This window comes from Rattus norvegicus, chromosome 4, assembly GCF_021556685.1.
Source record: "Rattus norvegicus strain SHRSP/BbbUtx chromosome 4, alternate assembly SHRSP_T2T, whole genome shotgun sequence".
Lineage (NCBI taxonomy): Eukaryota > Metazoa > Chordata > Mammalia > Rodentia > Muridae > Rattus > Rattus norvegicus.
Genome location: NC_141537.1, coordinates 72,419,828 through 72,491,916, shown reverse-complemented (window position 1 = coordinate 72,491,916; position 72,089 = coordinate 72,419,828). Strand labels below are relative to the sequence as shown.

Here is a 72,089-nt window from a genome sequence, read left to right as displayed (position 1 = left end):
CATTATATATATACTATCTAGTGTCTAAGGTGACAATATTGTTTCGCACATTTCAGAGAAAGGCTGTGAAATTTTAGGCATCAGAGACATCAGAAATTTTTAGTATTTTTTGTTACATTTTCAGCTAATTAACAATTATTATACATATTTATAGAGTTCAATGGGCCATTTTATGAGTGTATGTGACAACTATTATATATTCAGAAAAATTCTTCTCAAACTGAATATATTATCTAAAAGACAGCAATACTTCTTTGGCAATACTAGCCTCCTGTGCAAACACCCTTTGCTTATATTCTTATCAGAGAAGTAAGATTCCCTTGACCCTTTACCATTTATCCTTTTCTGTACTTAAACAGACATGGTACATGTAAGTACTGGGAACCATAGAAAAACATTTCAATCAGCCTTGATAAAAAATATCTCTTCATCATACAATTATTACGTGTGATTTCCACTTTTTAAAGAAGTCTTCAAAAGGGAAAATGCATTTTTTTCCATTGGAACACCAAAATTGTTTTCCATAATTGGTTTAAAAAGAAACATCCTCATCCTACATAACACTAACCAGGTGTGTGATTGCAGACAATAGGATGAATTAATTACTGTCAGTCTCAACGTGGAGACGATGTGCAAGAAGTTCTATCACAGCCATGATTAGCTCCATGTATACTCCGCTGTGACACAAAATTACACCCACACCCACACTCCCTAGCAGTCACTCAGCCTGCGCATAACATCACCAGTCATGATGTGTCAGTATCTAATCTAATCACCTGTATCACCATGGCAATGCAGAACATAGAAGCAAAGTCCTTTTATCCAGTAATGCTCATGATTCCTCAGGTTTTCAGTTTTGATGTGAATCCGTAGAAGTGTTCCAGTATTTTCTGCCAAGCCCCTTTCACTTCATTATTCCTTAGACTGTAAATCAGAGGGTTCAGTGTGAGTGTCATAATTGCATAGACCGAGAAATCAACTTTTCTTGAAGGACAGAGGGATTGGAGTGATAGTAAAATGGCTATGCCATAGTACAGGGCAACCATAATGAGGTAGGAGGCACACGTGTGGAAAGCCTTCCTCCTTCCCTCTTTGTACTGGATCTGTGGCTCAGTGTGCATCATCTCTTTTGGACTGGATACTGGAAATGGTCTGGATGTAGGACAGGACTAACAGCCAGGATTGTGCTAGAATCTGCATCATTTCAGAAAGGCTGAATAACAACTTAGATAATATAAGACAATTTTTGGAAACTCTGCATCTTCACTGGCCAACTTTGATTTCTAAGACAAAAATTTATGCCTGGTAATGTTAGAGAAATGGTGAACAAGAGCTCAAGGTCCATTCATCTTGCATTTCGTTCTGAATGCCCCTCTCTAAAGATATGTGCAGTATAGCCTGGCTTCAAAAATGTATTTTGAAACTATAATCTTGACCCTATTTTGGACCTTTCAATCAGATCAGACAAGAGTAGAAAATGGGACTCCTTGATATGATAGAGAAATTAGTTATATGCTACTGTTTTGTATGTACATTTAATATATACATTAAACACCATATCTTCATTATTTTTTTCCAAAAATAATGGCTGCTGGCTCCCTTTATTCTCATATCCATTTGACCCTGGTCTAACTCTACCACCTTCTCTCCAACTGCACACTTGTGCATTGAAAGAAACAGCAGAAGACTGAACCCCCAGTGAAATAGATTGTTGGGGGAGGGCGGCAATGGGGGGAGGATGGGGAGGGGAACACCCATAAAGAAGGAGAGGGGGAGGGATTAGGGGGAAGTTTGCCCGGAAACCGGGAAAGGGAATAACACTCGAAATGTATATAAGAAATACTCAAGTTAATAAAAAAAAAAGAAAAGAAAAAAAGAAAAAAGAAAGAAACAGCAGAAGTGGAAAGAGACCATTTGCACTGGCACTGCAAGTCTTTCTTTGTCTTGGTTTTCTTTTTTCTGGGCTTAGGGTAGATCTAGAAATTGAACCTGGGAACTTGCACATGTTAGTAAGTGGTCCACCCCTGAGATAGATCCCCACCAGGTCAGTTTCATGGGGCATTGTGTGGTATGATTGAAAAACAAATTCTCCAAGTCATTCCAAGATAAATCATCAGGCTGGGACACTGAGCACAGTGTCCCATATCTTCATTATTAAAATATTACTTTTATTGAATCATATTAAAAGAGGCCTTCCCTATAATTCAGTTTGTGTTCATTATGTAGAATTAAAACACAATCCTTTATATAACAGAGAAATGAAAAAAATGTTTATACTCCTAATATAAAACTTTTCCCATAACTTAATATAGATATCAGAATATTTAATTTTGTTAGTTATAATTTTTTATTCACAACAAACTGTCCATGTAGTCTCGAAGTCACTTTACATTTATAGTGGGCTTATAGACAATGTTGGTTTAGAGAAGTGGAGTGCTAAATACTCAAGCAGAGAACATGAAGGCAAATGTTTCTATTATGCTGGCCACAGTAGCTGACAAGAAAAAAGCAGACATACCCACTTTTGAAGTTGAAGACATTAACTCTAATCTTTTAGTAAGAATAAAAACTCTGAGGTAATGAAACAAACTTCACTGCCAAACAACCTGCTCCAATAGCTAGTAGGAGAGTGAGCAAGTCAGTAACCTGGAAGTAGATTTTAGCTTCCCGTGTAATAAAGCATTCACCCAGACAGGCTATATCCGTGCTGGTCAGCCTTGACTATCAGCTGGGCTTTATCTGAATCAGCTAGGACACTGAGACATACCGGTGAGGGTGCCTATGGGGGCTTTTCCACAGAGGACTGGTTGAGAGGAAACAACCCATCCTGAGTGTGGGCACCATGATGCATTGAACTGGGGACTTGGACAGAATAAGGGCAGGCACTTCCTTGTCTCTGCTTTCTAGGAGAGGAATGATGCAAAATAATCTTCTCCACCATGTCCACTCTGATTGCCATGCCTGACAATGATTACAGCCTCTAGTTTAATGAATAAGAAAAAGAACAAATTTAAATCTGAAGGGAAAGTAATTTTACTAACATACTTTCATAACAGGAGACATTTGCAAACTGATATGATAAGAAGACTACTCTCATACTAAAAAAGGAAAAGAAAAAACTAATGTTGCAAAAAGAAAAACTATAAGCCCAAATCCCTACTTAACACAATACAAAATTCTTAACAAAACACCAACGAATTCAATCAGGGATTATGTGGAAAACATAATACAGCATGATGGAAAATTTAGACGAATGCTTGCAAACTGATCAGTGTGGTTCAGGTATCAACAGACTAAGGATAGACCATATGACTGGCCCAATAGAAGCAGAAAAAGCACTTTTTACATTCAACATCTAGCTATAATAAACACACTCTTAAATAATTTGAGATGGATTTCTTCAGCCTGAAAAACACCATTTATAAGAAAACGCAGAGTCTCCACATCAGACCAGTAATAGATCAACTGCTGTGGTCTCCCCCTTCTCTCTGTTCCCATCTCCAGTGGACCATGCAGATCTGCTTCTCCAACCTTCATTCCCCTCACTCCTCCCCTTATCCCAGCCCCCATCTATAACAGGCATTCCCTAGGAGCCCATTGTCCACTCCTAGCCAGGAAAGCAGGTCGGCTAACTGTGTATCTCCACTCCCCTATCTCCTTCAAATCCAAAACCCAATTCTTGCTCTGAGCTTGGTAGCAGATCAGCTATTGTGGCCTCACCTTCTTCCCCAGAAGATCACACAGATCTTCTCCAATCTCCCTTTCCACCCATCCATTTTTCTCAGTCCCCAAGTCCAGGAGGCATTCCCTGGGAACTATCTGACCAAGCCTGTCAGAGAAGCAATAGGCCAGCCAACCATAAAATCTTTGCTTTCCTATTAAAAACAAAGACATCATGAATTTTGTAGGCAAGTAGAAGGAACTTAAGAATATCATCCCAAGTGATTTAACCCAGTACCCAGATAACATGCATGTTTGTACTCATTTGTTAGTGCATATTAGCTGTAAAATACAGGTACCATGTTACCGTGTTACACTCCACATGCTCAAATGAGGAAGCCTGAATCTCACTTAGAAGGGGGAATAAAATAGTCATAAGAGGTATATGGAGGGAGAGAACTGGGAGGGAAGGGATATGGGGAGGGATCGGATGTGGAGGAGGACATGAGAGATGGCTATGTGAAAATTAATAAAAACCGGCGACTGATGGGGATGAGGAGTTGGGGGCATCTCTACGATGAGACAGAGACACCCAAGAATTAATGGAGATGACCTTGGCTATGACTCACTACACTGGGGATATAGAATTTGAAGAGATTATCTCATTAAGCCAGGCAGGTACCCCAGGGGTGTGATAGAGATACCAACCCACTCAAAAAACTTTCAACCCAAAATTTGTCCTGTCTACAAGAAATGCAGGCACAGGGGTTAGAGATTAGAGCCAAGACTGAAGGAATGACCAACTACTAACTGGCCCAACTTGAGACCCATATCATGGGCAATCACCAATCCCTAATACTATCAATGATACTTTTGTCATGATTGCAGACAAGAGCATGTTGTTATCTGAGTGGTGCTACTCACTAGCTGACTCACACAGATAACAGACACCCAACAGCCAAACAGTGGATGTAGTTTGGAGATGCACAGAACAGGAGAAAGGATTGCAGGCACCAAAGGGGATAGGAACTCCACAGGAAGACCAACAAAGTCAACTAACCTGGACTCTTGGGGCTCTCAGAGTCTGAACCACCAACCAAAGAACATACAGGTCTAGATCTAGGCTTCCCCACACATTTGTAGCAGATGTTTAGCTTGGTCTTCATGTGGGTCCTGAACAAGTGGAAGAGGAGCTGTCCCAAAAAGCTGTCGCCTGTATGTGGGGTAAGTTCTGCCTTGTCTGAACTCAGTGGAGAGGAAGCACCTAGCTTCACAGAGACTTGAAGTGTCAAGGTAGGGGGCTACCCATGGGGGTCCCCACATTCCCAGAGGAGAAGAGGGACATGGTGGAGAGAGGGTGACTAGGAGGAGGACAGTGAGCAGGATGTAAAGTGAATAAGTAATAAAAATGAATTTAGTTTTTTATAAAAGGATCTTGGCTTTCACTTCTTTCCTCTAAATACAATGACCCAATCTCATTCTCAGCTCTACAGCAGATTATCTGTTGTGGCCTCTTGAAGTAGAAGTTTCTGGATATGTCATATGATACAGAAGCATGTGTTGTTTTGCTAAGACAAACTCACATTGTATTTTCCCAAGGCAAGACCTGTGGGAAGACATATGATGTTTGGAGAAAGTATAAGTAGGACTCATTGGACAGTGACTGCATACCGCATATCTAGTTTTGAAATGCTTTGTTGGTCTAAGCATCTTCATCTTCGCTGATCTTCACTTCGACGAGAGAGGCAGGGCAGAGAAGGTCTCCTGTCATTCCTGCTGGTCCTGGATCCTCCTGCTGAATTGTGATGATTTGGTGGAGGCCTGGCTGTTTCTGCAAGATCATGCCACCAGTGCTGATTCATGTTTGGTATCCTAACACTACTGAACTCAACTGCTGTTATCCTAACAAACGGTGATTGGAACTACTTCTAAACAGGTCCATAACCCTTTTTCCTATTTACTATCCTTGACCCTCTACTGCTGGATGGTGGACTAGAAGGGGGATCAAATCATTTCAGAACCCTTATTAAAAGTGTGTTTTAAAAACAGAAGTCTATAGACTCTCCTCACTCTCTGCCGCCATTCCCAATGAACTAATCAGATACTTATTGAACATTCTGCTTTCCTTCCTCCCCTGAACCCCCTCAACCACCCCTTATGCTAGTACATATATATTCCGAAGTATCAATTTCTAACACCTAGCATATTTTACCTGAGACCACAAATGACCACACCTAACAGGTTCCTCAAAGTGTTCCTGTGATAACACACAGCCACTGCACCCTCTTGAGATCCAGTAAGGGCAACAGAAACTAAGGAACACAACATTCACCCAATAAAGACAAGAGCAGACATCAGCATCTAGAATTACAATATCCCCAAACACAGATGCCTAGACACTAGTGTAAAAACAGGGTCACTAGTAGCCAGGACAATATGTCCTGTAAAGGTGCACAGGCTCATCTAGTTTTTGTCACGTAAGTACTTTCATGTCAGAGTTTGGCAAAATGCCTTGGAGACACACAGGAGCAAATGTTCAGAATAAAATTTGCTGAGGTTGGCACCAAAGGCAGCAGACCGCTCAGTTTCCAGATTTGGTAAACATTCAAGGTTGGGAAGTAACCGGGGTAGCAGGGGGATTCATTACATTATGAAGTTCAGACCCAGTTACTACAATGATGTCTCCACAGAATCAATGGTACCAAATCAGTTCTGAACGTTTTTTCAGTATCCATCAGCTCGGAGGCTGATTTTCAGAGACTATATAGGCTTTGTAGTTCATCTTAGTAATGTAGTTTCTACTCAGTTTAGCTCATGTTTACTTCTGTGGCTAATCACCGGGGGTGGTAAGGGATAATGATGAGTGATGGAAACATGGAGAGTAAACCAGTGAGATTTTCCTTTAATTTTTTTATGTTGAAATATCATAATAAAAAGTTAAAAAGGAGAACTTTTGTTTTCTTTATTTTTTATTTGTTCATCTGAACTGTATTTATCACAAGCTATAACCACAAGGGAAAGACCTTCAAATGATGATTACAAAATCCTTGAACCTGGGCATCAGGCTGAGCTATTTGCTGCTGCAGCTGCTGGTTTCCATCAACCTTGCCCTGGAGATGATGTCTCAGCCCAGATAAGGTGCACAAGGCCTCCCAGGCTGTCAGCAGTGGCCTCTCTAGACAGCTTTCCAAGTCTGTCTTCTATCCCTAATATAAGCACTCAGCAACAACTTACCCAGATCCATTTAGATTTCTATTATGGCTGTCTGTATTCCTTGGGGAACTCTCAGTATCACTCGCCTTGTTTTTCCTAAATTTCCTCACCTGATTCCCTTTGCTTCCATAGGGAAGTTTCAAAGTTTTGTAAAATATATAATTCCTTAAAACACCAAAACACATGCCCAGTTCCTTCCCAACCTAAAGGCTTGTGCTTGTCCCTCCCTCCCCCCTCTCTCCCTTCCTCTCTCTCTCTCTCTCTCTCTCTCTCTCTCTCTCTCTCTCTCTCTCTCTCTCTGTCTTTTTTTTCCTTTTTAATCATAAACTCATAGATCTTGACAAGAGAGGATGGAAGAAGGATTTGTAGAAGACTGTCCAAGACCAGTGGGAGCTGGAATAGTCACTGGAGAAACTAGATATAACTATATTGAAGCTGTTTTAGATACACAATACTTTGATTATTATAATTTATATATTCATAAAGTACAAAATTTCCTAATGTGTCATTCTTTTCCAAGTAAGTTTCCATTGTCGTAAGTCACCACAAACCATAGGGATGTATTGTAGCCCTATGGTAGACTATTTTATCAGGCTCAAGACCTAGGTTTCAATCTCTTGCAACCTATAAAAAGCAAAACCAAAATGAATGACAGCAACAACAAAACACACTCAAATGAAAATCACTGTCATCTTTAGTTATCTACTGGGAGCTAGTTCCCAGATTAGATCACTAGACATGAGCAAGACAGCATAGCATAGATTGCATGATCTATGTCCACCCACCCTCTGCCATGATCTTTATAGCACCTTTAGAGTCCTTACAAGATGCAATGCCCATGCTATGTAATGTCAGGGAGCAATGGCAAGGAAGAAAGTCTGAAAATGTCTGTACAGATGTCTTTTTCCCAAATATTTTCAAGCCTCATGGGATGAGATTCATGTTTATAGACACTTGTATACATAGAAGGATGGCTCAGAGTAAAGGATCAGAAGACAGCTCTTGAGCCACTGTGGAGAGTGGCTCAATTTTTCTTTTGTGATGTTGAATAATTAGGCTAATAAGCAAGCATGCTACCTTGGCTTTACCTAACAAATCTAAAAAGAAAGATCCAAAATGATCAAAGTAATTCCCAGTAATTTAACTGCAAGCCAGAGCAAAGCTCACAGCAATATAATAGATGTTATTATAAAAGGGACAGGATAATATGACCAATTTTATGTGGGCGATAAAGGAGAAAATAATGAAGGTCTCAGAACTCACAGAAAAGCAGTACAGGTTTTGTCATAACCTACAAGACAAGAATTGTTTTCCAAGGCAGTACATGGTTTAGCTTGTGTTCCAGAGAGCCACCACAAATTACTGTGCAGAAATAAAAAGTAACGTTTGAAAAGAGCTGGTAATAGCCTGCACATAGAACGTTTTTGCTGCAGTGTTTATAAAATTATGAACTTACATATATAGTTTCTTTGTTTTACAGCCCTAAGTAAACCATTTAATCACTGTAAACCTTTATTCCTATGAAATGCTGACAATAGTGTCTTCCTTATCTGTCTGTGTGAAAAAAAAGTGGCAGCTGTGTGCATGCTCAATTCTTTACAGCCATTTTAAAAACTACTTCATCCTATGATACCCATCACTTAACATATACTATTCACATTTTAAATGATTTATTTTCTTTTTTTTAAAGATAGCATGATATTTCATTATTTACATTTCAAATGCTATTCCCTTTACCGGTTTCCTGTCCATAAGCACCCTAAACCCTCCCCCTCCCCTTCTTCTATAAGGATGTTCCCCTTCTCATCCACCTCCCCTTACCGCCCCCCAACCCCCGACAATCCTCTGCACTGGGGGTCCAACCATGGCTGGACCAAGGACTTTTCCTTCTATTGGTGCCTAACAAGGCCATCTTCTTCTGCTACATACGCAGCTGGAGCCATGGGTCAGTCCATGTATACTCTTTGGGAGGTGGTTTAGTCCCTGGGAGCTCTGGTTAGTTGGCGTTGTTATTCTTATGGGGTTGCAAGCCCATTCAGCTCTTTCAATCTTTTCTCTAGTTCCTCCAATGGGGGTCCAATTTTCAGTTCAGTGGTTTGCTGCTAGCATTCACCTCTGTATTTGACATGCTCTGGCTGTGTCTTTCAGGAGAGATCTATATCCAGTTCCTGTCGGCATGCACTTCTTAGCTTCATTAATCTTATCTAGTTTTGGTGGCTGTATATGTATGGGCCACATGTGGGACAGGCTCTGAATGGCTATTCCTTCAGTCGCTGCTCTGAACTTTGCTTCCATATCCCTTCCTGTGGATATTTCTGTTACCCCTTTTAAGAAGAAGTGAAGCATCCACATTTTGGTCATCCTTCTTCTTCATGTGGTCCGTGGATTGCATCTTGAGTAATTCAAGTTTTTGGGCTAATATCAACTTATCAGTGAGTGCATACCATGTGTGTTTTTCTGTGATTGGGTTACCTCACTCAAATGATATTTTCTAGTTCAATCCATTTGCCTATGAATTTCATAAAGGCATTGTTTTTGATAGCTGAGTAATATTCCATTGTGTAGATGTACCACATTTTTTGTATCCATTCCTCTGTTGAAGGGCATCTGGGTTCTTTCCAGCTTCTGGCTATTATAAATAAGGCTGCTGTGAACATAGTGGAGCATGTGTCTTTGTTATATGTTGGGGCATCCTTTCGGTATATGCCCAAGAGAGGTATAGCTGGGTCCTCAGGTAGTGCAGTGTCCAATTTTCGGAAGAACTGCCAGACTGATTTCCAGAGAGGTTGTACCAGTTTGCAATCCCACCAAAAATGGAGGAGTGTTTCTCTTTCTCCACATCCTCGCCAGCATCTGCTGTCCCCGGAGTTTTTGATCTTAGCCATTCTGACTGGTATGAGGTAGAATCTCAGGGTTGTTTTGATTTGCATTTCCCTGATGACTAAGGATGTTGAACATTTTTTAGGTGCTTCTCAGCCATTCGATATTCCTCAGCTGAGAATTCTTTGTTTAGCTCTGTACCCCATTTTTAATAGGGTTGTTTATCTCTCTGGAGTCTAACCTCTTGAGCTCTTTGTATATTTTGGATATTAGCCATCTATCAGATATAGAATTAGTAAAGATTTTCCCAATCTGTTGGTTGCCATTTTGTCCTAATGACCATATTCTTTGCCTTACAGAAGTTTTGCAGTTTTATGAGATCCCATTTGTCGATTCTTGATCTTAGAGCATAAGCCATTGGTGTGTTGTTCAGGAAATTTTTCCTAGTGTCCATGTGATCGAGGCTCTTCCCCACATTTTTAGGTTAAGTGTATCTGGTTTGACATGGAGGTCCTTGATCTACTTGGACTTAAACTTTGTACAGGATGATAAAAATGGATTGATTTGCATTCTTCTACCTGCTGACCTCCAGTTGAACCAGCACCATTTATTGAAAATGCTATCTTTTTTCCAGTGGATGGTTTTAGCTCCTTTGTCAAAGATCAAGTGACCATAGGTGTGGGGGTTCATTTGTGGGCCTTCAATTCTAATCCACTCATCTATCTGCCTGTCTCTGCACCAATACTATACAGTTTTTATCACTATTGCTCTGTAATACTGCTTGATGTCAGGGATGGTAATTCTCCCAGAAGTTCTTTTATTGTTGAGGATAATTTTCGATATCCTGGGGGTTTTTTGTTATTCCAACTGAATTTGAAAATTGCTCTTTCTATCTCTATGAAGAATTGAGTTGGAATTTTGATGTGGATTACATTGAATCTGAAGATAGCTTTTGGCAAAATGATCATTTTTACTATATTAATCGTGCCAGACCAGGAACATGGGAATCCTTCCATCTTCTGAGATCTTCTTCAATTTCTTTCTTCAAAGACTTGAAGTTCTTGTCATAGAGAAATGATTTATTTTCTATCTACTTAGATTGAGGACTTAGTTATTAACATATTTCCAGTACCCAGAAGAGTATCTGGCATACAGTGTTCAGACATTGTATTTGTAAGGATGTGTGCACTATAAGGAAGTAAACAAAGGAGTCTCGATGGACCAGTTCTAAGTATTGATTGGTGTGCACACAAACTTACTCACATAATGACATAAAATGTTATAGTTATGTGTACAAAGGTGCATACTCAAAAGCAGGGAAGCTCCAATCAGCTTTGCAAAGTATGCTGACTCTGCTTCCTGTTTGTAACACACGAAGCTATGGTTCCTTTTGCAACTTCCTCTAAATTTCTATTTCAAAATTAAAAATCATGAATGATTTTATATTACATTTTATTTGTAGTGTGTGTGCACATACATGTGCCACAGTGTCCATTCAGAGGTCAGAGGTCAACCTGTGATTGGGTCTTCTCCTCCCACCATGTCCATCCCTGGGATTGAATCTGGTTGTCAGATTGGAGGCAAGAACATTTACCCCCTGAGCCATCTTGCCAACTCTATAAATCTTGAAAAATTCAAATTATCAGTAAGGTTCAGCTTAGAACTGTTTTTTAAGAAAAAAAATAAAAATAAGTACTTAACAATGTTGAATAGCTTTCTTTTACAATGAAGGAGATTTATTTTATCTTTCTAATTAAATTCTTAGTGGAAAAAAATATAAGAAGCTCTGATTTTTATTTGTTCTTTGGTATTTCCTGAACTATTCAGCCCATGTTCTTAATAGGAAGAGCACTGAGATACTCCTTGACATTTAAAGGTAACTATTCTCCACAGCTCCAGTTCCTGAAGTCAACATCCTAATTGTCACTAAGGTCAGAGTAGCTGAGCAGCACACCAAACCTCATGCATTGTTAGGAAAACAGCCTAGAAATTTTCTGACGTAAATATCCTCTCTCAAAAGCATTGCTCATCTTCCTTCTGCTTTTCCCACAAACTTTTTTGCCCAATATTTAAATCTCACTGGAAAATCATATTTGCTTATTTCTGGCTACTTTGCCAAAAGGAAATTTTCTCCTTTCCCCACCCATTTGAAGCTGAAGACAATGGTCCCTGTTATTTGATCTTAATATCCTTGCATCAACAGGGTTCATGACTAAAAGTTTACAATCAAAGAAAGCAGCTCATCTTTTGACACTGTGTTTATTTATTTTAGTGGAGAGTATCCTGCCTTTCCTTTTTTCTGTGTACTTCTTTATCTAATATCCATTTGTTGATCATTTTTGACAGCCTGACAGATGTAGAAACTTCTAAGAATGCATTAAAAAAGTGCTTCCAAGCAGAAACTTTTTCAGATTCAGTGCCTCAGAGAGAACTTAATATTTTAAAACAGAATAATGTAAGTAAGTCAGTAGAATGCTAAGCACTTTTATTTTTTTTAAAAAAAGGCAGAACAAACTGTGAATTCCCCTCACATTAAAAAGCTCCTGTAAGAGAATAGCCTTGTTTAGGCACCAGTGGAAGGGGAAGCTCTTGGTCCTGCCACGGTTGGACCCCCAGTGCAGGAGAATGTGGGGGGAGCAGTAAAGGGGGATGGATGGGGAGAACACCTGTATGGGGGAGGAGGAGGGGAGGAGATGGGGGCTTATGGATGGGAAATGGGGAAAGAGAATAACATTTGAAATGTAAGTAAAGAAATATATCTAATAAAAAAGAATAAAAGAAAAGAAAAGCTCCTGTAAACTTCCTGTAGTCAGACACACATCCACCCCCAATGGCAGTCCCTCCCACCTACCCCATCATGTCTCTGAAGATGCATCTCCTCATATAATTCTTGTTCTGACAATGAAGAGGAAGCCTCACTTCTAGTCTAATAAATAATGATCCTTCACTGAAGATATGTATAATCTTCAAAAATGCCAAGGCTATCAAAGCCAAGGAAAGACTGAAGATATGAGACATTCAAATGTCACATGCCCCACAGTCATAAATGATATTTTTGGGACAACTGACTAACCTCAAACTGGATCTGAGAATTCGAAATGTAACAAATAGTAGGCATTTTGTTGGTCTGTATTACTTATGAAAAGGGATTGATACTCAGAGGGTGTTGGAACATCATTTAAACAAATTGATCTCAAATGCTCAGGTGTAAGCATTCTCTGCTCTTTAAACTGTGCTAGAATGTGGGTGATTTTCAGAAGCCAATGGTGGCTTCTATCAGGAGCAGTTTCACAGAATCCTTTGTCCTGCACCTCTCTAATAAAATGGAGTTGATTCTCTCTGCATTCAAAAAGCATCTGTTACTAGATTGTATCTCATAATCAGTGTCTAAAGAAGCAGCTGCAGGCCATTAATTCTGTGTCTCCCTGGAACAGGTTGTCTTCAAGGTACATCACAGTGTAATGTCATGGGGAGCAAAGGTCACTGTTCCTGCCCTTGCGTGAGATTAGGCAGAAAGATTGGCCTTTATTATCTTATCTTTAGAGTTGAGTTATTCACAAAGACAATAACATGGACAAGATTTTGTTTTATTAAAATCCAATTCGGAATCTTTTTTTTTCTTTTTTTTTTTTTATTAACTTGAGTATTTCTTATATACATTTCGAGTGTTATTCCCTTTCCCGGTTTCCGGGCAAACATCCCCCTCCCCCCTCCCCTTCTTTATGAGTGTTCCCCTCCCAACCCTCCCCCCATTGCCGCCCTCCCCCCCACAGTCTAGTTCACTGGGGGTTCAGTCTTAGCAGGACCCAGGGCTTCCCCTTCCACTGGTGCTCTTACTAGGCTATTCATTGCTACCTATGAGGTCAGAGTCCAGGGTCAGTCCATGTATAGTCTTTAGGTAGTGGCTTAGTCCCTGGAAGCTCTGGTTGCTTGGCATTGTTGTACATATGGGGTCTCGAGCCCCTTCAAGCTCATCCAGTTCTTTCTCTGATTCCTTCAACAGGGGTCCTATTCTCAGTTCAGTGGTTTGCTGCTGGCATCGCCTCTGTATTTGCTGTATTCTGGCTGTGTCTCTCAGGAGCGATCTACATCTGGCTCCTGTCAGTCTGCACTTCTTTGCTTCATCCATCTTGTCTAATTGGATGGCTGTATATGTATATGGCCACATGTGGGGCAGGCTCTGAATGGGTGTTCCTTCAGTCTCTGTTTTAATCTTTGCCTCTCCCTTTCCTGCCAAGGGTATTCTTTTTCCTCATTTAAAGAAGGAGTAAAGCATTCACATTTTGATCATCCGTCTTGAGTTTCGTTTGTTCTAGGGATCTAGAGTAATTCAAGCATTTGGGCTAATAGCCACTAGTCAATGAGTGCATACCAGGTATGTCTTTCTGTGATTGGGTTAGCTCACTCAGGATGATACTTTCCAGTTCCAACCATTTGCCTACGAATTTCATAAAGCCGTTGTTTTTGATAGCTGAGTAATATTCCATTGGTAGATGTACCACATTTTCTGTATCCATTCCTCTGTTGAAGGGCATCTGGGTTCTTTCCAGTTTCTGGCTATTATAAATAAGGCTGCGATGAACATAGTGGAGCACGTGTCTCTTTTATATGTTGAGGCATCGTTTGGATATATGCCCAAGAGAGATATAGCTGGATCCTCAGGCAGTTCAATGTCCAGTTTTCTGAGGAACCTCCAGACTGATTTCCAGAATGGTTGTACCAGTCTGCAATCCCACCAATAATGGAGGAGTGTTCCTATTTCTCCACATCCTCGCCAGCATCTGCTGTCACCTGAGTTTTTGATCTTAGCCATTCTCACTGGTGTGAGGTGAAATCTCAGGGTTGTTTTGATTTGCATTTCCCTTATGATTAAAGATGTTGAACATTTCTTTAGGTGTTTCTCAGCCATTCGGCATTCCTCAGCTGTGAATTCTTTCTTTAGCTCTAAACCCCATTTTTTAATAGGGTTATTTGTTTCCCTGCGGTCTAACTTCTTGAGTTCTTTGTATATTTTGGATATAAGGCCTCTATCTGTTGTAGGATTGGTAAAGATCTTTTCCCAATCTGTTGGTTGCCGATTTGTCCTAACCACAGTGTCCTTTGCCTTACAGAAGCTTTGCAGTTTTATGAGATCCCATTTGTCGATTCTTGATCTTAGAGCATAAGCCATTGGTGTTTTGTTCAGGAAATTTTTTCCAGTGCCCATGTGTTCCAGAAGCTTCCTTAGCTTTTCTTCTACTAGTTTGAGTGTATCTGGTTTGATGTGGAGGTCATTGATCCACTTGGCCTTAAGCTTTGTACAGGGTGATAAGCATGGATCAATCTGCATTCTTCTACATGTTGACCTCCAGTTGAATCAGCACCATTTGCTGAAAATGCTATCTTTTTTCCATTGGATGGTTTTGGCTCCTTTGTCAAAAATCAAGTGACCATAGGTGAGTGGGTTCATTTCTGGGTCTTCAATTCTATTCCATTGGTCTATCTGTCTGTCTCTGTACCAATACCATGCAGTTTTTATCACTATTGCTCTGTAATACTGCTTGAGTTCAGGGATAGTGACTCCCCCTGAAGTCCTTTTATTGTTGAGGATAGTTTTACCTATCCTGGGTTTTTTGTTATTCCAGATGAATTTGCAAATTGTTCTGTCTAACTCTTTGAAGAATTGGATTGGTATTTTGTTGGGGATTGCATTGAATCTGTAGATCGCTTTTGGTAAAATGGCCATTTTTACTATATTAATCATGCCAATCCATGAGCATGGGAGATCTTTCCACCTTCTGAGGTCTTCTTCAATTTCTTTCTTCAGTGTCTTGAAGTTCTTATTGTACAGATCTTTTACTTGCTTGGTTAAAGTCACACCGAGGTACTTTATATTATTTGGATCTATTATGAAGGGTGTCGTTTCCCTAATTTCTTTATTGGCTTGTTTCTCTTTTGTGTAGAGGAAGGCAAATGGTTTATTTGAGTTAATTTTATACCCAGCCACTTTGCTGAAGTTCTTTATCAGCTTTAGTAGTTCTCTGGTGGAACTTTTGGGATCACTTAAATAAACTATCATATCATCTGCAAATAGTGATATTTTGACTTCTTCTTTTCCGATCTGTATCCCCTTGATCTCCTTTTGTTGTCTGATTGCTCTGGCTAGAACTTCAAGAACTATATTGAATAAGTAGGGAGAGAGTGGGCAGCCTTGTCTAGTCCCTGACTTTAGTGGGATTGCTTCAAGTTTCTCTCCATTTAGTTTAATGTTAGCAACTGGTTTGCTGTATATGGCTTTTACTATGTTTAGGTATGGGCCTTGAATTCCTATTCTTTCCAGGACTTTTATCATGAAGGGGTGTTGAATTTTGTCAAATGCTTTCTCAGCATCTAATGAAATGATCATGTGGTTTTGTTCTTTCAGTTTGTTTATATAATGGATCACGTTGATGGTTTTCCGTATATTAAACCATCCCTGCATGCCTGGGATGAAGCCTACTTGATCATGGTGGATGATTGTTTTGATGTGCTCTTGAATTCGGTTTGCCAGAATTTTATTGAGTATTTTTGCGTCGATATTCATAAGGGAAATTGGTCTGAAGTTCTCTTTCTTTGTTGTGTCTTTGTGTGGTTTAGGTATAAGAGTAATTGTGGCTTCGTAGAAGGAATTCGGTAGTGCTCCATCTGTTTCAATTTTGTGGAATAGTTTGGATAATATTGGTATGAGGTCTTCTATGAAGGTTTGATAGAATTCTGCACTAAACCCGTCTGGACCTGGGCTCTTTTTGGTTGGGAGACCTTTAACGAATGTTTCTATTTCCTTAGGAGTTATGGGGTTGTTTAACTGGTTTATCTGTTCCTGATTTAACTTCGGTACCTGGTATATGTCTAGGAAATTGTCCATTTCCTGTAGATTTTCAAGTTTTGTTGAATATAGGCTTTTATAGTAAGATCTGATGATTTTTTGAATTTCCTCTGAATCTGTAGTTATGTCTCCCTTTTCATTTCTGATTTTGTTAAATTGGACACACTCTCTGGGTCCTCTCGTTAGTCTGGCTAAGGGTTTATCTATCTTGTTGATTTTCTCAAAGAACCAACTTTTGGTTCTGTTGATTCTTTCTATGGTCCTTTTTGTTTCTACTTGGTTGATTTCAGCTCTGAGTTTGATTATTTCCTGCCTTCTACTCCTCCTGGGTGTATTTGCTTCTTTTTGTTCTAGAGCTTTTAGGTGTGCTGTCAAGCTGCTGACATATGCTCTTTCCTGTTTCTTTCTGCAGGTACTCAGCGCTATGAGTTTTCCTCTTAGCACAGCTTTCATTGTGTCCCATAAGTTTGGGTATGTTGTACCTTCATTTTCATTAAATTCTAAAAAGTTTTTAATTTCTTTCTTTATTTCTTCCTTGACCAGGTTATCATTGAGTAGAGCATTGTTCAATTTTCACGTATATGTGGGCATTCTTCCCTTATTGTTATTGAAGACCAGTTTTAGGCCGTGGTGGTCCGATAGCACGCATGGGATTATTTCTATCTTTCTGTACCTGTTGAGGCCCGTTTTTTGACCAATTATATGGTCAATTTTGGAGAAAGTACCATGAGGAGCTGAGAAGAAGGTATATCCTTTTGCTTTAGGATAGAATGTTCTATAAATATCTGTTAAGTCCATTTGGCTCATGACTTCTCTTAGTCTGTCGACATCACTGTTTAATTTCTGTTTCCATGATCTGTCCATTGATGAGAGTGGGGTGTTGAAATCTCCCACTATTATTGTGTGAGGTGCAATGTGTGTTTTGAGCTTTAGTAAGGTTTCTTTTATGTATGCAGGTGCCCTTGTATTTGCGGCATAGATATTTAGGATTGAGAGTTCATCTTGGTGGATTTTTCCTTTGATGAATATGAAGTGTCCTTCCTTATATTTTTTGATGACTTTTAGTTGAAAATTGATTTCATTTGATATTAGAATGGCTACTCCAGCTTGCTTTTTCTGACCATTTGCTTGGAAAGTTGTTTTCCAGCCTTTCACTCTGAGGTAGTGTCTGTCTTTGTCTCTGAGGTGTGTTTCCTGTAGGCAGCAGAATGCAGGGTCCTAGTTGCATATCCAGTTTGTTAATCTATGTCTTTTTATTGGGGAGTTGAGGCCATTGATGTTGAGAGATATTAAGGAATAGTGATTATTGCTTCCTGTTATATTCATATTTGGATGTGAGGTTATGTTTGTGTGCTTTTCTTCTCTTTGTTTTGTTACCAAGACGATTAGTTTCTTGCTTCTTCTAGGGTATAGCTTGCCTCCTTATGTTGGGCTTTACCCTTTATTATCCTTTGTAGTGCTGGATTTGTAGAAAGATATTGTGTAAATTTGGTTTTGTCATGGAATATCTTGGTTTCTCCATCTATGTTAATTGAGAGTTTTGCAGGATACGGTAACCTGGGCTGGCATTTGTGTTCTCTTAGGGTCTGTATGACATCAGTCCAGGATCTTCTGGCCTTCATAGTTTCTGGCGAGAAGTCTGGTGTGATTCTGATAGGTCTGCCTTTATATGTTACTTGTCCTTTTTCCCTTACTGCTTTTAATATTCTTTCTTTATTTTGTGCGTTTGGTGTTTTGACAATTATGTGACGGGAGGTGTTTCTTTTCTGGTCCAATCTATTTGGAGTTCTGTAGGCTTCTTGTATGTCTATGGGTATCTCTTTTTTTAGGTTAGGGAAGTTTTCTTCTATGGTTTTGTTGAAGATATTTACTGGTCCTTTGAGCTGGGAGTCTTCCCTCTCTTCTATACCTATTATCCTTAGGTTTGATCTTCTCATTGAGTCCTGGATTTCCTGTATGTTTTGGACCAGTAGCTTTTTCCGCTTTACATTATCTTTGACAGTTGAGTCAATGATTTCTATGGAATCTTCTGCCCCTGAGATTCTCTCTTCCATCTCTTGTATTCTGTTGGTGAAGCTTGTATCTACAGCTCCTTGTCTCTTCTTTTGGTTTTCTATATCCAGGGTTGTTTCCATGTGTTCTTTCTTGATTGCTTCTATTTCCATTTTTAATTCCTTCAACTGTTTGATTGTGTTTTCCTGGAATTCTTTCAGGGATTTTTGTGACTCCTCTCTATGGGCTTCTACTTGTTTATTTATGATTTCCTGGAATTCTTTCAGGGATTTTTGTGACTCCTCTCTATGGGCTTCTACTTTTTTAATTATGTTTTCCTGGAATTCTTTCAGGCATTTTTGTGATTCCTCTCTGTAGGCTTCTACTTGTTCTCTAAGGGAGTTCTTCACATCTTTCTTTAAGTCCTCCAGCATCATGATCAAATATGATTTTGATTGAAACTAGATCTTGCTTTTCTGGTGTGTTTGGATATTCCATGTTTGTTTTGGTGGGAGAATTGGGCTCTGATGATGCCATGTAGTCTTGGTTTCTGTTGCTTGGGTTCCTGCGCTTGCCTCTCGCCATCAGATTATCTCTAGTGTTACTCTGTTCTGCTATTTCTGACAGTGGCTAGATTGTCCTATAAGCCTGTGTGTCAGGAGTGCTGTAGACCTGTTTTCCTCTCTTTCAGTCAGTTATAGGGACAGAGTGTTCTGCTTTCGGGCGTATAGTTTTTCCTCTCTACAGGTCTTCAGCTGTTCCTGTGGGCCTGTGTCTTGAGTTCACGAGGCAGGTCACTTGCAGCAGAAAAGTTGGTCTTACCTGTGGTCCTGAGGCTCAAGTTTGCTCGCGGGGTGCTGCCCACGGGCTCTCTGTGGCGGCAGCAACCAGGAAGATATGCGCCGCCCCTTCCGGGAGCTTCAGTGCACCAGGGTTCCAGATGGTCTTTGGTGTTTTCCTCTGGCGTCCGATATGTATGTGCAGAGAGCAGTCTCTTCTGGTTTCCCAGGCTTGTCTGCCTCTCTGAAGGTTTAGCTCTCCCTCCCACGGGATTTGGGTGCAGAGAACTGTTTATCCGGTCTGTTTCCTTCAGGTTCCAGCGGTGTCTCAGACAGGGGTCCTGCCGCACCTGGGCCCTCCCCCACGGGAGCCCAGAGGCCTTATACAGTTTCCTCTTGGGCCAAGGATGTGGGCAGGGGTGGGCAGTGTTGGTGGTCTCTTCTGCTCTGCAGCCTCAGGAGTGCCCACCTGACCAGGCGGTTGGGTCTTTCTCTCATGGGGTCTGGGAGCAGAGAGCTGCTGCAGGCCGGGATCCGAGGGTGTGGGCCCAATTCGGAATCTTAAATGTCCCAAAATTCTTAGAGATGTTGATCTTACAGTTGATTATAAATAACAGTTTTGTTTGAAATATATATCCAATTTCAAAATTAATACAAATTTAGAAGTGTTTGATAGCTATGGTTCTAAAGGAATAATCTAAAATGAGAGGATTGTCTTTCAGATTTTCAAAGTTATATAATATAAAGAGTCACATGTGTAGACATGTATATGGTGTGTGTGTGTGTGTGCGCGCGCGCGTGCATGCAAGCATGCGCGTGTGCATGGACACATCGAAGTCATTATGAAAAAACTGATTATAAGAAATCTATCTACTCTTATAGTTGTAAAGGCTAACCAATTCTGAGGAATTCAAGGCTTGTTGATAAGTTTGAGACCTAGAAGGCCAATGATTTGGTTCAGTTAGTACCCAAAGGGGAGCTGAAGGCCAACATGGTCTGATCCAGGAAAGCATTTCTTTCCATCCACATCCACAAGATTAAAACTAATGTCTCAGGTTGGGTATGGTAGTGTTGACCTTTGATCCCAGGGTAGGGAGGCAGAGGCAAGTGATTTTCTGTGATTCTTGAGGCTAACCCAATCTACACAGCAAAACCTTGTCTCAAAAATGAAAGAAGATGGGGAAAGGCAATGTCCCACTTAGAAGGCAATTGGATAGGAAGAATCTATTAGTTGTGGGAAAGTCAACCTTTTTCCTACATTCAGACTATCATTAGGAAGAATAATCTTCCTTCATTACTCTCATAGAAACACACATAAATGTGCCCATCCAGATAAACAGGGAGTACATGTTCCAGCTAAACTGATCTATAGCACTAACCATCATAGCAATGATAGTGCAAAAAGAATCCAGTTATTGAGCTATTAAAAGCACAAACTCAATGACTTCCTCATCAAATGCCACCAAGCATCATTGCTACAAATAGCTCTAAATGTAAAGTGCTAGTGCCCTAGGACACCTCATTACCACCTGCTCACTTGTCCTAGGGTGCAATGTTTGTCTGGTGACAGTCACTGGATCCTCAATGTGAGGTGGGATCCAAATGAACAATTGTACCTCCTACTCTCAGAATTGAGGACTGTGGTATGAGTGCCTGCTACCTACTACTTCTAATGTTGAAAGCCTAGGGAGTCCACCAGATGCCTAACCCATGGCTTTTCTTTTGGAGACCTTCCAAGTGTTTTGCAACTCTGTGTCCCTTTCTCAACTCAAGTCGCCACATTGCTGGGACTGCCCTTTACCCACCAAGGGGGACATCATGCAGTGAACCACTAGAGAGAGGATTACAAACCCAAAAGCCTTCAAAGGTCAGACACTAATTTATATGGCTACCCCAGTGAGAGCTGCTGGGATCTGGTCTGTCTGTGGATCAGACTTGTGTGAGATGAGCTGTGGAGATGGGTGTTTGCAGATTACCACCTGTTTCCAGCAGACCAGGGCTCCTTGGAGCTGAGCTGGTGCTCCCCTGCCAAGACAGTTGCATTGCTCTCTTGCCAAAGTCTCCTCTCAAAGAAGATGACCAACAGAATGCATGCCTGTAGTGCTCTCCTCACACACATGGGGTAAGGGAACATTTTTAGTTTGGGTTATTCCTCTGTGGACAAAGGAACTCCAAAATACAGGCAGTAAGAAAGAGTTTGTACAGATAGAAATAGAGGATAACAATGAAACTTAAGTGCTTGCATACGTGTGTATGTTGGTGTGTGTGTGTGTGTGTGTGTGTGTGTGTGTGTGTGTGTGTGTGTGTGTGTGTTGATGTGTGGATATAGGTGGAGGCCAAAGGGTAACTTGGGTGTACATTTTCAGGATCCATTCATCTTAACTTTGTTGTTGTAGTTGTTTTGTTTCATTTTGTTTTTAGACAGTGGCCCAAAGCTCACCAAGTAGATTAGATTGGTTGTCCATTAAGCCACAGGGATTCATCTGTCCCTGCCTCTTTAGCTCTGGGATTACAAGCCTGTGCCACTACATCCAGCTTTTTACTTGGGCTCAAACTCAGCCCTTCATGCTTGTGTGGCAAACAGACTGAACTAGGTCCTCTTCTCCCTAGCCTATGATCACTGGGCAGCCACCCCTCCCTCTCTCCATTCCTTCCCCCACCCCATCTTCAGCATCTTGGGGGATGAACAGACACATTGTCAGTGCAAGGAGCTCCTCCCTGACCAGTATGGAAAAAACATAGGCTATATTTTCCTCCACTGCTGAGGTCCTTGTCACAGCCCATCCTCTCCTGGCTCTAGTGCTTCTGCTCTTCTTTGAGAGTTACATGCTCTTTTCTAAGAAGTGCTGGGCCCTGGAGAAAAGGAGGGAAGGGGGGGCCCTGGAATTCTAGAAGACTTTTCTCACACATTATCACAGTGTGTTCCAATTCTTAAAGCGGCAGAAGTTGAGGTGGTAATAAGTGGTTCTTCGAGACCAAGGCAAGTGTTCTGTTGATATGATCTGCCCACTACACACTCTGCCTGTGGAACTGCACTCTCTCAGGGAGGAAGCTGAGCAGTCCAGAGGAGAAAAGAGGACTAAATGGCAGAGAGACATGGCCTCAAAAGGAAAGTTGAAGACGAGAGGCCAGCTAGAATTGGGGTGGAACAGGACCAGGCTACAGTCAGTCAGGTTACAACTGCAGCACACTGAGACAATGTGTGAGAAAGGTCTCCTCAAATTCCCAGAGAATTTCAGAAATATGCTAGGAGCCGGGTGCTGGCTCCCCTCTTTTTTTTTTCTCTCCAGGGCCCAGTACTACTTGGCAAAGAAGATGTAAGTAACAGTCAGAGGAGGAATGGGCACACAGGGCTGGGTGTGGATGGAGCTGTGACAAAGACCCCCAGAGAATGATTTGATGTTAAGCTAGGTACCAGCGAGCTGAAGGTCAGTGATGAAGGTCTCCACATTACAAGGAGGATGTCCTAGTCACAATAGAGTAAAGCCCGTCAATGTGGCAGTATGATGCAATCACCCATGTCTGCAATTACTTGTCCCCTTTCAGGCTAAAGCAGGCATTTATATGATCTTTGTCGCATGTACTGGTAAAGTTCTACTTTAACACTGATAGAGACAAGTATCACAGAAGAGGACAAAAGCCATCCTAATGTACCTCTCGTGAAAGACAAATGACCCTATAGATAGAAACCATATATCATTCTAGAACTTGTTAGGATGCAATGTTTCAGGACCAAGAAGTGAAAGTCCAGATGGAATTAGGCTTGCTACTTTATCTGACCTTGAGCTGAGAAGTCATTTGGATAGGACCAGTGGAATGGATACCAGGGTACCTAAGGAACTGAGAACATCAGAAAGCTGAGAAGAGGCCATAGCAGAAGTATGGGTGGAGTGATGAGTCCATGCCTCTACAGACAGGACAGGTCCCTGAGCAGGGAAAGTCAGATAATTTAAGGCATTCCCTGGAAACTAGAGAAGGGAGGAAAATGAATTCTCCCTTTGAATTTCCAGAAAGAATGGTAGCTTTGCCCAATGGGGCCTGTGCCAGGCTTCTGATGTACAGAATTATAAGATGCCAGAAGGGTGTTGCTGAATTCATCTCCTTGTCTGGCAAACTGTTGTAGCAGCCACTATTAACTGATAGAATTCCTAGTTTATGAAACAAAAGATGCAACATCTTCAAACTCCAGATGTTTGGGTCAGTAAAATGGCTCAGCAGGTAAAGGTTCTCTCTGTCCTGTCTGACAACCTGAGTTTGATCTTCAGGACCTGTACAAGGAAGGAACTGTATCCTACAGATGGACCTATGACCACCACATGCAGACTGAGGCTGTGACACAGTGCACTCCCTCGTTAAAAACTGGCACACATGCAAGTGTGTACATATACACGCGTGCACGCCCCCCCCCCCACACACACACAAATTAAATAAAAGGTGGCTACATCGATGGATGAACAGGTGTAGTTGAGGGAAACTATGCAGCAAAACTTATTTTTAAAAAGCCAGGATTTTCCCTGGTTTACCTAACTAGTCACAGGACACTGGGTTCTATTTTATATTAATTCGGTGGTTGTGAATGCTGACGTGTTCACTCTTAGTCTCCCTTTTACATAAGATATAACAAAATGTAATCACACTCTCTTTTACCAAAACTTGACTGTCTCATGAAATTTAATATAGGACCCATAGATTTATTTTTCCTCTTAATGTAATTGTGCATAATTTCTGACAAAGCTCTATTGTTTTATCAATGTTCTATTTGTTCAAAGTGTTAAGCTTTCTTTCTTCATTCATTTATTGATTCGTTCGTTCGTTCGTTCGTTCGTTCGTTCGTTCGTTCGTTCGTTTGCTTGTTTTACAAATTGGCCAGTTGCACACCAAGGAGTTGGAACTTCATCTCCATCCCAGATACAGGGTTGCATCCTGGAACAGAAATTGACACAAAGGAGAACCTCTGAGATCTGGCAGCAGGGAGCTGAGCACCGCCCACATCCCCGTGTGACCAATCAGTTCTCAGGACGGCCCGTTGCTTGCTCCCCCTTCTGTGCCAGTGACTTTCCGCGTCCCCCAACCACTGGTCCACCGCCCACTCACTTGCAGGCCCGAAGCTTCTTCCCCTTGGGAAGCCTCCTCCGTAGCTGTTGTGCCTCCGAACCAGCACTTCCGACCGAGGTAGAGTGAATGGGGTTAGCGACTGGGTCTGCACCAGGAGAGGGCTTCGATGACAAAGGCCACTGCCAGAAGGGTGGGAAAGGGGGCAGGAGGTAGCGAGTGTCTTGGGGGGCTGCGTGGGGGATGTGGGCACCCCGGGCGTGCTGAGGTGGCTGATGCATTCCACACTGAGACCTTCCTCTCTGTCCCTTTCTGAGCTTTCCACTGCTTTAGATATCTCCTTTAGTCTTCCTGCATTGTTATCCGTTCGCCAGCCAGGAACCCCCTCCCCTCCATCCCCATTTCCCTGTTGAGTGATTTGTGTTCAGCGGGGAGCCACTGGGATTTGATCAAAGGAAGCCACTGGGATTTGACCAAAGGAATCATAGAGGTTCCGGAGGGAGGCTCCACGCACAATTCTTTAAAGGCCACGGTCTATGCTTAGCCTTCTGTCCCCGCCCCCAGGTAAAAGTCCTTTCCCTGTCCTTTAAGCACTCAGGGGCCTGGAGTGAATTTGCTCTGAGAGGTGGGTGGGAAGATGTGGGCAGGGTGCTGCTGAAATGGGTGTGGGGCTTCTGGAGAACGCAGGTCTGCAATGTCTTTGGCCTGCAGCAGTAGGGGCTTAGATTATCCAGTTGGCAGATAAACATCCCCCAGCTGGCCTGGGTTGGCCCAACCTGAAGTGAAGGGAGCCCCAAAGGACAAAATGGGAGGGAGAAAAAATGATCTTGCCAATTAGACAATCGAGGAAACGTGGAGGACGAATCCCTTAAAGCCATTCTTCAATGGATTTGCAAACTGCGTTTCGGCTCTTTACTTTGTTTTGCTTCACTTTAACGATTTAAGAATAAAAAGAATGTATATCATTCCAAAGTGATCTAGCCTACAAGATAATGAAATAAATGCCTGACCATTTTGTGGGTAAAAATAAGGTTTGAATACCATATTGGAGGGTCTCATTTCTGCCCTTCCCTGCCTGAGACATGGCATCCTTCACGATTTTTCTTTTAACTAGGCTGTTTTGCATAGTTCTACGTTTGTGTGTAAACCATATATGTGTTACTTTATGATTTTGTCATGCTTTCATATCATGAATATTATCCCTTATTTCTTATTTTTCTGGGATTCACCCTCGCATATACTTCTTTCATTTTTATTTCTTACGGTTTAATGCCCTATACTTATTCTACCTTTGGGCATTTTGATTTCTAGCTTCGGGGAATGCCTTCATTTTTTTTTAATGTGACAAACTATCCCAACATGTAACAGTATAAAATCAATAATAACAACAAAACCACTTCTATTATGTCTTTACCCACCTCCCAGTTTCTGTGGATCTAGACCCCACTCGTGGCTTAGCTGGAGTCTCTGGCTAGAGGCCCTTACGTGCTATATGGTAAAGGGGTATTGGCTCAGCCTGACTCAAGGCTCATTGGAGCTACCACAGGATTGTTGTAGACTTGGGACCTCCTTGATTTTGATTGGGCATGTCCTTCTTTGTAGTGAGGGCCTTGTTATAGAGGCTTGCTGGGACATAATATCTTGCTCCCTCTACCTCCTCCCCACCCCCACCCCCCAGAGTGAGGGCTTGCCAAAAGAAAGGCATGAACCAGGTTATTCTTTTCTTCTCTAATCTCAAAATTGACATCTCTTTCTTTTTGTCACTTCTATTCTTGATTGCCCTCACTCCATATACACACTCAAGAGGCGAATTTCACATGGGCATGGACACCCATAGGCATATATTTCAAAGACTGCCTACTATAGCAATCACATAATGTCTTCTAACACACATGACTGTGTGCAAGTGCTTCTTAAGAATGTGCATCCAAGAGCAGAATAAACAGGTCATAGGATTTGTATATTCAACTCTATTAGGCCATTTCTAAGTTTTTCCTCAAGCACTAAACTAGTTGGCACTCCCTCCAGCAAAGGAGCAGAGATCTTGATATCCACAGACCTGTCATAACAAATTACGTTTTTAGTCTGGCGAGCATGTAGTAGAAGCATTCCTATGGGATTTCACTTAGCATTTCCACAGAGCTAACAAGGCAGGCTGCCTTTTGTAAATGCCGATCAAGTACTTGGCTTTCTGTTTGCATTTGTGATACCTGGTTTGTACATATTCTCCTAGTAAGTTGTTTTTCTGTACCTGATTGGTTCATTGGAGTCTTTTCTTTATACGATCCATGTCTCAATCAATATCTAAGTTATTGTATGTGCTACAAATATCCACTTCCAGACTGCATCTGAGATTTTCTCTCTCTTTATCTCTCCATGCCTCTCAGTGAAAAATATATGTTTAAGTTATGAGAATTTCTTTTATCATTTGTTAAGAATGGTTTCTTCAAAGGAAAAGAAAGAATTGTATCTTCAGGGGGCTGGAGAGGATACAGGCCTTTGCTGTGTAAATGTGAGGATTAAAACTGGAATACCAGACTCCCAGGTAAAAGTTGGGCTGGTAGGGCAGCCACGTGTAATACCAGTATAAAGAGAACAGTGATTCCCCCGCCCCCAAGGCAAGATTATTAGCTAGACTATCAGATTCTCAACTTTAAGGGCAGGGAGAGACCCTCCCTCAGTAAATAAAATGAAAACAATGTCATCAATTGTTTCAATGGCTGTTGAAAGCATCCTGTAATTCATCAGGCTGAGATGACTCAGCTGTTCATGGTGCGTACTCCCTTTGCTAAAGATTGGCAATCAATTCTCAGCACTCACAGGTAGCATACAATGCCCTATAACCTGGCTTCAACCTCTGGCCTCCTCCAGTGGGAGCACACATACAAAACACATATACACATGAATTGATACCCCCCCACACACAGAGGCACACACGCAGGATACAGTTGTATCCTCAGGGTTATAAAGTAACTTACTGTCTTGTTTTCCAGTGGTTTCAGTGACACCAATGGTTTTGCATTAGGCATTCAGGCTTAGTCTACATGAAACCTGTTTACTTAATTGCTTATTCCATGCAGATGATCACCTTTCATCACACCACTGGTCTGCATGAATCAAATTTTCCATGTGTGTATAGATTTATTTTAAGCTCCCTACTCTCATTAATCTACTTGTCTTTATATATTAATTTTTGTCAATCAAATTTGATACAATTAATTAGTCATTTTATTTACCAGTACCGGCTTTCAAATTTGACACATGGACAATAGTCATCAAAAATCATGACAACTTTGTTTCTCTCTTTATCTGCATATCTTTAATCTTTAATTTCTTTTTTAATTCCTTCCTGCTTTGGCAAGGCTCATCCTACGCTGAGTAGAAAGGTTTGATTATGTAGATTTTAAAAATAGCTTTTACCATAGTTATCAGGTAAATTCTTTATTTGGTGAGTATGTTTGTCATAAATGAACGTTTCATCAATTGTTTCTGTGGCTATTGGAAGCATCATGTAACTCATGGGGCTGAGAGATGGCTCATTCATTGAGAGCATGTACACCCCCTTACCCAGGATTTGAGGTAGCTCACTGCAGAATGAAACTCCAGCTCCAGGAGAGCCAACACCCTTCACCTCTGTGGGATTCAGCACTCACATGCATACACCCACACACATAGACACACAATACAAAACAAAATAAGCCTTTTTAAAAACAGAAGGTATAATGTAATTCTTTTTCTTTAAATATATTTTGGTGGCAAGGCATAGTGTTTAACTTCTAACAGTAAGCTAGCTGATGTCTCTAGAATACCAGGGTATCTCTAGTGTGTATGTCATGGCATGTATAAAGAGCATACAGAGACAAGCATTATTTACATTTATGTAAGCTAACATTGGTCTATACTTATCATTTTCTGTACTGTTCTGATCTGCCATTGGTATCATCTCAAAATAGCTAGAGTAATGTTTTTTCTTTGGCTCTGTTACAGAAACTCTGCACAATGTTGCAGTTATCTATTTCTTGAATAGTAAAGCCCTCTGGAGTTGGAGTTCTGGGGATTTTTACGCTTGATGGTTGAATTACTTTATTATAGTGAATGCTTTGCTTAAGCTCGCTGTATGTTTTTATTTGTAAGTTAATTCGAATAAAACAATTCCATTATTTAAAAATACAATTATAGGACTATTTGGGATTTCTTATGGAGTCACTTTTGATATGTATTCAGTATTACTTTAAAAAGTAAAATTCAGTATTGCTAAAAAACATTATTACTAAAATTCATTATCGGTTTAAATCTTTCTACATTCTGTTGTGATGACCTTTTCTTTAGTAAAGTATTCCACCTTCTTTTTCCTAGAATTTCGTGTACTTTATTGCCTCTTACACACACACACACACACGCACACACACACACACACACACACACACGTGCGTGCGCGCGCACATGCACACACATACACACTTTTTTCTTTCATTGGATTTTTTTATTTAGATTTTTTTCTTTTATTGAATATTTTTTATTTACATTTAGAATGTTATTCCCTTTCCTGGTTTCCCAGGGATAAGCCACCTATCCCATCCCCTTCCTCTTTTCTTTTTCTATAAGGGTGTTCCCCTCTCCATCCATCCCTCTTTCTCACCACAGCCCCTGACATTCCCCTACACTGGGGGGTCAACCTTGGCAGGACCAAGGGCTTCTCCTTCCATTCGTGCCCAAGAATGCCATCCTGTGCTACAAAAGGAGCTGGTGCCATGGGTCAGTCCATGTATAGTCTTTGGGTAGTGGTTTAGTCCCTGGGAGCTCTGGTTGGTTGGTGTAGTTATTCTTATGAGGTTGCAAGGCCCTTTAGCTCCTTCAATACGTTCTCTAACTTCTCCAACAGGGGTCCTGTTCTCAGTTCAATGGTTTGCTGCTACCATTCTCCTCTGTTTTTGACATGCTCTGGCTGTGCCTCTCAGGAGACATTTATGGCACTTGTCAGCATGCACTTCTTAGCTTCATCAATCTTAACTAGTTTTCATGGCTTTATGTACATAGGCCACATGTGGGGCAGGCTCTGAATGGCCATTCCTTCAGTCTCTACTCCAAACTTGGCCACCATATCCCCTACTATGAATGCTTTTGTTCCCCATTTTAAGAAGGAGTGAAGCATCCGCATTTTGGGTAATTCTATATTTTGGGCTAATATCCACTTATCAGTGAGTGCATACCATGTGTGTTTTTCTGTGATTGGTTACCTCACTCAGGATGATATTTTCTAGTGCAGTCCAATTGCCTATGAATTTCATGAAGTCATTGTTTTTGATGGCTGAATAGTACTCCATTGTGTAGAAGTATCACATTTTCTGTATCCATTTCTCTGTTGAAGTGCATCTGGGTTCTTTCCAGCTTCTGGCTATTATAAATAAGGCTATTATGAACATAGTGGAGCATGTGTCCTTGTTGTAGGTTGGAGCATCATTTGGGTATATGCCCAGGAGAGGAATAGCTGGGTCCTCAGGTAGTGCAATGTCCAATATTCTGAGGAACCTCCAGAGTGATTTCCAGAGTAGTTGTACCAATTTGCAATCCCACCAAAAATGGAGGACTGTTCCTATTTCTCCACATCCTGGACAGCATCTGTTGTCACCTGAGTTTTTTTTTTTTTGTTTTGTTTTGTTTGTTCTTTTTTTTTTTTTTTTATTAACTTGAGTATTTCTCATATACATTTCAAGTGTTATTCCCTTTCCCGGTTTCCGGGCAAAATCCCCCTCCCCCCTCCCCTTCCTTATGGGTGTTCCCCTCCCAACCCTCCCCCCATTGCCGCCCTCCCCCCATAGTCTAGTTCACTGGGGGTTCAGTCTTAGCAGGACCCAGGGCTTCCCCTTCCACTGGTGCTCTTACTAGGATATTCATTGCTACCTATGGGGTCAGAGTCCAGGGTCAGTCCATATATAGTCTTTAGGTAGTGGCTTAGTCCCTGGAAGCTCTGGTTGCTTGACATTGTTGTACTTTTGGGGTCTCGAGCCCCTTCAAGCTCTTCCAGTTCTTTCTCTGATTCCTTCAACGGGGGACCTATTCTCAGTTCAGTGGTTTGCTGCTGGCATTCGCCTCTGTATTTGCTGTATTCTGGATGTGTCTCTCAGGAGCGATCTACATCCGGCTCCTGTCGGTCTGCACTTCTTTGCTTCATCCATCTTGTCCAATTGGGTGGCTGTATATGTATGGGCCACATGTGGGGCAGGCTCTGAATGGGTGTTCCTTCAGTCTCTGTTTTAATCTTTCCCTCTCCCTACCCAGCCAAGGGTATTCTTTTTCCTCATTTAAAGAAGGAGTGAAGCATTTACATTTTGATCATCCGTCTTGAGTTTCGTTTGTTCTAGGGATCTAGGGTAATTCAAGCATTTGGGCTAATAGCCACTTATCAATGAGTGCATACCATGTATGTCTTTCTGTGATTGGGTTAGCTCACTCAGGATGATATTTTCCAGTTCCAACCATTTGCCTACGAATTTCATAGACTCGTTGTTTTTGATAGCTGAGTAATATTCCATTGTGTAGATGTACCACATTTTCTGTATCCATTCCTCTGTTGAAGGGCATCTCAGTTCTTTCCATTTTCTGGCTATTATAAATAAGGCTGCCATGAACATAGTGGAGCACGTGTCTCTTTTATATGTTGAGGCATCTTTTGGGTATATGCCCAAGAGAGGTATAGCTGGATCCTCAGGCAGTTCAATGTCCAATTTTCTGAGGAACCTCCAGACTGATTTCCAGAATGGTTTTACCAGTCTGCAATCCCACCAACAATGGAGGAGTGTTCCTCTTTCTCCACATCCTCGCCAGCATCTGCTGTCACCTGAGTTTTTGATCTTAGCCATTCTCACTGGTGTGAGGTGAAATCTCAGGGTTGTTTTGATTTGCATTTCCCTTATGACTAAAGATGTTGAACATTTCTTTAGGTGTTTCTCAGCCATTCGGCATTCCTCAGCTGTGAATTCTTTGTTTAGCTCTGAACCCCATTTTTTAATAGGGTTATTTGTTTCCCTGCGGTCTAACTTCTTGAGTTCTTTGTATATTTTGGATATAAGGCCTCTATCTGTTGTAGGATTGGTAAAGATCTTTTCCCAATCTGTTGGTTGCCGTTTTGTCCTAACCACCGTGTCCTTTGCCTTACAGAAGCTTTGCAGTTTTATGAGATCCCATTTGTCGATTCTTGATCTTAGAGCATAAGCCATTGGTGTTTTGTTCAGGAAATTTTTTCCAGTGCCCATGTGTTCCAGATGCTTCCCTAGTTTTTCTTCTATTAGTTTGAGTGTGTCTGGTTTGATGTGGAGGTCCTTGATCCACTTGGACTTAAGCTTTGTACAGGGTGATAAGCATGGATCGATCTGCATTCTTCTACATGTTGCCCTCCAGTTGAACCAGCACCATTTGCTGAAAATGCTATCTTTTTTCCATTGGATGGTTTTGGCTCCTTTGTCAAAAATCAAGTGACCATAGGTGTGTGGGTTCATTTCTGGGTCTTCAATTCTATTCCATTGGTCTATCTGTCTGTCTCTGTACCAATCCCATGCAGTTTTTATCACTATTGCTCTGTAATACTGCTTGAGTTCAGGGATAGTGACTCCACCTGAAGTCCTTTTATTGTTGAGGATAGTTTTACCTATCCTGGGTTTTTTGTTATTCCAGATGAATTTGCAAATTGTTCTGTCTAACTCTTTGAAGAATTGGATTGGTATTTTGATGGGGATTGCATTGAATCTGTAGATTGCTTTTGGTAAAATGGCCATTTTTACTATATTAATCCTGCCAATCCATGAGCATGGGAGATCTTTCCATCTTCTGAGGTCTTCTTCAATTTCTTTCCTCAGTGTCTTGAAGTTCTTATTGTACAGATCTTTTACTTGCTTGGTTAAAGTCACACCGAGGTACTTTATATTATTTGGGTCTATTATGAAGGGTGTCGTTTCCCTAATTTCTTTCTCGGCTTGTTTCTCTTTTGTATAGAGGAAGGCAACTGATTTATTTGAGTTAATTTTATACCCAGCCACTTTGCTGAAGTTGTTTATCAGCTTTAGTAGTTCTCTGGTGGAACTTTTGGGATCACTTAAATATACTATCATGTCATCTGCAAATAGTGATATTTTGACTTCTTCTTTTCCGATCTGTATCCCCTTGATCTCCTTTTGTTGTCTGATTGCTCTGGCTAGAACTTCAAGAACTATATTGAATAAGTAGGGAGAGAGTGGGCAGCCTTGTCTAGTCCCTGATTTTAGTGGGATTGCTTCGAGTTTCTCTCCATTTAGTTTAATGTTAGCAACTGGTTTGCTGTATATGGCTTTTACTATGTTTAGGTATGGGCCTTGAATTCCTATTCTTTCCAGGACTTTTATCATGAAGGGGTGTTGAATTTTGTCAAATGCTTTCTCAGCATCTAATGAAATGATCATGTGGTTTTGTTCTTTCAGTTTGTTTATATGATGGATCACGTTGATGGTTTTCCGTATATTAAACCATCCCTGCATGCCTGGGATGAAGCCTACTTGATCATGGTGGATGATTGTTTTGATGTGCTCTTGAATTCGGTTTGCCAGAATTTTATTGAGTATTTTTGCGTCGATATTCATAAGGGAAATTGGTCTGAAGTTCTCTTTCTTTGTTGTGTCTTTGTGTGGTTTAGGTATAAGAGTAATTGTGGCTTCATAGAAGGAATTCAGTAGTGCTCCATCTGTTTCAATTTTGTGGAATAGTTTGGATAATATTGGTATGAGGTCTTCTATGAAGGTTTGATAGAATTCTGCACTAAACCCGTCTGGACCTGGGCTCTTTTTGGTTGGGAGACCTTTAATGACTGCTTCTATTTCCTTAGGAGTTATGGGGTTGTTTAACTGGTTTATCTGTTCCTGATTTAACTTCGATACCTGGTATCTGTCTAGGAAATTGTCCATTTCCTGAAGATTTTCAAATTTTGTTGAATATAGGTTTTTATAGTAAGATCTGATGATTTTTTCAATTTCCTCTGAGTCTGTAGTTATGTCTCCCTTTTCATTTCTGATTTTGTTAATTTGGACGCACTCTCTGTGTCCTCTCGTTAGTCTGGCTAAGGGTTTATCTATCTTGTTGATTTTCTCAAGAAACCAACTTTTGGTTCTGTTGATTCTTTCTATGGTCCTTTTTGTTTCTACTTGGTTGATTTCAGCTCTGAGTTTGAATATTTCCTGCCTTCTACTCCTCCTGGGTGTATTTGCTTCTTTTTGTTCTAGAGCTTTTAGGTGTGCTGTCAAGCTGCTGACATATGCTCTTTCCTGTTTCTTTCTGCAGGCAGTCAGCTCTATGAGTTTTCCTCTTAGCACAGCTTTCATTGTGTCCCATAAGTTTGGGTATGTTGTACCTTCATTTTCATTAAATTCTAAAAAGTTTTTAATTTCTTTCTTTATTTCTTCCTTGACCAGGTTATCATTGAGTAGAGCATTGTTCAATTTTCACGTATATGTGGGCATTCTTCCCTTATTGTTATTGAAGACCAGTTTTAGGCCGTGGTGGTCCGATAGCACGCATGGGATTATTTCTATCTTTCTGTACCTGTTGAGGCCCGTTTTTTGACCAATTATATGGTCAATTTTGGAGAAAGTACCATGAGGAGCTGAGAAGAAGGTATATCCTTTTGCTTTAGGATAGAATGTTCCATAAATATCCGTTAAGTCCATTTGGCTCATGACTTCTCTTAGTCTGTCGACATCACTGTTTAATTTCTGTTTCCATGATCTGTCCATTGATGAGAGTGGTGTGTTCAAATCTCCCACTATTATTGTGTGAGGTGCAATGTGTGCTTTGAGCTTTAGTAAGGTTTCTTTTACGTATGTAGGTGCCCTTGTATTTGGGGCATAGATATTTAGGATTGAGACTTCATCTTGGTGGATTTTTCCTTTGATGAATATGAAGTGTCCTTCCTTATCTTTTTTGATGACTTTTAGTTGGAAATTGATTTTATTTGATATTAGAATGGCTACTCCAGCTTGCTTCTTCTGACCATTTGCTTGGAAAGTTGTTTTCCAGCCTTTCACTCTGAGGTAGTGTCTGTCTTTGTCTCTGAGGTGTGTTTCCTGTAGGCAGCAGAATGCAGGGTCCTCGTTGCGTATCCAGTTTGTTAATCTATGTCTTTTTATTGGGGAGTTGAGGCCATTGATATTGAGAGATATTAAGGAATAGTGATTATTGTTTCCCTTTATATTCATATTTGGATGTGAGGTTATGTTTGTGTGCTTTCATTCTCTTTGTTTTGTTGCCAAGACGATTAGTTTCTTGCTTCTTCTAGGGTATAGCTTGCCTCCTTATGTTGGGCTTTACCATTTATTATCCTTTGTAGTGCTGGATTTGTAGAAAGATATTGTGTAAATTTGGTTTTGTCATGGAATATCTTGGTTTCTCCATCAATGTTAATTGAGAGTTTTGCTGGATACAGTAACCTGGGCTGGCATTTGTGTTCTCTTAGGGTCTGTATGACATCAGTCCAGGATCTTCTGGCCTTCATAGTTTCTGGCGAGAAGTCTGGTGTGATTCTGATAGGTCTCCCTTTATATGTTACTTGACCTTTTTCCCTTACTGCTTTTAATATTGTTTCTTTATTTTGTGCGTTTGGTGTTTTGACAATTATGTGACGGGAGGTGTTTCTTTTCTGGTCCAATCTATTTGGAGTTCTGTAGGCTTCTTGTATGTCTATGGGTATCTCTATTTTTAGGTTAGGGAAGTTTTCTTCTATGATTTTGTTGAAGATATTTACTGGTCCTTTGAGCTGGGAGTCTTCACTCTCTTCTATACCTATTATCCTTAGGTTTGATCTTCTCATTGAGTCCTGGATTTCCTGTATGTTTTGGACCAGTAGCTTTTTTCCGTTTTACATTATCTTTGACAGTTGAGTCAATGATTTCTATGGAATCTTCTGCTCCTGAGATTCTCTCTTCCATCTCTTGTATTCTGTTGGTGAAGCTTGTATCTACAGCTCCTTGTCTCTTCTTTTGGTTTTCTATATCCAGGGTTGTTTCCATGTGTTCTTTCTTGATTGCTTCTATTTCCATTTTTAATTCCTTCAACTGTTTGATTGTGTTTTCCTGGAATTCTTTCAGGGATTTTTGTGTCTCCTCTTTATGGGCTTCTACTTGTTTATTTATGTTTTCCTGGAATTCTTTCAGGGATTTTTGTGTCTCCTCTCTATGGGCTTCTACTTGTTTATTTATGTTTTCCTGGAATTCTTTCAGGGATTTTTGCGATTCTTTCAGGCATTTTTGCGATTCCTCTCTGTAGGCTTCTACTTGTTCTCTAAGGGAGTTCTTCATGTCTTTCTTGAAGTCCTCCAGCATCATGATCAAATATGATTTTGAAAATAGATCTTGCTTTTCTGGTGTGTTTGGATATTCCATGTTTGTTTTGATGGGAGAATTGGGCTCCGATGGTGCCATGTAGTCTTAGTTTCTGTTGCTTGGGTTCCTGCGCTTGCCTCTCGCCATCAGATTATCTCTAGTGTTACTTTGTTCTGCTATTTCTGACAGTGGCTAGACTGTCCTATAAGCCTGTGTGTCAGGAGTGCTGTAGACCTGTTTTCCTCTCTTTCAGTCAGTTATGGGGACAGAGTGTTCTGCTTTCGGGCGTGTAGTTTTTCCTCTCTACAGGTCTTCAGCTGTTCCAGTGGGCCTGTGTCTTGAGTTCACCAGGCAGCTTTCTTGCAGCAGAAAATTTGGTCTTACCTGTGGTCCTGAGGCTCAAGTTTGCTCGTGGGGTGCTGCCCACGGGCTCTCTGCAGCGGCAGCAACCAGGAAGACCTGTGCCGCCCCTTCAGGGAGCTTCAGTGCACCAGGGTTCCAGATAGTCTTTGGCTTTTTCCTGTGGCGTCCGAGATGTGTGTGCAGGGAGCAGTCTCTTCTGGTTTCCCAGGCTTGTCTGCCTCTCTGAAGGTTTAGCTCTCCCTCCCACGGGATTTGGGTGCAGAGAACTGTTTATCAGGTCTGTTTCTTTCAGGTTCTGGCGGTGTCTCAGGCAGGGGTCCTGCCGCTCCTGGGCCCTCCCCCACGGGAGCCCAGAGGCCTTATACAGTTTCCTCTTGGGCCAGGGATGTGGGCAGGGGTGAACAGAGTTGGTGGTCTCTTCCGCTCTGCAGCCTCAGGAGTGCCCACCTGACCAGGCGGTTGGGTCTCTCTCTCACCGGGTCTGGGAGCAGAGAGCTGCTGCGGGCCGGGATCCGCGGGTGTGGGACTTCCGGTAAACACAGAATGTGCCCGGTCCTAGAGAAATTCTGCTTCCGTGTGTCCCAAGCTCACCAGGCAGCTTTCTTGCAGCAGAAAATTTGGTCTTACCTGTGGTCCCGAGGCTCAGGTTCGCTCGTGGGGTGCTGCCCACGGGCTCTCTGCAGCGGCAGCAACCAGGAAGACCTGTGCTGCCCCTTCCGGGAGCTTCAGTGCACCAGGGTTCCAGATGGTCTTTGGCTTTTTCCTCTGGCGTCCGACATTTAGGTTTCTTATTTTATAAAGTTTTCAGGTGTTTTGTTCATTTGGGGGTAAAACATGATTTTGTTATATTCTGGATATACATATGCATTTTTCATTTTATTGATGAAATTTCTTCTTTTTGGCTTGCCTTTTCACTTTGATAAGCTTCTAATTTAAAAAACCTGTTTCACTTTACTTAATTTTAATTTTTTTTAAAAATAGCATCTTTTGAGGTGAAATTTTACTGTATCAGCCAGGCTGGCACCAGATTCACAGCAATGCTACCTCTTCAGTCCTCCAAGTGCTAGTCTTACTGTTGGGAGCCATGACACCTGCCAAATAACCTTTAACTTTTATAGTTAAAGCTAAACCCTTGAAGGTCATGCTCAAGTCCTGTTTAAGAAAACTCTGGAGCTGGAGAGATGGCTCAGCGGTTAAGAGCACCGACTGCTCTTCCAGAGGTCCTGAGTTCAATTCCCAGCAACCACATGGTGGCTCATAACCATCTGTAAAGAGATCCAATGTCCTCTTCTGGTGTATCTGAAGACAGCTACAGTGTACTTATATATAATAAATGAATAAATCTTTAAAAAAAGAGAAAAGAAAAGAAAACTCTGTCTACTTGTTCCCCAAATCTGCCCTATGCTTAGTTGTACCACTGTACATGTGTTACCCTCAAATGAACAAAACACCTGAAGGCTTTATAACATAAGAAACCTAAATGGCCAGGAAAGAAAAAACTTTGTGACAAGCCATCATTAATGCGTGTTAAATCTTTAATGGATACTTCTATCCATCCTATAGGGCTAACTGTGACACTGCTACCTTTGCTCATCCATGAGAGGGAACTTTAGTCCCTTTTTCTTCCTGCAAGGAAAGTACTCACAGGTATTCTGCATTTATGGCATTGTCTAACCTAGGTTGCCACCCAACATCTCCACATCCTTGTCAGTTTGAGTTTCAACACATGAGCTTTGGAGGAAAACAGATGTGTCCCTGACAATGGGATTGGCTTCTCCTAAATGGAGCCCTGTTTTCTCTTTGTGCTCATGTTTAATTTTTGCTACCACTGGAATCAATATTTGATAATGTTTTCCCTCCATATTATTTGTGTGGATGTGAAGGGGTGTGTTTTGTGAGTACAGCATGCACGAGTTAGGAGAACAACGTATATATGCACAGAGACTAAAGAAAGAAAATATGTGTCTTACTGTATCACTCCCTATCTTATTCCCTGTAGAGACAGTTAGAGACAGTATGAATGCAGGACTTGCTATTTTTGCTCCACTGCCTGGTTAAGAAAGTCAGGGGAATCCTCCTCATCCACTTCACGACACTGGAGTTATAGATATGTGTTCTGCCAATCCCCCATCCCAGATATTTAAGTGAGTTCTAGGGATTGAATTCAGTTCATCATCAATGGAGAGAATGTACTCTTACTGACTCAACCATCTCCCTGTCCTTACATCATTTTTGAATAGTGTAATTTTTACCATTTTTCATGGTAATTATATATATTATAGCTTGCCACGGTCTTTCTAACTGCAAATTATTACTTTTACTTATTTTAAAACAAAAAAAAATTTATCTTTATTAACTTGAGTATTTCTTATTTGCATTTCAATTGTTATTCCCTTTCCTGGTTTCCGGGCCAACATCCCCCTAACCCCTCCCCTCCCCTTCGATATTGGTGTTCCCCTCCCCATCCTCCTCCCATTGCCGCCCTCCCCCCAACAATCACATTCACTGGGGGTTCAGTCTTGGCAGGACCAAGGGCTTCCCCTTCCACTGGTGCCCTTACTAGGCTATTCATTGCTACCTATGAGGTTGGAGCCCAGGGTCAGTCCATGTATAGTCTTTGGGTAGTGGCTTAGTCCCTGGAAGCTCTGGTTGGTTGGCATTGTTGTTCATATGGGGTCTCAAGCCCCTTCAAGCTCTTTCAGTCCTTTCTCTGGTTCCTTCAACGGGGGTCCTGTTCTCAGTTCAGTGGTTTGCTGCTGGCATTCGGCTATGTATTTGCTGTATTCTGGCTGTGTCTCTCAGGAGAGATCTACATCCGGCTCCTGTCGGCCTGCACTTCTTTGCTTCATCCATCTTATCTAATTGGGTGGCTGTATATGTATGAGCCACATGTGGGGCAGGCTCTGAATGGGTGTTCCTTCTGCCTCTGTTCTAAACTTTGCCTCCCTATTCCCTGCCAAGGGTATTCTTGTTCCCCTTTTAAAGAAGGAGTGAAGCATTCGCATTTTGGTCATCCCTCTTGAGTTAAAACAAAAATCTTAATCCAGCTCATTTCCATGAATCCATTCAGATGTGTTAGTCATATATTTGATTTTGCTTTATACCCTACCACAAGATGTGATATTTGTTTATTTTTAAAAAACCAATTCTTATGCATATCTGTACATCGATTACTCTTTACAGTATACTGTTTCTTCCCACAGTGTGCTCTGTCTTTCTGGGATAATTCTCCTTAATCCTGAGGAGCTCCTTTGAGTAGCTCTTGTTCTGTATTCTGATGTTCCGAAATTTGCTCAGACTGTGGTTATCTAAAATTGTCTGTATTTTGCCTTTAATTTTTCAGAGACATTTTTTGGTCTGCATAGAACTGTAGGCTGGCAGGTTTTACTGTCTCTTTCTTTCCACTGCATTATCCTGTTCTGTTCTTGTTTCCATCATTTCTTTTGAAAACCAGCTGTATTTCGTTTCTTTGAGAAGAAAGTGTCTTTACCTCCGGCTGCTCTTCAGATCTTTGTAAATTTGGTTTTCAGCAGCTGACTGTGCAGAGTGTGATTTTCTCTTTATTTATTGTGCTCAGAGAGAACATAGAGCTCATTGTGTTTTTATGTTTTTCATCTGTCTTAGATAATTCTGAAATATTAATTATGAACTTGTTGCTTCTCTTTCTTTCCCATAGAACACTAATTGTATGGCATTCTTGCCAATCCTCACATTGAACTCTAGATTTGTTTTTAATGTATGCATGCCTGTGTGTTTGCACATGTGGGTGTGGTGCATGCAGAAACCAGAGGAAGAGGTCCAATCCCCTGGAGCCATGTGGCAGTGTGTAGCCTTGCTGGGACTGAACTCTTGCCCTCCGTAATGGTAATATCAGCTCTTAATTCTTGAGCCATCTTCTACCTACTAGAACAACTCTAAAATCTATTTTTCTTATAGGTTGGGTGTTTGTTTGTTTGTTTTGCTTTTGGGGTGTTGTTGTTTTGGTCGAGGCAGCATTTCCTACTTCTTAGTTTCCTTCAACTTTTTACTGAGTTTAAGATGCTGGTGAAACAACCTCAACTCTAGCTGATTTTTTTTTCTTTTTGCCATCAAAAAGGATTTGGAGATAGAGGTACAAATATATTCAAGAACAGTGGTTCTCAACATGTGGATCTCAACCCCTCTAGGGTTCAGATGACCCTTTCACAGGGGTCACATAAGACCATCAAAAAACACAATTGAGAACAGTAGCACAATGACAGTTATAAAGTAGCAACAAAAATAATTTTATGGTTGGAAAGGGTCACTATAACATGTGGCCCTGTATTAAAGGGTCCCAACATTAGGAAGGTTGAGAACCACTGGTCTAGAGGAAAACTTTCAAACATTATTTTTGGCTCACCTCAGGTTTGACTTTGCTATGAAAACATAATCTGGATGGGTAACATGTGATCCTTACTGATAAATCATGACTTTGCTTATGTGTCAAGTGCAAGCAGAACATTTGTACAGGAGCCTTCTTGTTATAGCTTGATGTCCACTATTGTGTTTCAGCTACAGAAATGAATGACATTTGGGCAAGATTTATTGGAGTCTCTGCCTATACGTATCATAGGAAAGCTACATGTAGAGTTTTTATTCATTCTCTGAGGTTCTATTTCCAAGGCCTCCCTTTGAGCTTCATTTGGATTGCTAATCTTAAACGAGGCTGACAGAAGCCTGGGTTATTTAGCACTATGGGTAGAAAAAAACGTTTAAATGGGGAAAGTTGTAGGAAAGGTGGAGTCCTGTGTTTTCTGTCCCTGGTGGATTTATTTCTGGAAGCCTTTATCAAGGGCCTTGAGTTATTTATACTTTGGAAGAGGGTTTCTACATTTCCCATTTGTTTGTTTGTTTGTCTGTTTTCTATCTTCAGTGGGTCTTACCCCAAAGATAGGCTGGAACAACTGATCTCTCACCATTACGTGTTACATCTTGTTTGTTTATCTCATATCCTTGTCTTGTCTTCCTTTCTTAAGATTCATTCTTTAGAATTTCCTTTAATCAGATCTGATAAATTCTCAGTATTTATTAGCCTAAAAAAATGTTTGAAAGATAGTTTGATGGATATTCCAGATTACCTAATGTGGCGATATGAATAGAAATAGCCCCCATATACTCATACGGAGTGTTATTATTGGAGGTGTGGCCTTGGAAGAGGAAGTGTGTCACTGGTAGTGGGCTTGGAAGTTTCAGAAGCTCATGCCAAGACTCTCTTCCCGCTGCCTGCCAATCTAGATGTACAACTCTCAGTTACCTCTCTAGAAACATGTCTGCCTTCTTGCTACCATGCTTCCCACCATGACAATAATGGACTAAACCTCTGAACTGTAAGCCAGCTCCAATTATTTTCCTTTCTAAGAGTTGCAGTGGTCATGGTGTCTCTTCATAGCACTAGAAGCCCTAACTAATACACCTGGTTTTTTGTTTTATTTTGTTGTTGAAATATCATCATATTGTCTTCTTGTTTCTGAGAAAGCTGTGTGATATGACGCCATTAGCTATGTCTCAATAATTCCAACTCTTTTCTCTCACTGGAATTACTCTCAGTCACCCACCATCACACCAGTTGGTTCTTAATGTCTTTCAGTTCACTTTGATATACATTTGTTAAAAAAAAAAAAAAAACCATCTACCTTCTTTGAATGTGTTAGGCTTTCTAGATCTGAGAACTGGGTTTTTCAAGAACTCTAGAAAATTAATGGTAATCACTTCTGCCAAAAGCAACTTTGGTATAATTTTTTCTAATATTTATTTAGAGGTCAGACTAAGGACATTTTAAATTTTCTTCCTGTGCCTTCTGTATCTTTTGTTCCTTTTTGTATTTTCCATATTCCTTTGCTTTACTCTACTCTAAATCCAGTTTAGTAATTTAACTTAATTTTCCTCTGTTCTGGATCCAGTGCAATAATTTACATTTAATATTGTTTAATGTTCCATTTAATCTATTCAACAATTTTTTATTTTGAATTTTAACTATTCAATTATTTCGTTTCTAATTTTGTTTGATATCTTATAAATATAGCTATTTAATATCCATTTTGTTTAGAAATTTTGTTTTCTGTCTGTTAAATGCAGGTGTTTTATGTTCTATACCTATTATTATTTCTCCGAGTTCTGTTTCTGTTACCTTGTTTGTCATGATTCCTTTTCATGGTCTTTTGCTTCCTTGAATGTCTGTTGACTTTATACAACTATTATTGTGAATGCGCCTTTTGTGTGGAGTTTTTTTATCTGTAGCAATTCTTTATTTTCATTGAGGTTAAACCATCTCTATTAGTTTCTACATACTTGAAATATTACCAAGCTGGATTATACAAAGTTATTTTATTTTCTTAGAGTTTTAGTAAAAGTAGCCATCATTCACATTCCAAATCTATATGAATAACTGATTTGAGGTTAGTATGGGTCTCATAGGCTTTTCCTGTGTTCCTCTGAAAAAAACTGATAGGCAAGTTGGATTAGTTTCTTCTTTGTTGGGCAAATTATTTAATGTTAAACTTACCTCATATATCCTCTAGTGAGTGAGCCTTTAATTACACCCTTTACAAATAAGAGCTTGCTCACATGGTCCTAGACTGGTGAAAGTCACCCTTCTTTCTCCAAGGTTTTTCAAAAACATCATGTGAAAGCTGACTCTTACACTTACTTCTCACAGTGTCCTCTACTTTCAGTTTATTTTGGCTTTGTATATTCCTTACTTTCATATCATAATGACAGATTTATATTTTGCATTTATAATCTTTTATTGTTGATTTAACATGGGGTATCTAATCAAATATAATCTTAGAACTAAAAATAAAAATAGCTTCCTTACCCTGTTATGAGCATAATATTTATAAGGAAATTAAATGTCTGTGAAACATAAATGTTTCTGTAGCTTTAGAATTTTCGCAAACTTAACACGTCCTTAGTTCAGTAATTAAAATGTTTAAAAGTAACAAGTAAAACAATACAAACAAAAAAATTTAAAAATAAGCCACAACACATTTTGGGCCATTCATGGTCTTATCTAAAGGTGAACATTATTGTAAACTTTATTCCTAAAATTGACCTTCCTTTTTTAAAATATATTAGACATTTTAAAAATGTGTTAGAGGAATCAGAGAAAGGACTGGAAGAGCTTGAAGGGGCTCGAGACCCCATATGAACAACAATGCCAACCAACCAGAGCTTCCAGGGACTAAGCCACTACCCAAAGTCTATACATGGACTGACCCTGGGCTCAAACCTCATAGGTAGCAATGAATAGCCTAGTAAGAGCACCAGTGGAAGGGGAAGCCCTTGGTCCTGACAAGACTGAACCCCCAATGAACGTGATTGTTGGGGGGAGGGCAGTAATGGGGGGAGGATGGGGAGGGGAACACCAATATAGAAGGGGAGGGGAGGGGTTAGGGGGATGTTGGCCGGGAAACCGGGAAAGGGAATAACAATTGAAATGTAAATAAGAAATACCCACGTTAATAAAGATAAAAAAACAACAACAACAAAAAGAGTAAAAATAAAAATAAAAATGTGTTAGACTTGTCGCTGTGACAGATACTAGCTAGAGAGCAACAATATAAAAGAGGAATGGCTTGTTTGGGCTAGTGAATTTGGAGGTTTGAGTCCATGGTAGACTCACTCCTTTGCTGTGGGCTGATTCAAGGAGGAAAGACCACAGTGATAAAGCAGACTGGGGCAAACTTGCTCATGACACATGACACCTTAGCCAGAAAATAAAGAAGAATAGAAAGAAAGTTTGACCTAGGGCTGGAGTGATGTCTCAGCAGTTAAGAGCACTGACTCCTCTTCCAGAAGCCCTGAGTTCAATTCCCAGCAACCACATAGTGGCTTACAACCATCTGTAATGGAATCTGATGCCCTCTTCTGGTGCGTATGAAAATGGCGACATCGACAAGATAAATAAAATCTTTAAAAAAAAAAAAAAGAAAGAAAGAAAAAGAAAAAGAAAGAATGAATGTTTGATCTAAGCACCAGTCATCCATGAACTGGGAACCAAGCCTTCAATTAATAACTCTTTTGGGGTGGACACTTCATAAGTAAACCATTGCAATGTAAATATACTCCTATATTTATTGCTGGGAAGAGACATCGTGACCAAGACATCTCTTAGAAAAAAGTTGTTTCCAGTGACTCACTTCTTCCAACAAGGCCATATTTACACAGCCACACCTTCTAATCCTTCTCAAACAGTTCCACTCCCTGGTTCCCAAGCATTCAAATATATGAGCCTATGGGGTCATTCTCATTTAAACAACACATTTCTACAGCATTTTATCTGTCCTTTTTACTTCTTTCATGTTACTGTATTTGGTGACATTCAGCCATATTGGACTCATTGTTACAGCACAATGTTCATTATAAATATACAATAATTTATATGAACACTATTGTTGATAGTATTGAGGTAATAGCTGAATGGCACAGTGCATGGGAAGGCAGGAAAAGAATTGAGTATCTTTCAGTTTTACAGTATTATAGATTCTGCTTAGTGTATGGCTTTTAGATAAATGTATATGCAGTTCTTTTGGATAGAGACCTAAGCATGATTAGCAAGTAATCGCATTTTTCCTTGTCAGATTAGAAGCATAAAATTTTCAATGAAAAAAAAAACACATTGGGAGAATTCATCAGGGTAAGAATTGAGCTAATACTTTTACAGAGTATTTTGTAGTTTGGATTGTCAATAGATATTGTCTCACATATGGCTGGGCACATAGACTTAAAGTCCCAAGAGTTATTTCAGCACTTTCAGAATTTTGTGGCAGTGTCCCTTACTCAGGGCTACTTAAGCAAAACAAGGAAATTCAAGAGATAAGAAATGGTATAAGACTTAAAAAAAATTGATTTAGTAATATGGACTCTGTGACAGGAAAAGAACCAACTAGTGTGTTGAAGAAAGCATCAAGGGGCCAGAGAGATGGTTCATAGTTAAAAGTGCTTGCTGCTCTTCCAGAGGTCCTCTGTTCAGTTCTCAGCATCCACAATGCACAATGAACAGCTGACAACCACCTCTAACTCCTGCTCTGGGCCTCCCAATGCCCTTTTCTGGCATCTGTGGGCACTCAAATATGCACATGCATGCACATGTGCACATGCACACCCACTCAGTATTAAAATAAAGCAAAAACATTTAGAAGGCATTTGTAGATATATGAAGAAATCAAAAAGTTTAATGGGGAAAATCAAATGAAAATGAAGAGGAGAAAGTGCATAGTGAAGAAAACTTGTAGTAACTTCTACATCTGGCAACTGTTGGTTTTGCTTAGAAATGATTCTATACACTTCCTCACCTACAGCCATTTATCCTTTCTATCAGTCTAGTGAACGCCATGTGCATTAGCTACTTTTCTGTTGCTATTATAAAATACACCAACAAAAGTAACTTAAGGGAGGTTTTATTTTGTGTTTTGTACACAGTTTGAGGTTACTTATTATGGGAAAGTCACAGTGGCAGCTCCTGATGTTGCCTGAGTAGTCAGCAAGAGCAGAAAATGGTGAATATTTATGCTCATCTCTTCTACTTTTTATATAGTCCAAGATCCTGACCTAGGGAGTGGAGCCTCCCATAGTGGGAGAGACTTTCCATCTCAGTTAACCTAATCAAGATAATCTACAGGCATGCCCAGAGGTCTATCTGTCAGGTGATTCTACTTTCCATCTAGTTGAGGGTTGATATCAAACTATCTCACTGCGGAACACCAGTATATGACCTAGATAAAGTGAGAAATTGAAAAAAAAAATAAAGCACAGTTGTTAACTTATACTTCCTCCAGACTGGGGAATTGTTATAACATCCTAAGTAATGCGATGTAACACTTTTGAAGCCTTTAACCATTGAATATGCTTTCCTGTAAATATCCAGTCTGGTAACTGCCTCTTCTACTTGGTACCAAGGGAATAGAGATGGAGAAGGGTGGGAAGCTGGAGAATATGAAGGAGCAGCGTAGACCTTCCTCAGCTTTTGGTGCATGAGTGGCCTTCCTCCAGGGTTCTGCCCTTGATAACGCATGCTACAGAGACAGACAAGGGTCAAGCAGGGCAGAGCACAAAGTCAAGTCATGGCTATAAGGTTGGGTGTTGGATCCCACCCTCAATTTTAAAAGAGTTAGGACTAGAAACAAAATTCAAAAACCCATAATACAGGCTTCACAATCTCAGTACCAGCAGTTTTATCAGGAATTTTAATGTAGTTTTTAATTGACTAGGTTTATTTGTTTTTATTTCGAGATAATATAATTGAAATGCTAATGAAGTACATAAAAATATTTAAAGCAGTAATTACACAGTTATACCAGATATGGTGATACATGATTGTAATCCCAGTACTTTGGAGGCAGAGATGTAAGGCTCAATTGTGTATTGTTTAACATAAAGACTTACTGCAGCTGGACACGGAGGCATAGTCTAACATCAACACTAGGAGGGCAGAAGCAAGTCAAAGCTAGCCTAGGCTATATAGTGAGAGTTAATCTTTAAAATTGGTTATTGTTTATATTGTTTACTCCCAGCTGCACTCCCAAGATAAGCTCCTAGCCAGGGGTCTTAACGAAGTCAGAATCTGACACTTAGAAGGTCCTGGGCAAACCAGAGTAAACAGTGGAGCTCCACCCTCATCAGAAAGTGGCTAATTGGCTCTGGGGACCAGTCCTCTCCTACCTCCTCTCTGCAGCCTACCTCCCACCACCCACCAAATCCTGTAGGCTGTCTCGCTCTACTTCCTTGCCACACCTCTGCAGAATGGGATGCCCTTCCATTAGGGTGGCGGTAGTGGCCCGGGTGTGGGAATTGCTGAACCCATGGTGAGTCTTCCAATGGTGGTTTCTAGAACCACAGTATGTTCAGGCTCAGAATCCAGGTTAAGGGTTTCTGGGATCTGCCGCAGCCCGGGAGGAAGACTGAAGTTTATTAAATCCCTGAGAGCCTGGAATGCTAACCCAGCCTGGAGCTCTGGACTTGTTGGGCCCAAGAAGCTACTTCTGTCAAAATAGAGTTCTTGTGCTTTTCTGCCTCTGCAGTTTCTACCTCTCCCGCTCCAGTTCAATGTGTTGACCATTTTTCCCTCTCAAACTTAATTAACAAAAGTCTGATAATTTCTGCCCATAGACCTTTTTCATTATGAAATATTTCAAAGTGACATAAAGAAAAAGTAGTTTTGCAGATGCTAACATTTTGTCACCTTTGTACCCCCCCCCACATGACCCTTTTCTAAAACCTAACCTCATAGCTCCATCCTTGGAGGCAAATTGGCTTGTACCCTTCCCATATAATTTTTACCTTTAATATGTATTCTCCTCTGCCACTGCATTTTACTTGCTTGACCTGGCAGCATTAGCAGTCGTGGTCACAGATAGGACCAGGCAATTCAGAAAGAGAGGTCAGCAGGTTGCCAGGGAGGAAAGACTTCCCGCAACAATGCACTTCAGCTGCCTATTGTTCTTTTGAAATGTTATTTTGAACTTACCAAAGTCACACACCTAACAAGGAGATCAGTGAGGTTATATACAATGCCTTCCCAGATTAAACAGTATGGATAATTAGAAAGGTCTCTTTCCTTTCTCATCTCACTCTCCAAAAAGAAATAATATTCAACAATTCCTGCAATTCAGATTTCCTTGAGCAATATACCAAGGTCCATCTATCCTAAACTTTACAGGGATGTAGGTTCTGCATAAGCAATCAATGAGTCACAGGATGTACATGCCTTGTTTTTTCATCCTTTACCTTACTTGTAAATAGAAATAATAACCTAGAGAGAAGTTTTAATAAAAACGACTATCCACACTGGTAGGATGATACCTCCTCTAGGTGTCCCTAATCCACCTCAATGCCTTGTCGCTTGAGCCAGCTACACAAAGAAGCTCCTTCACTTGCCAAGCGCCGCCCCTCGGGCTCCTACTCTGGCCCGGAGGAAGTGGGGAGGAGACTGCCTGGGAACCCCTCCTCTCCTCCCGCTCGGATCTCCTCCCCGTTAAGCTCCAAGCTTTCGGTGGCTGCTCGGGGGCGCCTTGGTGCTCCACAGAGAAGCCCCTGTTCAGCCCTCCTGGTGCGGTCCTAGAAGCGCCAAGACAGCTGCCTGGTGAGTGGCCCGCAGGGACAGCCCGTGGGCAAAGGAACCTCTGCCCGGGACTGGGTCCCGGGTTGGAGGCAGGCGGGGCGGGAAGCCAGTGATACTCGGGGGGGGGGGGGGGGGACGCTGGAGACCTGTGAGAGGGACCTGAACTCTGCGGGCCTGGGTGTGTCCAGATCTGAGCAGAGGCTTCTTAGGGTTTCCTGCCTGCTTTCTGACGGTGTATTTGCTCTTCTCCGCGGCTGAGCATCCCACTCACACCCCCGACCTAGCGATCTTACTGTTGCTAGCCTCGGTTTGACAGTGACGTTTGTGTGCTACCGCTTTGTGTGGGCGAGTTCCAGACAGGCCCCACCAGCGGTGGCCACATCTAATCTAATGAGAGGCTTTAGAGGAGGGGGCTGGGCGTTCTTGTCACACAGGTTGCTGGTGATAGAGCACCATTCCATAGTAAGGCTTATTGAACCTGGCAAACCGCTAGCCCACTCGGCATTGTTCACGGGGGCCTGGAGTGTGGGTGTGTTTAGAGGGCAGTCCTGGTCCATAGGCCTGGAGAATCCGCAGCCGAGATTTTCCACTTGGCTGCCCTCCTCCTGTTAGCCGAACCTCCCTCCTCCTGCGCCCCCACCCCCTGACGTCACCCACATGCTCTACAGGCTAGCCATTAGAGGAAAAGGAAGGAGGAGAGAGGGCCTTCACCAGGCTCCTGCGTAGTTGTGACTGCCCCCGGTGGTGTGGAAAGATCTTTATCACACATTGTGTTTGTTAGAACCCCTCTGGGGCAAGCAGCCCCACAGCTAGGTGGAGGCAGCACCTGAGTTTCTAATGGCAAAGGGCGGGTCTCCTCACTCCTTGGTCAGAATCCTCAAATTCCCTTGTTCTTAGTTACCCGGTGGGAAAAGTGAACATATGGGGGAACGAAGAAAAAAAGTAGAAAAATGAAGAAGCTAGAAGGAGCTAGCCCCTTGAGAGCCAGCCCTGGACTGCAGGAAGGAGTGCGGTGAGACAGGAATATGCCACAGTAAAAGCCAAGTTTTTTGACCCTATTCCTGTAGGGGGTAGGGAGGGTTTAAAGATGGGGGTGTATCAATGTTGGCGATCTTATCGAGCATATAGATGCTTAACTTTTTACCTGTGATATTATCATTTTATTATCTATTCTTCCATATACATTAAACATTCATTCATGTGTGTAATGGAAGGATTTCTTATGTTCAAATTAATAAGGATGTAGTGGAGAGCGTCCCAGGATGGAGTGCAAAAGAAATAACTGAGTCAATTTTCATTCTGGTTTAGTAGAATGTGGTGGACGTTGTGGGGGGAAATCTTATGTATACAGAAAAAGAAAAGTTTCTTAGAGGAAAAGGACATGGAAAGGAGAAGACAGGAGAATTGTGTTTCTAATGTTAAGGCAAGGTCAGGCTGGCTGTTACTGAGAAGTATCCCCTGGAGTGTCCATACCCTCGCACCATCTTTCAATCATACATCCATGGACTACATCTAGGGAGTGAAATGCATTCTCTGATCTCATGTTTGTAAGTCTGTGTTTCAAGGTCTGGAATGCAAGCTGTGAGGGATCCCTTCTCCCGAGATGACCCCACCTGCCCTTCCATGAATCCTTCCCAGGAAAAACCATGCTTAAGTCTCCAGGACTGCTTTGTGGTAGGATGAGGACGTCTGCTTTCTCCCCATTTTACAGGCTGTGCCTGGGATACCTTTTCCACTGAAAGAGAATGCGGCAAGTTCAAAGGGGACTACAGTTAGCACCAACGAAAGAGGATAGCATGGGGGAAGAATTTAAAGATGAAAATTCATATGAAGACAAATTATTTACCTCTTCCTTTCCTAATGTGATGAGGCTGCTATCTTTAACTGTGGCTTCTACAGAGCTATGATGAATAAAACAAACAACAAAATTCCCTGGAACTTAGCAAGTACTAACATATTTGACATATACCCAAGATCTGTACTCTTGATAGAGAGATGGCTTAGTGGTTAAGAGTATTTTGGTTTGATTCTTAGCACACACATAGTGACCCACAACTACCTGGGACTCCAGTTCTGGAGCATCTGACTCCTTCCAACCTGTTAGTTCCTGTAGGCACATGGTCAACATACATACCACTCAGACACATATGGTCCTAGTTACGGTTACTATTGCTCTGAGGAAGCATCATGACTGAAAGCAAGTTGAGGAGTAAAGGGTTTATTTGACACATACTTTTACCCTATAGACTATCACTGAAGGAAGCCATGACAGGGACTCAAGCAGGACTGGAACCTAAAGAAAGCAGAAGCTGACACGTTGGCTATGGAAAGGTGCTGTTTACAGGCTTGCTCCCAATGGCTTGGTCAACCAGTTTTCTTATAGAACCGAAGACCGCCATGCCAGGGATGGCACCACCCACAACAGCTGGGCCTTCCCCTGTCAATGATTAAGAAAATGCCTGACAGCTGCATCTTATTAAGGCATTGTCTCAGTTGAGGTTCCTTCCATTCAGATGAGACTAGCTTGTGTCAAGGCGACATATAACTGGAGAGCACACATATACATGCATGTCAAATAAGTATGTTTAAAAGTATTCTACTTCGATTCTGCATTTCCTGTATTGGGATTCTAGAGTCACCACTTATCCATCTATGTGATATTAAGCAAGTGACAAATTCTCTGACCACTGGAAACATCTGGGGATTTCTTCCCTAGAAAATATACAACGGGGACAGCGATGATATATACCCCATAAGTTTGTCAGAATTTGATAAATGATGTGTTACAATATGAGAAACTTGATAAAGGGTGTGTTGAATATGATCTTCATTACTACAGTTGCCTTAGTCACAGAAAGTATGTTCAAAGCTTACTTACACAGAGGCTTGAAATTCTCACTAAAAGTATCCAGATCACTCTAAGTAGATACCAAGTAGATTTATCTCATGCACACACGGACTAGCTAAGAGAACAACCAATGGGGTTAAGTATGAATATGAATAAACTTCTTGGACCAAATGATTAGCCACAATGTGAAAAACATTAACCAATACACAAGAGTCCGATGGGCAACTCTTAAGGGAATGTGTATTTCTGTGAGGAGATATGCAACAGGATGCCATTTGGTGTACCATGGCGTATCTAGGGAGATTTTGGAAAATAAGTGTGTGATTGAATTTCAGATCCTGAACTTTCAGACATAACTATGATCCTAGGAAACTCCCTTGTCTTAGATCTATGTCCCCTCTTGGGTTTCACTTACCAGTGTCCAGTTGAAGTTTTGTAGGGCATTCAGCATCCAGGGCATGTATCTTTAATTCTGCCTCTCTTCTTACAAGGAAGTACAAGCGGGTCAATTAATTATCTTCATCTTCCCCACATCATCTCTGCTCTGTCTCCTCGTTCTCTTAGTTCATCCTTTGATCTTAATTATACTTCCCATTGTCTGACTCATGGGACTGATTATTTTTTCATAGAAAATGTCTCGAATTTTCTCCTGTGTTCATCTTAACCTAGAACAGTAGTTTCCATAGACAGAAAAGTAGCCGTGGGGATGTGAGAGGAAGACAGAAGACGAGCTGGAAATGGATGCAGAGCCTGGCTTGGGTAGTAGTTTCTGGGAAGGAGGATGGGAGGAGAAGGGAATCAGCTGAAAACTTGCAGGGTTTTCTCCAGGGGATACAGGTGAAGCTGCATGAATTTCTTTTCAAGGACAAGATATTACTGGAGCACATTCAGAATAATAAAGCTAAAAACTGACTGGAGAGACTTGGACCAGATTCCTTCAGTCTTGAATTACTAAAGAACCAAACTGGGTTAATCACAGTGTGCTGGCAGATTGTCAGTGAGGACACTGGCAGGGCTTGTGACCAGGTGGAAATGAGAAGAAGGGGAAGAGTGGACATTACCATGGCTGTGCACAATGTGCTATCCTGGTTATTTGTGGACACTGGGAAGGGCGAGGAAGAGACAAGTTTCTCACTCACCAGATATTGGGTGGTTGTATTCTTCAGATATTCTCTGAAGTATGTAAAAAGTTAGCTCTGGTATTTAACAGCTGAAAGCATCTAGCCCATGTAATTTTACTTAGAAAAGCTTCTTCCTCCCTTAAGGGAAGTTTTTTTTTTTCCTGAGGCAGCATCTCATGTAGCCAAGACTGGCCCCGAATTCTTGACAGACCGTACCACTGTATCAAGTCCCAGAGGCAGCCACATTACATGACAAGACATAGAGCAGCTTAACATAATAGGCCTATATTTCCTCACAGTGCCTCCACCTGAGGCAATGTGCTGAGGTTTCAGAAGTGTGCCACCATGCACAGCTGCGATTATAAGGCTTCTGTAAGTTAGTGACATGCTACAGGTAGTTGCTGCTCTCTTTCAATGGGGATTTGAGTTTATTAGCTACATGGGAGAATGTTCTTTCCATCCATGGCTGTGGTAGTCATAGCCCACAAGCTAAGAACTTTCAGGGGTCCACAGAGATATGTAAAAACAAATGCCATAGCCATTAAAATTGGTCTTAGCATTAGCATTAATATTAGCTGCAAAAGAGGAAAACTGTGGAGCCACAGTCAATAAACACCCAGCCTGACGGTTTCAATAACCAGCAACAGGTTAGACTACTTTGTCTACTTTGTGAGTATTCCATATTATTCACAAATATAAAGTAAATGACTTACTCTTAACCAAACAAGTATATGTGCAAATGTATGGCATGCACACATGACGAAACATTGCTGGAAGATTGTTGAGCAGCATGGGAGGGACGCTCCCAGTGAAGAAGCAAAGAACACTTAAGAGCTGACATACACAGGTACAGGATCCTCAGGTGTCTCTCGGGTGCATGGAAGAATCTGCCATAAGTTCATAGTTTGCTACTTTCTGCTTCCTGTTGTCTGGGATATGGTATGCAGCCACGGAGAGTCTTCATGCTCCTCTTATTCAGCTTGTGACAGATGCCAGCTAGGGATCCCTGAATATTCAGCCTGAGATCTAATGCTCCAAACTGGGGTTAATATGACTAGAGAGGAAGCCAAGAGGGATGCATGCGTAGTGTGGGACGAGAGCAGTCTATACCACTGTAGCAGTTCTCAAGGCATCCATACCAAATGATCACAAATACGGTGGCTCAAAATGATGCTATCTTTACCCCTCCAAGTTCTAGAGCAATGTGGGTCACATCCCCTTTGGAGGTATAATGACCTTTTCTCAGGGGTCACATATCATGTATCCTCTATGACAGATATTTATATTATGATTCATAGCAATAGCAAAATTGCAGTTATGAAGTAGCAATGACATATTTTTATGGTTGGGGGTCAACACAACATGAACCGAATTGAAAGGCTGCAGCATCAGGAAGGTTGAGAACGACTGTTCTAGAGGGTTAGAATTTTAGGGTCCAGATTTGAGCAGTGCTTATTTCTTCTAGAATTTCGGACGTAGAGTTTTTCCGTGTCTCTATTATAACCTCTGGGGTTTGCCAGCAATCCCCGATGTTCCTTAGTCTGCAGACACTTCACCGCATTCTCTGTCTTCATCTTCTGATGGCTTTCTAACCTGTTTCAGTCTCTCGGTTTCCAAATCCAGCACAACATCCTGTTAACCTAGTAATATCTCCCTCCAGAAACCTTATTTCCAAATTATCGGGTTCATAGATAGCAGGTTAGGAATTCCAACTTTGCCTATGGGAGACATGGTACTATCGCCATTTCTCCTTTCTGTGTTGCTTTCTTCTGTGGTGGTAATGATGGCAATGGACTAAATGGGGTGCATTTTATGTCTTATCATACAGTCATGTCATTACCATATCTGGTTGAATAAATACCTTGCTTGTTTTTTTTTTTTTTGTTTTGTTTTGTTTAACCATTCTTTGCTAAATGAGTCTTTTTTTTTTACTCTGCAGGAACCAACAGAACCATGGCAACTCCGTCTGCTACCTTTGAGGCGCTTATGAATGGAGTAACAAGTTGGGATATCCCTGATGATTCCGTTCCATGTGAACTGCTTCTTATTGGAGAGGCTTCTTTTCCTATAATGGTGAATGATGTAGGCCAGGTCCTCATTGCTGCCTCTTCCTATGGCAGAGGTCGCATGGTGGTAGCATCTCATGAGGACTTCTTGGTGGAAAGCCAGCTCTTTGTCTTTCTTGTCAATGCTGTTGGATGGCTTCGTTCCTCTTCTGAGTCAACCATTGGTGTGCACTCATCTTTAGCACCATTGGTGAAAATCCTCGAGAGCTGTGGAATAGAGTCAAAGATTGAACCAGAAGTGAATGACTCTCTGGGGGTTTACTGCATCGATGCCTACAATGAAACCATGACGGATAAGCTACTCCAGTTTGTGAAACGTGGCGGGGGCTTGCTCATAGGAGGCCAAGCCTGGGATTGGGATAACCCGGGTGAAGATGATAGAGTACTGTTCTCCTTTCCTGGGAATCTGGTGACCAGTGTGGCTGGTGTGTACTTCACTGACAACAAAGCGGACACGAATTGCTATAAAGTCTCCAAGAAGATGCCTAAGATACCCATCTTAGTTCGGTGAGTGTCTTACCATAGTGGGAAGCTGGTCTTCTACTAAAAACCTGACATGATTCCATGCTATCAGAAAAGAATTTGAAACTCAGTCACATATTTGCCACAGTCAGTTAGGTGCTTTTTAATACTCTGAGGCTCAGAAGCAACACTGCCTCCCTGGACCAATCCATTTAGCTCTTTGAGGAGGAGAAGAATTTTGACTATGATCTTCTTCAGAACTTAGCTGAAAAGTACTGTTGACCCCAAGAATTGGCCTGCTTTATGTAGGAAGGTTCATAGGGAGTTTCTTTGCTGTGAAGAAGAAGAAACTATTAGGAAAAAATATATATATATATACATACATACATATATATATATATATATATATATATCCCCTCTGGACCAAAGTCAGAAGAGCTGTGAGAAGCATTTTGAAATCTTTCCATGCAGTTAACATGGAATCAGGAAGTTGTGCATTTGGAAGTTGAGATGGAAAAGAGACAGGACAATACTACATACTAATGCTGGTCATTAGAAGACTAAAGTTTATCCCTGGAGTCGAATGATATTTCTTAGCTTTCTTGGAAGAAATAATACTGTTATTTCTGATTGATGGAAACAAAGGAGTCAGATTGGGTGAGGAAAATACAGTAAGGCCTTTAGAGGGATGATGAATAAGCTAAATTAATAAATATTCATGACAAATTAACCTGTCAATCTGTGACCCTATATTTTTGGTAAGAAGGAATCTTGTTTGATTTTAACTCAGAATTGGGGCTTCTACAAGGAGTTCAATCTTTTTTTTTGTCTATTTATACATTAGTTATTCCAGAGTTTATTGATTATGTCCTGTGACATATATTATTTCGTAAGATAAATTTCAGATTTACACATTAAGATGAGTTACAAAAATCTGAACATCAGTGCACAGAAGTATCTCTAATGGCAGTAAAGACATTAAAAAACCGAGTAACTGTGTAGCAAGATGTTGTGCATTGTAGTGCAGAAGAATCTGGAAACTGGGATCTGAGGCCAGTAACTGTATGATGTGTCCTTAGAATGTCCTTCCAACTCTTTCCATCTAGAAGAGGAGTGTTGGAGTAGGACCTCTGGGTTCCTTTTTAGGGCACCATTCCCTTTCAGACTATGGATCTCTTGGTTAGAAAGACCCTTGGGTGTTCCCAAAGTCATCAGGCATTTGCAGAAATGGATGTCAGAGAAATGCTCATGTTCTGAATACCCAAGTGCTCTAAATGAATACTTTTGCTTAAATACCACGCTGAAACTTGAATTAGCCAGCTTTCAAATTTATGGGTGTCTTATCTAGCCTGATTATTCATGAAATGATATTGGCAACAGAAAAATCTTTTGACTTTCAGATTACCAAAAAGATTTCAGAATTTTAAAAGTTGAAGATAAACATTAGCCAATCTCCACAAGTGGCTTGGAAAATATCAGGCAGGTGTAGATAAGTATTTGCAATAGGGATCTACAAATCCTTAGAGGTTGTTGCTAGTTATGTATTGAAGAAGTGTAGAATAGAGTAAATCAGGAAAACCAATAATTACTTAATGGGAAAAAATCAATAAAGTAATAAGCCATTGGATAAGCTGATCATAACAACAGGAGACAATTAAGAATTTCAAAAATGGAAGGAGGGTCATTAATGTGGGTTTATAGACATTTAAGGGTAATAGATAACTATTTATACAATTTATGCCAATGAATTCGTTAACTTAAATGAATTGGACAGACTTCTCAATAGCCACAAATATGAAACTAAACATAAGAAAAAAAGACAATATATACTAAAATAAATTGAATTGTAATTAAAGCACCCCAATATTATACAAAAGGTGATTTACTGGTTTGAATTCTAGTAGTCATTAACAGAAAGGCAAGTAAAATTGATAAAGAGTTTTTCAGGCATGATAGCTCATGCTTTTAATTCATCACTCAGGAAGCCGATGTAGGCAAATGTCTACATAGTGAGTTCAGACCAGCCCGACCTATATGATGAGTTATAGGCCAATCAAAACTGTATTAGTTTTTGCAATAATAATAATTAATAATAATAATAATAACAAAAAGTTAGTCATTTTTGTTCATTGGCAGAGCTCAATATAAAGTCCAGTCTAGCCTTACACTAGTGTCCGCTCTACCTCAGCATTCTAAGTGGTCTGATAGGCATTTGCCACCTGTTTAGCTAAGAACTTTAGTAACTAGTACTTAACCTGTCTTAAGGCCTTAGCTCTATCAAGTGTAACTGGGTTGTTTAACACTTTTTCAGTAGTTATGTCAAAGATAGAAAGAAACTGTATTATACAACTCCCCTACTGTTTTGAATTTTAATATATATGTATGTATATATATGTATATAAATATATATATTTAAAAATCAGCAAGAGCACAACAGCTCCCCAGTCCCTGATAGACTTACTGATGAATTTTATCAAGCTTTGAAGAAGCAAATAATAAGAATCCCACACAGAGACTCTTCCAGAACGTAGGAGGAAAGCACCCCCAACTCTATTGTTTCACGAGCATTTCTGTTGTACAAAAATTAGAGAAAGGGCTGGTGAGATGGTTTCAGTAGGGAAAATGCTTGTGATGTAAGCATGATTAAGACCTGAGTTGGATTCCCTTAAATCCATGGTGCGGGGAGGGGGAGTCATCTGTAATCTGTACATTGAGGAAGAAAAACAGGAGGATGTCCTGAGCTTACTGGCCAGGTGGTCCAGCTCAGTTGATAAGCCTGGATCCACGAAGAGACCCTGTCTCAGAAAGTAAGAAAGAAAGTGATTGATTGAGGAAGGTACCTAACATGATACCAATCTTTTGCATTTGCATATGCATGTGCACTCACTCACTCATACGCACACAAACAAAACAATAAAGTGAAAAAAAAAAGACTAAGGAAAGGAAACCCATAGAGCAATATTCATTAATATAGATGCAAAGTTCTTGATTAAATATTAATATGTGAAATAGCTTAATATATTAATATATATAGAGAGAGATCATAGCAAAATTCAGTTCTTCTGGGTATAAGTTACTGGTTTAGCAATCAGATGCCTAGTTAATTTAGCATGATAATGTTAAGAATAAGAAGGTCATGCAATTCAATGAATACACACAAAATGCTTAACAAGATTTCATACTCAATCATGATAACACATCAACAGACTCCATATAAGAGGCATGCAGCTCAAAACCTCACTTTGTCCAGTTGATTTTATTTTGTTTCATTGGGCTTTTTTGAGAAAGGGTCTCATAAAACACAGGCTGGTCTTGAAGTGCTATGAAGCTAAATCTGGCCTTGGACTCCATAAATCCTGCTGCCTCCACCTCCCAAGTTGTAGGATTACAGGTGTGTGCCTTTGTATATATCCAGCTAGAGAAATATTATTAAGGATAAAAGGGTAACTGTGTCTACCTTAGAAATGAGAACAAAGCAAGGACTGTGGTCATCCTTTCTCTTCAGCATTATATTGAAAGCACTCCACAAGTTCTTTAAGACAAGAAAAATTGGAAAATGGACTATTCTATACATAGCTAAATGTACTAAAGTTTAATTTATAAATTAAGTATATTATTAGTATACAATAGATAGTAATAAAAATCTAACAATTATACAATATATTCTAATCAAAGAATTATGAAACTATCTTTTTACATTTATCATTATTATTATTATTGTCATTATTGTATACTTGAGAGAGGTATGGAGGATGGACGAGCATGTGCAAGCACATGTGTGGAGGCCAGAAGAAAATAGAATCAGTGCTGTCCTTTGTCTTTCACATGGATTTTAGGGATTTTAGTTCAAACTCATGTCTCTAGGGTTGTACAGAAAATACCTTCATCCACTGAGCCATCTCACCTGCTCTCAGAGACCCTCTCTCTGCACTATATGCACCCATCTGGCGAATGGATACTCCAATGCCTGTGTACTGAAAAGAGGTGAAATGAACTGTGTGATCGAAACATTGTGAAACTGGCATAAGGGTAGACAGATCAGTCACTGAAACAGACCACATAGTCCAGAGAGATTTGCTCAGTGACGAAAAAGCAGTGTTTTCAACATACGGATCAGGAACAATGAGATACCCTTATGGGAAAGATGAACTTTGATCCTTAACCCGTTTCACACAAAATACTCAAAAGTAGATCCAGACCCAAGAACAAAAGAAAATTGAAAAACTTTTGTTACAGCGCGCGCACACACACACACACACACACACACACACACACACACACACACACACACACACACACACACACACAAAAGAAACCACTTGCAACCCCACATTAGGCAAAGATTGCTGTGGAAGACAATGTACGGGACCACAAAAGGGAAAGATTGATAGGATTCAGCCATCTCCTTTCTAAGTGTAACCCAAGGGAAATTAAATAATGTTCTCGCCAAAACTTCACATAACAAGCGAACCTCTCACCAGCATGTACGCTGAGATTTTCTTCTTTATCTTGGCTATTGTAAAAATGCTTCAAAGAACATGGGAGTCTGGAAGGCACTGATCTTATTTGCTTTGGGTATACACCCAATAGAGAATTGCCTGAGTCAATTCAAGGACTTTCCAAACCACTTTCTATATTGGTCCTACTAGTTTACATTCCTTCCAACAGTGTGCAAGAATTCCCTGTTCTTCAAGTCATCATCAGACTTGATATTTTTTGATATTTGATAATACTCATTCTAGTAGATGGGGATCCATACCTTATTGTGAATTTTAATTGTTTCCATTGTGAGTAATGGTGGCAAGCACCTTTTTATATGCCTGTTGAGCATCTGTATGCTGTGATATGTGGTGATTTTTGTCCACTGTAAGGTGCACCAGAATTCTGGACTGATCTTTACTGGTGCCTGTGACTTATTGTCACAAACAAATGATCACCCTGGCCCTGTTGTTCCTTCACCTTCTCTTACATGCATCCCGCACTCTTCTGTTCCTGGAGGTTTCTGATTCATCTGATCCTTTATGTGGTGTCCAATATAAATAACCCCTCTCCCGCTTTGCTGATTCGTGCCCTGTTGTACTGCAAGTTCATCTCTATTTTCTATCCCATCTCAGAAGACCATGAAAGAGAAGTAAAATCAGAGCCAGAAAAAATGATTTTCTTGGGTGTTACCCCAAGATAGTAGAAGGCCAATCTGCTGCAAGACTCCAGTTTCTCACCATTTAGTCAGAGCTCTGAACAGCACTGGGATTGAAAATCCATTCTCCACCCCTATTCTGGCTCCTGACACATGACTGCCATAGCTTGATCCCTAACAGAAGTGACAGATTCGATTCTGGAATTGCAAGTGTATGGAAATCATCCTAAGCATCCAGGACTCGTTCTCCCTTTGGCATTTATAAGTAGCTTAAGGTCCTCAGCAGGAAAGGGCATGTATTATGAGTAGGAAAAACACCAGTGCTGAGCAAAACCCCACAGCATTCCAGCACTCATGTTGGGCAAGCAACACACAGGTGAAGTTTTAGATGTAGGTAGTGGTCTAAGGAACCACAGGTCTCATGAGAGTCAAGGCTAATGACTAACCCCAACCCCATCTTCTAAGAAACTGACTCTTCGCTGACTGCATGAACTCTGTTCTCCACAGACTTTTCCTTTATAACATTAGTGGTGTGAAATGTATCAGTAAGACTCATTATAAGAATAAAAACATAATTCCTCACCTAATTCTTTGTATTCTGGAAAACATGGGTGGAATAAACATTCAGTCTAGAATGTGCTATCTTAAGTTTAGTATCAGATAAACACAGCAAGATTTTTTTCCATAGAGTTTCCTTTGAAGAAATGGTGATTTGAAAATGAACATAACAGAATTAATAGAGATCTTGTGTCTCCTTCCCCAAAAAATTTCCATCCACTCTGTTGTCCCAGATCTTCTACAATAACTGAAAACAAGATTAATTAAAGCAATAGTGAGTGCCCTTGTGCAGCAGGCAATCTTAAAGGAACTACAAGTAGAGTGGTCCTCCTAACCAGGAACGTGAATGTGTCTTTTGCAGTTGTGAAGATGACCTCTCAGAAGACAGAGATGAGCTTCTACATGGCATCTCAGACCTGGATATCACCAACTCGGACTGCTTCCCATCCCAGCTACTAGTGCATGGGTCTTTGGCTTTTCCTTTGGGGCTAGATACCCACCATGGCTGTGTGATAGCTGCTGCCCGCTATGGCCGGGGTCGGGTGGTTGTAACTGGTCATAAGGTATTATTCACTGTGGGTAAACTCGGCCCCTTTCTGCTCAATGCTGTCCGCTGGCTAGATGGCGGCCGCAGAGGCAAGATTGTGGTACAGACCGAGCTGAGAACACTAAGTGGTCTGCTTGCAGTAGGGGGTATAGACACCAGCATTGAGCCCCAACTGACCAGTGACGCAAGTGTCTATTGCTTCGAACCCACAAGTGATGTGGGAGTTAAGGAACTACAGGAGTTTGTAGCTGAGGGTGGTGGGCTGTTTGTTGGAACCCAAGCCTGGTGGTGGGCTTTTAAGAACCCAGGAGTGTCCCCACTGGCTCGATTCCCAGGAAACCTGCTCCTCAATGCCTTTGGTATCAGCATCACAAGCCAAAGCCTCAATCCAGGACCTTTCCATATCCCAAAAGCAGGAACAAGGACCTATCACTTCCGCTCTACCCTGGCAGAGTTCCAGGTGATAATGGGCAGGAAAAGAGGAAATGTGGAGAAGGGCTGGCTAGCCAAGCTGGGCCCAGATGGGGCAGCTTTCCTGCAGATTCCTGCAGAGGAGATCCCTGCTTACATGTCCGTGCACAGACTCCTGCGGAAGCTGCTGAGTCGCTACCGGCTTCCAGTGGCAACCAGAGAGAACCCGGTCATCAATGACTGTTGTAGGGGGGCCATGCTTTCCCTGGCCACAGGTCTGGCCCACTCTGGAAGTGACCTCTCACTGCTAATCCCAGAAATTGAAGATGTGTACAGCAGCTGCTACCTACGCCCCTCAGAGTCTCCCATCACCGTGGATGTCAACTGCACCAATCCAGGTATGGCAGAAGGATGGGAGCTTGGTTTTACGGGCATCTGCAAAACAGGGACATGAGATTGCTGCAGTCTTGGCAGGTTTGGTCATCACTATCCTTCATTGCCTTCCTCTTCAAGATGATAGGGGTCAGGTACTGGGCAGTGTTTGAAAGGGTCACAGCAACATGGTGGGGAAAGGAGGAGCTGAAGTCACGAGGGGTCCGTACAGCACTGTAGAGAGCAGGGATGAAGCCTGCCCTTCCTGTGCTTTGGCAGGCACCCGATACTGCTGGATGAGCACTGGACTCTACATACCTGGAAGGCAAGTCATAGATGTCTCCTTGCCTGAAGATGCTGCCTCTGCTGATCTGAAGGTAAGGCCACTCCCCATCTCACCAAATGATGCAAAATTCAAATGGTCTTGCTATCCCAACTGGCATTGTTGGTGGTCTGTGAAAAACCCTACTGGCTGTTTGGGGCAGTTTTTGTAAACACCTTTCCCTTCTTAATGCTGAGAAAAATGTGTTTTGATATATAACAAAATATATCAAAATGATACATCTTAGAGCCCAGGAGTCTAAACCATCTTCCCTCAGAATAGCAATCTCTACTCTTAAAATTTGTTCTTTCAACTTACATCATACAATAGGGACTAGGAAATGCCTTGAATGGAAGGTTAACTGTTATTTTGTAGATATTCAGTCAGTGAATAGTAGTTTACTTTCCATCCCATAACTTAGTACATGTGAACTCAAGAAATGCTATGATTTTCATACTGTTATACATGACAGCGTCAGCGGTACATGGGGTCATAACCTAATGACCCTTCTGAGTCTGCCTCCTATGTTTTCTTGTGCCACCCACGTACTCCATGTGACTGAGGGTGATTTCTCTGCTCCAGATACAAATTGGCTGTCACACTGATGACCTGACCAGGGCCAGCAAGCTCTTCCGAGGCCCCCTTGTGATTAACCGGTGTTGCTTGGATAAACCCATGAAATCAATCAACTGCCTCTGGGGTGGTCTCCTCTATATCATTGTGCCTCAGAATAGCAAACTGGGTACTGTGCCCCTCACAGTGAAGGGAGCCGTTCGTGCCCCATTCTACAAGCTAGGTAAGTAGACACTATAAGGTTCACACTGAGCGGTGGGAGAAGCTGAAAAGGAAGAGCTTTCTGGGAAAAAGGAAGAGATGGGTAGACAAGTGGAGGGAGATGACTGTTTTCTTTACGTTCTGCTTTGGTGCAAGGAAGAATAAATAAGTCACACATATAGGGTCTTCCAAAATGGGTGGAGAAAAGGGATGTAGCTGTTTCTTAGCTTGCGGTTCTCATCTGGAGTCAAAGTTGTATGTATGTTTTAACTGAAAGGATTTGGGGAAAGGTATTTCAAGGCACTACTTCTATTGACTTTCTTTATAGGGGAGACATCCAAGGAAGAGTGGAAGAGGCGTCTCCTGGAATATCCAGGTCCGTGGGGAGAACTGGCCACTGACAACCTCATCTTGACTGTGCCTACTGCAAATCTTCGAACTCTGGAGAACCCTGAGCCACTGCTCCGCCTCTGGGATGAGGTGATGCAGGCTGTGGCTAAGTTGGGAGGCGAGCCCTTCCCTTTGCGGCTGCCACAGAGGATAGTGGCTGATGTTCAGATCTCAGTAGGTGGGTGCCCCAGAAGCTCTGTGTGTGTGTGTTCACCCACTAGAAGGCAAGGAGAGTAAAAATGTTTTGCTAACAAGACATGTAGCTATATTCCTTGCTGTTTAAATGGAAAAGGGAAGACTTACACATGAAATCAATAGTACCTTATGTCAGCATGTCAAGAAGTTTCATCAAAGACATCGAGAGATGCGACCTGAGGTGCCTCTAGGGAATTTTAAAGCAGTGGGAAAATATAAGAGAGGGCCTTGACCTAGTTGAGAGTCCTGGAAAACTCTGAACAAAGAACTATTTGCAAAGGAACCAAGAAGCTTAAACAAAGGCTGCGGGTACAGCATGGAAACACCATCAAAATTTCTCTAATCCTTGATTTTACAATGCATGAGTGATCTTGTAATGTATCAATGTATTTAATTCCATATCTAAGAACAGGGTGGAGGCACCCTTACACAGCCTCACATCGCACCTATACCATCACTACCCTGCTCCCCAAAGCAGGACACTCACATAACAGTATGAATGGTCCTCAGCAATCTGTCCTCCCCAGGGCTCAAGTCGGGGCAAGGTGAAAACGTCAGTACAGAATGAGCAGAGGGAAAAGCCTGCGAGTGTCTGGGTTTACATGGTATCTTGGAGCAGTATGGGTGTTAGAAGGGGCCTGGGCTACTGGGAAAAGAAACGGTTCAGAGACAAATTTAGTGATGAGGTGGGGGGGGCGGGATTCTTTTGTTTGTTTTTAAAGTATTTTTTATCCTCTCTCACACATTACATCCTCACCAGTTTCTCCCGCCCCTGTCTCTAGCCCGTACCTCCCATCTCTCTTCCCTACTTCCTCTATCCCCCAGTTCCACCCCACTCCATGTCCCCTCAAGCAAGAGCAGGCCTCCCAGGGATATCAACCAAACAAAACATAATAAGCTACATTCCAGGCACATGCCATCACATCAAGACTGCACAAGGCAACCCAGGAGGGGCAAAAGGGTCCCACAAGTAGACAAAGCAGTCAGGAACAGCCCCCCTTCCCACTGTTAGGATTTCCACAAAAACACCGAGTTACTCAGCTATGACGTATAGGTAGGGGATCTGGGTTAGACTCCTGTAGGCTCTATAATCTGTGCAAATTCCTTGAGTCCCAGTCCGTTGGTTTAATGAGCCTTGTTCTCATGATATATACCTGACCCCTCTGATTCCTCTGATCCTTCCTCAGAATGGGAGGATTCTGACCTTCTCCCTCTCTTCTGTGTCCCCAGGCTGGATGCATGCAGGGTACCCCATCATGTGCCATCTGGAGTCAGTGCAGGAGCTCATTAGTGAGAAGCTCATCCGGACCAAGGGACTGTGGGGTCCTGTGCATGAGCTGGGCCGCAACCAGCAGAGGCAGGAGTGGGAGTTCCCCCCACATACTACGGAAGCCACATGCAACCTGTGGTGTGTTTATGTGCATGAAACAGTTCTGGGCATACCTCGAAGCCGTGCCAACATTGCGCTATGGCCCCCTGTTCGGGAGAAGAGAGTCCGAATGTATTTAAGCAAGGGACCCAATGTGAAAAACTGGAATGCCTGGACTGCGTTGGAAACGTACCTACAGGTACTGGGGAAGACTGGAGGGTGATACGACAAGTGGCACTACCAAGGCCCCATAATTAAATGGTAAGGTAGCGACCCCAGAGACCACTGCTGCATCGGCCTCCCACACTCAGCTACTTGAGAATAAGAGAATCTGGGGATAACAGCATGTAATGATGCCTCTTGGTACAGTATTTTGTATGACACTGCAAAGTGCACAGCCCTGAACTGACTTAATAATGTCATCTGTAAGGGGTTGGGGATTTAGCTCAGCGGTAGAGCGCTTGCCTAGCAAGTGCAAGGCCCTGGGTTCGGTCCCCAGCTCCGAAAAAAAAAATAATGTCATCTGTACCCCTGTTGAGAGGCACAAAAGCATAGCACTTAAAAAACATCTTAAACCTGGCTGAGGCACATAGATTACTACAAATACACTTTTTTCTCTGTGACTTTAAAGCCAGGCAAACCAATGACTGAAACCAACCTTTCCTACCTAGCAGCTATCAGGCAACTCTCATCACATATTCTATAACGGGCTATTTTTCCTTAGATTCAATTTTTCCTTAGATGTATATATTGTCTCCTTACTAGAGCTTGACTTTGCCACAGATTCCACCATATGTAAGCAACCCAGGATTCCTCTCTGCCTTGAGTTTGGAGGTTTACCTTGACTTTGAACTGTCATTCAGTGCCCTGGTTTTCAGTCCCAGTGCCTGAGATCAGTCCCTAGATCACTGTGGGGAGTGACATCATGTTAAATTCAAGCCAGGCATGATTTATTCTGATTCTTGCGCCTGTTCAAATCCTTCTCTGTCCATGCTCACTGCTACTTTCTCCTTGCATGAATGACTTTGCTCATCCATGAAATGAAGACATGTTGGCTCTGGTAACTACCATGTGGCCCCTTGACTGCAAAGCCCTGTGATCCTGGCTAGCCTGGGCTCTTTCCAATAGTCTCATGAAAGTTACTGTCAAAGAAGCCATGCGACTCTTTCCAGTGGCATCTTCTAACGCTCATTTTTTGTTCTAATTAACTGGACTGTCTAGAGACACCCACTTGAGTCACTTCCTTTTCCAAAGGCCGTTTTTAGTGGCCTTGTGAATTAATGTGAGGATGACTGAGAATCGTGTGGCTTTCCAAGCTATTGGAATTTAACCTTGCTACTGGGAAAGATAATAAGGCTTGTTCCACCCCGACAATTTTTAAATCCCTGTGTGTAAATCACATTACTCCATTCATGATCTCATGAGCGGATAGACGGTGACAGTGGCAGGAAACACTAAGCCCTGGAGCTGTTTCCCTACCCATCACTCACTGAGGGTCTGCAAGCACCGTGCTAGCCTCAACATTTTTCTTAAGATTAGAAAATCAGAGTAGGGCATGAGGCCAGCACACCAAATTCTTAGTGATGGATGCAAAGGTAAAGTTTAGCACATTGAGCTCATTAAGATCACTTATGTGTTGGACCTTCTTTCTGTAGATTGGATGTCTCACTTACTTCCAACTTTCCCTTTCTAGCTTCAAGAGGCCTTTGGTTGGGAGCCATTTATTCGTCTCTTCACTGAGTACAGAAACCAGACAACGAACTCGCCCACAGACAACGTCAACAAAATGAATCTCTGGGTCAAGATGTTCTCCCAGCAAGTGCAGAAGAATCTGGCTCCGTTCTTTGAGGCCTGGGCCTGGCCTATCCAGAAAGAAGTGGCTACAAGCTTAGCCTATCTGCCTGAATGGAAAGAAAATATAATGAAATTGTATCTTCTCACACAGTTGTAAGGAGTGCCCATCGAGGTGGCAGGTAGAGAGGTTTGGGGAGGTAGGCAGAGATGGTTTTTTTTTTCCTCTACCTCTGTCTTCTAAAGTTCTAGCTTTCACCTCTTAATTCCTTGCTCCTGTGTCTTATGACCAACTTCTGCTCTAGGAAGTAGGTTAAGAACACAGCACAAAATGAAGCCAGAATTTCTTAAGAACAAGGCCTGTGCTTATGAGCCGGACCCTTCTGCTTCTCAGTTGTCAGGCACCCTGCTGACCCTGTATTGGCCTAGCGCTGGGAGCTTGGGAATTTGTTTCTCTCCGGCCATCTTGATGAGCCATGGAGCCTTGGCCTCTGTGGCTTTGGGACAGGTATAAAAGTCTCTGCCTCTTGCAGGTGGACATGGAGAGGCTGACAGATGGTTTTAAAGAAGCTTACGGACTGTTTGGTGGATGCCAACTAAAGGGTGGTTCCATTTCATGCTGGCCCATTAGGTCCCACAGCTCAGAAGTTAACATCAGCCTTTCTCTTAGACTCCTTGTGCCCAAATTCCAGGTCTTTAATTGACCATTTGTATGTTACCAGCAAGATCCTTGACTTCTCCTTGACTTTATGGCCTCATTCTATACATTGGGATCTATTTCATATGATTATTGGGAGTTATACAATGCCTCTAAAAGTGATTAGGGAGGTTAGTGGGTATTGAGAAAACATCATTTGCCAATTTTGTTATCTAATTAACCCAACAACATTCTGGAACTAAACTTTAATTTTAGGTGCTAGTAACAGATACTGTCATAAACTTTTAATTTTTTAAACTGATACATAAATATAAAGCCCACATATATTAACAATATATCATTTAATATGAATATATTTTTAAATACTTGAATTAGACAAAGCACACCCGTCTCCTCCAATATCTATCATTTCTTCAGGCCGAGAACATTCACAATCATTTGTAATTTTTTGCCATATACAGTACATAACTGTTATCAAGTGCCCGAGAGAGGACTCAGTGGGTAAAGACACTTGCTGCCAAGACCCAAAACCTGAGTTCAATCCTCAGAACTCGCACAGTGGGAGACCTATCTCTTGCATGTTGTCCTCTGACCTCCACCCACACAAACACATTAAATAAACTTAAATAACTCTTATCTGCCCTATCCTGTCCTATATTATACATTTCAACCTCTAAAATAACTCTGCTTCATAACTTTATGAATCTAAAGGAAAGATTCTAAGCTTGCATTGTAGTATTTTGCTGGATGCTTGAGACAGGCCCTCTCTATGATAGGTAGGGCAATGCTTTTTCATCCTTGGCATCCAAGTGCTGGTGTTACAGGTGTGCACAACCACACCCTCATTCACAATGTAGTCCTTTTTCTTTTGTCTTTTACAGCTATTGACATTTGACCTCTTTATCCAGTTCTTTCAGCTTTAATTCCTGCTTTCATAAAATTCAGAGAAGAGATCTTGGCAAAATCTAGAGCAATCCTAAGATAGTGTTTAACCATCAATAGACATTGTTTAGAAAACAATAGACACCCAGCTTTTAAATGTTATTTATATTCCCATAGTGACAATTTAAGACATAATTGCTGTTGGGGTTTACTGACTCTACATTTATGGAAAACTTTACTTTGAAACAAGAAATTCCACAGAGCTAATCCAACTTTTATTTAATTAGTATACATTCAAAGATCTCTTGGTTTCCCCCATTTAATTTAAAGTTTCTTTTATGATTTTAATTAATGTTATATCTAGGATTGATGTTGTGCACCACTAATTTTCTGATTTCTTTTTGTTTATTTATTTTAGTATAATCCGTTTTATTTGCATAGCTTGTAAGTGAGTGAATGCAGAGACTAGAAGATATTTGTGTGTGTGTGTGTGTCTTTATTGTACAACTTCTCAATCCTAGATTTATTTCATATATATCTATCATATAGGGATTTTGAACATCTTTAAAATAATTATTATCAATTATCACATATTGAGTATGTGCCAAGCATTATATTGGTCCATATATATATATATATATATATATATATATATATATATATATATATGTTATGCTATTTAATTGTCCCAATAATCTTATGAAGTAGAAACTATTATCACCCTTATTTTAGGAATAAAAGAGCTGAATTTTATGGAGATTAAGTAAATTATGTAAGACTCTATTGCTAATAGTGGTAGGTCTATTATTTTTGAAGCCATGCATTGTGATTACAGAATGAGTGTTCATAATTATGGTGCTTTGAATAATCAAATAAAGAAACAAATCAGCAACACCGAACGTTTATACTCCTGCTTGCCAGACTCTGTGCCCTTCATACATAGTCTCTATCTAAACTTAGCAGGACAAAAAGTCTCTGCTTCTCCTAAACATTGGTGAAGAGGAAGAACTTAAATCAGGCTCCAAAAATGCTTCCCAGTAGAAAAGAGAGTGAACCATTAGCATCAGGCAACTCTTCTAGGCTCTGGTTCCTGAGATCATCATTCTTCCCTGACTACCAGGAAGGGAATTTGGGGTTTATTAGATTTTGAATAATGTGGCTCATCAGTGAAGTCCCTGACTTCCCAAATTCCTAGATGCTTCGTTTCCTCAGAGACTTATCCTCAATCTCTTAGAGTAAGCTTTCTCTATTCCCACTCCCACCCCTTTCATCTACTTTCAGCAATCAAGCCTGGGATCTTTTCAATAAAGTTACCTCTGCTCTTCCCCTGTCAAACTCCAGATTTGAGATGATGGACTAAACATGTAAGTTTGCCTTCCCTCCTTTCCCAGGCCTCACTGAAACTGAAGTCCAAGAATACAGTCCAGGAAAACTGAGACCTCTCAGCAAAGGAAACTAAAAGCATTTGGTTGGAGAAGATCTCAACAAATTTCTGGAAGAGAGAAAGTAAATGAAGAGAAATAATGAGTGGGAAACATGGCCGCCCATTTCAGACAGAATACACTGATCCGAACACTGGAACCCCAAAGAGACTTGAGCACTTCTAGCTACTAAATAATTGTACCAGTTGTAAATTAACCCCCGTTCTACTCAGCCCTAACTCTTGTACATAGAACACAGAAAACCTACCATTGATACTAGTGAAACTGTTATTGTTATTGTTGTTTGAATAAAGAAATCAAATAAACCACCTGAGGAGAGGTAAAGAATTAGTGCTCCAAATGATACTCTTTTCATGGAAAAATGTGCCCCACTAGCCTGTCAGGTAATTTTCTTCTCAGAGTTGGGACTCTTACTCACATGCCTAAAGCTTCTAGGCATAGCAGAGATTTGCTGGACAAACAGGAGTCATTTAACAGACGATAGTTAACAGAGGTTCTCAATGTGGATTTTCTGATACAAATATTCATACATAGAAGGGACCAAGGAAGAAGCATATGGGAAATAAACACTTAGACATAAAAGGGTTGAAAAAATATAAACTAAAAGAAATACAATTTATACAGAAAAAAATCTGTAAGATTCTGACCCTCTCTCCAGAGAGACTTGAGATGCATTTGTTAAAAATATATACTAAGAGAAAATCCTGAACATTTTAAGAGCAAAACTAGACTGACATAAATATTCAGCAGATAGGCTGGAAAACAAAATAGAAAGAATCCTCCCAGAGGCGCAACAACAAACAATAGGAAAGAAGGAAAGGGGAACAGACAACCACTGTTTAACTGTTGGGAGTTTCCAGAAGACGGGACAGAGAGAATGTGGACAATAAAACAATAAGAAACAGTTGACGAGCACCAGTTTGAGGGGACCAGTACTGACCACATCTAGGCACAGTCCTAAATAAAATTGGAACAATAGGGTTAGAAGGAACATGTTGGAAGTGCCCAGGGAAGGAAAACCAACTGAAGTAAATCTTAGAATAGTCTGGCAACTTCAGTAGCAGTGCTGAATGCTAGAAGTCAAGGAACCAATGATTGACTTTTGAAAACTTTTGTTCCCAGAACTCCATATAGTACAGAATGTCAAGAGTAATGCAAAAAGAAAAACGTTTTTGGGCAAGTGAGTCTTTAGAAACTCTCCCTCCTTCCTTTGTACCCTTATTACAGAAGTTTTCCATTTAAAAGAAAATATATGTGTGTGTGTGTATACATGTGTGTGTGTATACATGTGTGTGTGTGTGTGTGTGTGTGTGTGTGTGTGTGTGTGTGTGTAAGTCCAAAGAATAAGAGGAAAGAAGAGAGCACTACTCTGAGCTTTGTGAAGAATGTGCCAGAGTAGCCCTGAGAAAATAGGACATTTGGAGATAATGGAAGGCATAGAGCCTTTAATCACAAATATTAAACAAATGTCAAGAAATTGTGGCTGAACCATGAATAGAATGGGATAGGATGTCAAACTCTCATGAAGTATGAGAAAAGACTTGACTGGGCACTGGTGGTAGGTATGTTTCCTTTCCCTTATACGGGCATCATGGCATTGGGAGTGTAGAGAAAATAAATTTCTTCCACTTGGCTTGATAAAGGTATTTTAATATTCCAAGTAATATAGATGCCACTTATGGATGGTCAAAGTTTTGATTAGCTTATTAACAAAGCCTAAAAGATTTAATGTTACACCCAGAATAGAGCTGGAAAGGGATGTTGACCAGATGATGCAGAAAATGAAGGCTGAATTAGTTGAGAGAAGAGAAGTAGAAGAAAAATGGGGCTACTTAAATATTCAAAGTGGGGATGAAAAGATGCTGCCTTCAGATAATGGAACACAGTTGCATGGTTAGTTTGCTGGTCCATGCTATAAATCAGACCCTCAAAAGAATATCTACCAAGCATTTGGACAAGGGTAGGCAGGGGAAAGGTGAAGGTGGTGTATGTTATATCCTTATCTTTTGTAATGGTGAAAGATTAAAAATTGTCTAAAGTTAATAAGTCAAGAAATTATTGTTCAAACATGTTGTTTAAAAGTAGGAAGTTAGCCACCAGAAGATCCAAAAATAGATATTATTAAAAGCATCTAGGAAATGAGACTAGAGAAAGAGGGTGGGTGGGAAACCATTTTTATTTCAAGTTCCTCTGTACTATTTAAATTTTTTTACCTTGTGCATGTATTATTTGGGAAAGTTTTTAATAAACTCAAATAAAACATCCTTCAAAGGCTTCACATTGAGTAAGATGTGGTTGAACCAAACCCATAGACCAGCTGACAAGACCAGCAAGTACTGAGTTTCATCTGATATACTAGGCTAAGTAATCACAAGCCCTCCATGACTCTACAGTTCTAGTCACTCTGTCTGCCAAGGTTCGAGCACATTTCACCTTATCTTATTTCTATGGATATTCTACAAGGACAAAACAAAATAAAAACCAATCAACAAACAAACACACAAAACAAAAACCAACAACAAAAACAAAGCCTGCTCTTCTTGCCATGTCTTGTGATTGAGCTTCCTGTCTAGCAAGCTTGCAATAGTTTTGGAATGAAGGAA

At 41.1% G+C, this 72,089-nt stretch overlaps 1 protein-coding gene and 1 pseudogene across 4 annotated transcripts; one reads left to right on the top strand and one right to left on the bottom strand.

The window, feature by feature from the left end:
• On the bottom strand, window positions 743–1,184 carry Or2f5-ps1 (olfactory receptor family 2 subfamily F member 5, pseudogene 1; annotated as a pseudogene).
• On the top strand, window positions 24,364–71,750 carry Tcaf1 (TRPM8 channel-associated factor 1). Of its 4 annotated transcripts, none has more exon segments than NM_001399349.1 (9): window positions 24,364–24,480; window positions 54,050–54,683; window positions 60,695–61,689; window positions 61,943–62,040; window positions 62,568–62,781; window positions 63,088–63,327; window positions 64,575–64,912; window positions 66,407–66,704; window positions 69,436–71,750. In NM_001399349.1, coding segments are annotated over 7 exon segments (2,763 nt in total). In that variant the 5' UTR covers window positions 24,364–24,480; window positions 54,050–54,063; the 3' UTR covers window positions 66,665–66,704; window positions 69,436–71,750.
• The last annotated feature ends 339 nt before the right edge of the window (window positions 71,751–72,089 follow it).

Excerpts from the sequence above, each read along its gene's own strand:
- Tcaf1 (XM_087658033.1), top strand. The coding sequence starts at position 54,064 with ATGGCAACTCCGTCTGCTACCTTTGAGGCGCTTATGAATGGAGTAACA. Across the intron at positions 54,684-60,694 it reads AAGATACCCATCTTAGTTCG|TTGTGAAGATGACCTCTCAG; the intron begins GTGAGTGTCTTA and ends TGTCTTTTGCAG. Across the intron at positions 63,328-64,574 it reads TGATGTTCAGATCTCAGTAG|GCTGGATGCATGCAGGGTAC; the intron begins GTGGGTGCCCCA and ends CTGTGTCCCCAG.